Source organism: Herpailurus yagouaroundi, unplaced genomic scaffold, assembly GCF_014898765.1.
Source record: "Herpailurus yagouaroundi ecotype Mexico unplaced genomic scaffold, PumYag 67681, whole genome shotgun sequence".
NCBI classification, from domain to species: domain Eukaryota; kingdom Metazoa; phylum Chordata; class Mammalia; order Carnivora; family Felidae; genus Herpailurus; species Herpailurus yagouaroundi.
This window is the reverse complement of record NW_024420481.1, coordinates 614961-687049: the sequence shown is the minus strand read 5'-3', so window position 1 is coordinate 687049 and position 72089 is coordinate 614961. Positions and strand designations below refer to the sequence as shown.

The window sequence follows — 72089 nt, the reverse complement described above, 5'->3', positions numbered from 1 at the left end:
CGCTCAACCGACTGAACCACCCAGGCGCCCCAAGAAGGCCAGTTTTTTAGCTGCGAACATGATCATCTAGATCGGAATAAAGTCTGCCCCAGGTGCCCGGTGGCTCAGTCGGTTGAGCGTGCGACTCTTGATTTCGATTCAGGTCATGATCTCACAGTTTGTGGGTTTGAACCCGGTGTCGAGATCTGTGCTGACAGTGCAGAGCCTGCTTGGGATTCTTGCTCCCTCTCTCTCTGTCTCTCTCCCGCTTGCGCTCGCTTTCTCTCTCTCAAAGATACATACATAAACTCTAAAAGAGAGAGAAAAAAAGAAAAAAAAGAATAAAGTCTGCGTGTCCTCACTCTCTTGCAGCTATGTGTGGCCAAATGTGACATGCGCGGAAATGCCGTGTGACATGCGCGGAAATGCCGTGTGACAGCACGGAGCACATTTCCTTAAAAGATGGCTGATATACGCCCTTCGCTTCTTACCTCTTCCTCCATTTTGTCGCTTGGAATGTGGATACAATGGCTTGTGCTTCATCTTGGAACCTGGGGAAGAGGGTCACATTCCGGGGATGGCAGAGAGGCCGGACAGAGCCTGAATCCCTGATGACCGTAGAGCTGCCACATCAACCTTGGATTGCCCACCTCACGGCCTTCACGTGAGACATAAACGTTGAGTTCATTTAGGCTATCGTTAGGTTGGGTCTCTGTCACTCACAGCAGAACCCAGATCCTAAGAAATACAAAGGGTGGTTTTATTTAGGATGGGAGAGACAAGATGACGTCTATAGCTAGAGAAAGGGGTCAGTAGGAAGGGAGACAGAGGACCCGGTTGATAGATCAAGGTTAACGAGGGTATAGGAGAGATGGGGACATGGGACACAGATGGAGGGATTTGCAGTGGAAAGGAACAGAGACATCTCATTCTGTGAGCCCTAGGAAAAGGGATAGGAACTAACATTTGTGAAGAACATTCTATGTACTAAGTCCTTTATAGATATGATCTACCTTAAACCTCGTAACACTTTAAGTACTGTAAAGAGTACAATTTGTAAGCTATTTGTGTTCCGTCGTGTGCAACACGTGACTTCTTATTTCAGTGAGACTTCAGCCTCTATCTCAAGCCATAATCAATTTTCAATTCAGTCAATAGTGTTTGTGATAACAATAGCAAAAGACTGCAAACAACCTAAATGTCTGTCATAGGGGATTGGTTAAATAAATTATGGTCCATCCTCATGACGAAACAGCCTTCAGCTGTTAAAAAGAATGAGGTAGCTCTTTTGGGATCGAAATGGAATTAATTCCCAAACACACTGTAAAATGCAAAAACAAGGTGACTAACGGTGGGTACAGCACGTTATGAATTTGTGTTTAAAAAGGAAAAGCAGGAACACCTGAACGGCTCAGTCGGTTGAGCGTCTGACTCTTGAGTTCGGCTCACATCACAATCCCAGGGTTGCGGGATCCGGCCGTGTTGGCCCCATGCGGAGCGTGGAGCCTGCTTAAGATTCATTCCATCTCTCTCTCTCTCTCTCTCTCTCTCTCCCTCCCCCTCTCTCCCCCCTCCCTCCCTCCCTGCTCCTCTCCCCCGCTCAGCCTCTCTCTCTCTCAAAAAAAAAAAAAAAGAAAAGCAAAACCAAAGAATACATATGATACTTCTGAAAGAATACACAAGAAACGAGACTTGTCTTTTGCTATGTACCCTTTGGTGTCTGTTGAACTGAAGATGATCCACATATTTTGCCTATTAAAAACTAAAGGGCACGTCACTTCAGTAAGTAAGAAAACTGTCAATGCAGGAGTTTTCCATCGTCCTTCCTCCTGGGGTGGCATCTCAGCCGCAACAGGCTGACACAGCCTTGCGGCTGCAGTGGAAAGCGGCTGTTTGGGCCGGTGAGCGATCGGAGGTGGATCCAGGTTTGATGAGGCCTGGTTTACACAATCTGGAGAACCTCCTGGGCAAAAAGCACACACCGTTGTGAATACAAAATGAAGTGCGGGCCTTCGAACTCACTTGTGCAGACGAGGGGCCCCGAGGCTGCAGCTCCGCGAGCCTCGAGGCCCATCAGCCTCTGGTGTGAGTGTATCGTTCACTCGATCCTAGCCGTCGTCCCTCCTCCACAGCGCTCCACCGAGGAAAGCCCGTTATCTTGCTTCCAGCCTTACGGCCATGCCCCGAATGCAAGGAAGCCCTACCCGCGCACTCTGCCCCATCTGCCAGCTTCCTCCCCTTCTCGGCAACCTTCAGCGCCCTTCCTGGAGGTTACAGGAAAACCCAGCCGCTCTCTCAGGCCAGTGCCGGAAAAGGAATTGGAAGAATCAGGATGCAGCGCTGTGGACTTTTGTGAGATCACGATGACACCAGTGTCCACCCGGCCGTGTCACGTTCTCTGGCAGTGGCCGGCCACTCAAGTGTCGAGGCAGAGGAAAGGGGGCTGGTGTATTGATCCAGAGTTGGCATTTTGCACAACAGGCGCGGCGTCGGGACAGGACAAAGGAGGCAAGGGTATGGTATGACAGATGTTGAATGGACGGACCGCGGACACTACGCTCAACGGTAAAGATAGGGATCTGGAAAAAAAGACAGTGGGAATTGAGGGGTGGGGTCAAAGTGAACCGGGTTGGAAGTAATTTGCTGTGAGGCCGTGGTGCGAAGACGGTCCGCAGTGATGTCCCCAGCGTCACCACCTCCTAGTCCTCTTCCTATCTTTGCGGCCACTCATTTACAATCTCCTTCGCTGGACGTTCTTTCTTCAACTGCCTTTTAATGTCAGTATCTCCGGGGCTCCGTCTCCACACCGCATATCTCCACTTGGATGTCCCCCACGCACTTCAAAGCCAACACAACTGAACTCGTTTTCTTCCCCACCCCGTACTTCGTCTTCTTCCCATTGGGTGAGCCCTAGTTTCCAGACCTAAGTTACTCTCCATAGTAACTCTCAGGTTTCAGAGACGAGGAAACTGAAGCTCAGTTGAAACAACTTACCCCGTTTCTCGTTCTGCTACGAGCGTCAGGGCTGCGAGTTGAACGCAAGTCTGACTGACTGAAAAGCCCATCATCCATTCATGAGAGCCTTCTATGGGTTTTGTACTTGTGGTTTTTGTTGTGTGTGTGTTTTTTAAGTAAACTCTACCCCCAGCGTGAGGCTCGAACTCACGAGCCCGAGATCCAGATTTGCATGCTCTACCGATTCAGCCAGCCAGGCGCCCTAGTTTTATATACCTTACTTGTGGGGCTCTGCCATCTCACGCCTTGTTCCTCACTGGCCCTCCCCACGTGATACGACATGATCCGTTGCCAAGTCCTGCTGACGTTACCTCACAAATATCTTTTGAATCCATCCACCTCTCTCCATCTCTACCACCATGACTCTACCTGGACTGCTGCCAGAGCCTTCTTCGAACTGACCTGCACATACTTGCTCCGGACCCCCCGCCCGTTCTCCACACGCGCCAGAGATGATGCCAGCAAAGCAGAGACGGGCCCGGATCGCTTCCCTCTGTGCCTATGCGATGGGGTCCACTTCCTTGTGTGACATAAAAGATTCCCCATTATCCTCAATAACCTCGGATCTCCGGCTCCGTTCCTTCTTCAATCGGGCACCCGGGGGTCGATTTAAAGATCTTTGGCATCCGAGGCTCATACCATTCGATGGGGCCTCTTTAAGAAAAGGAATACAAAATTAGGTAAGGGGCTCTCTGGGGGAAGAGGCCCCACACGCGAGGGGCCCCGAGGCTTAAAATTCATTTTAGCGCCACGGTAAACCCGTTTCCAAGAACGCTCGGCAAACCACGCGCGGTTTCATGAACGCACCAGGCTGTGGCATGCGCCCGTGACTGCCTCCCCCGAAATTGTCCTTCCCCCATCGCTGACCCGGCAACTCCTTCTTTGCCGGTGGAGTGCCGGACTCCGACCGCAGGCTCGCAAGAGCCCACCGGGAGCCGCAAACGTGGTGAACCGGTTGTTAAACGCGGCCGTGATCGACAATTAGATTCACTTCCGATTAGGCAAGCCACGTGAAAAGGGAAGATAACACGTCCTCGAAGCGCATCACTCCCTAGTCACTTTAGCGCACTCTACTATGACCCGTGTTTCCGAGGCCGTGCGTGCCCATTGTGCCTGTGGGGCGGAAACACGCTGCGAGGACGGACCCGTGCGCCTCTCTGCCGGACCGCACCCTCAACCGACACCGCACCGGCAGCCTGAAGCCGGCTGCGGTGCGAGTGTTTACGGCACGACTCCGCAAACGCCTTCGGCCGGGGCTTCGTTTTCCCTAGAGAGCCCATTGTTCAGGACTTAGCAGCCCACGGCTGTTTACAACCAAAGCCGAGGCGCACCCCTGTGCAGCCGTCTCCGATTTCCTTCCCCACACGCGCACGCGCGCGCACATGTGGGCACACGCGCGATCGCTATGCCCCTCCCATCCCCTGTACGCCACTCAACAGTGTTTCATATACTTCACTTCAAGAGTTGCTTTAATGAAAGGCAGGTACTACGTTGTATCCATCTCCATAAATGTTGGCGGGATAAATTTAACCTGGCGGGGCTCAGTTTCTTCTTAGGTCTAATGAGAATACCTGCTCTCCCTACCACACGCAGACCTTCTGAGAACAACTGAAATTCTAGACATGAAAGTACTTTGAAGGAAAAAGTGAAAAGTATCACACAAGCGCACGGTATTATTTTCACGTGTTCCTGTAGTTTAATGAGTTTCCATCATAAAACACCTGTTGAAGCACATAATTCTAGCTTTCCTCTGTTCTCTCTCAAGATGTTCTAATTTAACCCCTGGGCTCCCTGGGCCCCTTTGAACCTTTCCGGTGTAAGAGGCCGAAGAAACCTCTTTGTTCTAATAAAGCTGACTACGAAGTATGTTTCTGTAAAGTTGATTTTGGCCTTACAAGGAAAACCCGTGAGGAGAATGATAAAATCAGAGATACATTCTCATTGAGGGGAAAATCCCAATTGACAATTAGGGACCCAAAATGAAGGCATTAAAAGATGGGTCAAGCCAGGGGTGCTTGGCCGGCTCGGTCGGGAGAGCACGTTACTCTCGATGTCAGCCTTGTGAGTTTGAGCCCCACACTGGGCCTAGAGATTCCTCAAAAGTAAAAATTCGAAAACAAAGATGAGTCAAGCCACCCCACCCGCAACTCTCTCTTTGTACTTTATTTTATTCGCATTTGTACTTATCTTATTTAACAAGCCCTAATATTATCACTTACTATGCGTCGGACACTATTCTAAGTACGTCATGGATATTAACTCATTTAATCTTCATAAAACACTTCTTACTTTCAATCTGTAGGTAAGGAGACTGAGTCACGGAGAGGTTAAGCCAATGGCCCACGTTCCTCCGCTGTAGGCAGGAGGTGGCCACTCCCAGCAGAATATGACACAAGGTTGTAAGCCCTGCTCCGGGCTCTTCCCGCCAGGCAGGCTCGTCACCACTGGAGGGCCGCCTTGACCCCCAGACTTCTGCAAGAAGCTAGTTAGCCACTGGGGACTGCATCTACTCCCTCACTTATGTCTTTGATCCCAGCTCCTTTGTGCTGCTTGTGTGATGGTTCTATAGCAAACTCAAGTACAAGCAACTGCAGACCAGTGTGAGTTGCCATCATCACAGGACTTTGGACCGCGACCGGCCTTTGGGGTCTCACCTGTATCAGGCCTCCTGGGCAAGTTCTTTAACATCTCTGAGTCTCAGCTTTTCCATCTATAAACATGGAAGTCAGTGTTCCATAATGGAAAGAAAAAAGCATGTCAGACAAGCGTTTTTATTCATGCATCCTCTTATTCACCAAACGAATACTTACGGAGTGTCCATGATGTGCCAGTCACGGAGTGGGGTACTGGAGACAGTGGCGACCAAGGCTGATACTGGGGTAGTCCCTGTCCTATGAAGCCTACATTCTAGTTGGGAAAACAGGCAAGAGACAAGCAAACAAACAAATAACTATCAATTGAAGTAAGCGTCCCAGTAAACACTATGAGAGAAATGGTATGCGGGGAGTGGGGGGGGGGGGTGGGATCTACTCTCCACGGAGTGATCAAATAAAGTTTCTCTCAAGAAGTAACAATTAAGCCAATCTATTATTTGACTAGATTTGTGACTTTGACCAAGTTGCAGTAAGTGTTAAAAATTACAATAGGCAACTGTTCTGAGCCTCGGTGGGCACAGTCCCCGCCTGCCGGCACTCTTGTGATGATGCAACCAGATGATATGCGTGAAACATCTAGCATATAGGAAGCACTCTATAAACGTTCATTCCTTTCCCCTTCTGGCTCGAGCAGTGTTCTCCTGAAAATGACTCAAGGTCACACAATCTGCTTTGGCAGTTATTTAGCTACTTAATCAGTTCAAGAAGCCAGGGATTTAGTGGGCAAATGAAGTCACCCCCAAATCAGCAAAAAGTATACCTACTTACACTTTGGGATTGAACCAAGATGGCTTCAATTTCGGATCTCCTCCTCATGAAATCTGGAGAAGCCTTCGGCTGAGATAATCAGATGTCAAAGCAGCAAATCAATGCCCTCTAATTCTCCAAATTGGCTCCAGCTAGACTTCCCTATCCCCAATTTAACCTTCAGCCGTAAGTTATGGGAAATAACTACCACCGGATCTTTGTACTGCCCAGGGATCTGGCACCTAAATTTCTCCTTAGGGTGGAACAGGGAAACAAACCTGTGGTAGGAAAGAGTGCTGCGATTTCCCCACTTACAAGTAAGGGGCCAGGGCAGTTTAATTTTCACACCCAAGGTCACATAGCAAAGCTGCTAGCAAGCTCAGACCAGAATTCAAGGCTATGTACACCTTTGCCACTCTTTTCTTGCTTAAACCAGTGGTAGCCTGGGGTGATGATTAAAAAATCAATTCAGCAGAACTAAAACCCCTACTGACTGGTCATCCCATCACAAGACACACACACACACACACACACACACACACACACACACACACATCGATAGAACGATGCTGATTTTGTCAACAATAATGTGATGAATTGTGGTTGACATTTCACTATCTTTAAGTATCTGTACTAAGATCTAAGATAGAGATTATCATATGAGAGGCCAACCCTAAGGTTGCTTGGTGGAACCTCATCTGACCACACTTTAAAAACACAGTTCTACACACACACACACACACACACACACACACACACACACACACACACCAGTAAGGCAGTCAAACCTTTTTTTTTTTTTATTTTATTTTTTTAACATTTATTTATTTTTGAGACAGAGAGAGACAGAGCATGAACGGGGGGAGGGCCAGAGAGAGAGGGAGACACAGAATCTGAAGCAGGCTCCAGGCTCTGAGCTGTCAGCACAGAGCCTGATGCGGGGCTCGAACTCACAGACTGTGAGATCGTGACCTGAGCGAAGTCGGACGCTCAACCGACTGAGCCACCCAGGCGCCCCAGTCAAACCTTTTTTAAAGGAAGTGAGAGTTGGTCAACTTGATGGAGCAAAAACAATATTCCTCGTTTCTGATTTAAGATATTTTTCATGTTCAAGAAGCACTATTTATTCAAATACTGCTTCCAATTATTAATATTAAAGATCATAAATCTCTTAACTTGAATTTTATCTGAATCAACCACGGTATAACATAAATCAGCACCTAAAACACTAGAGGCATTATGAAGTTTTGTCTTTAATTTTATCTTTATTTTTTTTAATTTTAGAGCAGGGGAGAGGGGCAGAGGGAGAAAGAGAATCTCTGTGCTGAGCACGGAGCCTGATGCAGAGCTCAATCCCACGACCCTGGGATCATGACCTGAGCCAAAATCAAGAGTCGGACACTCAACTGACTGAGCCACCCAGGCACCCCTGAAGTTGCCTTTAAAAAAATTACTGAATGGGGCACCTGGGTGGCTCAGTCGGTTAAGCGGCCGACTTCGGCTCAGGTCATGATCTCGCAGTCCGTGAGTTCGAGCCCCGCGTCGGGCTCTGTGCTGACAGCTCAGAGCCTGGAGCCTGTTTCGGATTCTGTGTCTCCTTCTCTCTGACCCTCCCCCGTTCATGCTCTGTCTCTCTCTGTCTCAAAAATAAATAAACATTAAAAAAAATTACTGAAGACATGTTTTTACCTCCCAACAGGTACACTCATTTCCAACTATATTCAGTACAGTCAGTCCTAACCGTAAAATTTAAGAACTCTGTCAAAATTAAAATAACGTACTTCAGCATTAACCTAAACTATGGCTGTTTTCAAAGTTTTCAACACAGAAAACCATGGGGTATGCTTGAAATAAATTAGAAGCAATGGCTGTAACACCCATTTCCCCCACTCAATGCTTTTGAGCAGCTCCTAGAAATACATCAAGTAATATCTCTGGCTTGGTGGCCAAAACAATTTGAACAAATTAGAGATGCTTAAGCCTTTGTCGAATGACTGTACTAAAATCAAATCTGATATCCTTTAAGAACCAGTATCATAGACAGTAATTGTAACTGCTTCTGACAAGTCAGTCGAGAAACCATCCCAGACCTCCAACATATACAATACGCTGTTTAAACAAGATTGTCCCTTTAAGCACAATTCTACATAAATCACTCAAGGCAACAAAAGAACAGGAGTCACTGTAAAACAGATGCAGTTTGGCAACTTGGTGCTCCTAAAACATTAGAAGTGCTCTTGGGGCGCCTGGGTGGCGCAGTCGGTTAAGCGTCCGACTTCAGCCAGGTCACGATCTCGCGGTCCGGGAGTTCGAGCCCCGCGTCAGGCTCTGGGCTGATGGCTCGGAGCCTGGAGCCTGTTTCCGATTCTGTGTCTCCCTCTCTCTCTGCCCCTCCCCTGTTCATGCTCTGTCTCTCTCTGTCCCAAAAATAAATAAACGTTGAAAAAAAAAATTAAAAAAAAAAAAAAAGAAGTGCTCTGGCACGTAGTCAAAGTAATCTAAGGCTGGAAAAATCTTGGAGAACAGGAGGAATTCCGGGAGTAATACAGAAGAGCCCCCACTTCACCATGAACAGAAACAATTTTATGGTTCCCAAAGTGAACTTCATTTCCTTTGTCTTGTTAAAAATATTCACCATTAGCGGGGGCGCCTGGCTGACTCAGTTGGTACAACATGCAATTCTTGATCTCAGGGTTTTAAGTTCAAGCCCCAGGTGGGATGTAGAGATTACCTAAAAATAAAATCTTTAACAACAAAAAAAGTATTCACCCTTAGATATGGTGACTAAAACTCACAAGGAGATTTTCTCATATTTTCCTACAAAAGATAGGCTGTATAAAGGTGCTTGGGTATAGAAATGGCCAGGCATCTACCAACACAACAGCAGATACTCGTGAAGTGGAACTGACAGGAAATTGGGACACTCGACAAACGTTGAGCTCAATGACACCAGTTTCTCGGGCTCTCTTCTACCCTCAGCTTGGCTGAATACCCTTTATTCATCTGCTCTTGAAACGAGGTTCTGTCCCGGGGCACTCTGTGGTCTTCTCACTGCCACTGCTTCAACAGCCACCCAGAATCAGATCTATGTCCTCAGCTCTAGCACCTGCTGTCCCCATCTCTCCCAGGATGTCTCAAAGACATCTTAAATCCGCATCTACAACAGCAAACTCATCATCTCTCTCCGTCACCTCCACCGTACCACATCACTTCCCACAAGCCTCTACCGACCACCTCTGTATCTCAGTTGGGCTTGCCAGAAGTTTGGGAGCCATCCCAGAAAGACTGCAAGGAGGAGGCATAAAGTGTGTGGGCCTGGGGGTTAGGTTACTCCAGGTGCTACTACAGTCTAATTTAGATCAACTACTAGCAAGATTATCCCACTTTTTTTTTTTTAAATTTTTTTTCCAACGTTTATTTATTTTTGGGACAGAGAGAGACAGAGCATGAACAGGGGAGGGGCAGAGAGAGAGAGGGAGACACAGAATCGGAAACAGGCTCCAGGCTCTGAGCCATCAGCCCAGAGCCCGACGCGGGGCTCGAACTCACGGACCGCGAGATCGTGACCTGGCTGAAGTCGGGCGCTTAACCGACTGCGCCACCCAGGCGCCCCGATTATCCCACTTTTCTATCTGATTCCATGTACAGCCTGGACACTAGCTTCTTGTGAACTGTGTCACTTTGGGCAGGTCACTTCACCTTTATGGGCCTCACTTTCTTCACCTGTACGATAGAGATGATAGAATTGTCTCACCTCGTAGGTTACTGTGTGCATTAAAAGATACACTGTACACGAAGCACCAGCACAGTGCCTGGCACAGAGTGAGCACTCAGTAAATACTAGTCGTGATTACAATGATCTGGATTCTTCCTTCTGCCAACTAGACTTTTCTCATTTCATTATAAAAATTCCCAAACATAAAAACTAAAAGACCTGTTCCCGATCACCTAGGTTCTACTACTGTTAACAGCTTGCTCTAGTGACTTAAGCCTACATCTATCCATCAATCAGCCCATCTTAATTTTGTATGCACTTCAAAGTAAGTTTCAAAATAAGCATTCATCCCTACATGCTTTCACATGCTTATCGTTAACTATTAGCTATTAAATTCAGTATTTAGTTTGGTTTTTAGGTAAATTCAATGTTTAATTTGGTTTTTAGGTAAAACGAACATATAGTGAAATGCGTGACTCTTAGGTGTACCCTTTGGTGAGTTTTGACAAATCATACACCCCATGGAAACCAAACCTCTGTGCAGTTAGAGAATATTTCCATAACCCCGGGAAAGGTCTCTCGTGCCCCTTCACAATTTGAAATGATACCTTAGTGATCATCTAAATACTTATACGTACTTTGATCAGTGGATCAGGATAGAAACCTCAACAACAGACATCTATTTCTATACTGGCATCGCTTCTAAAATGTTGCTTTATGTTTTCATATCTGTTAATGCAAGTTCCATCCACTTCAGGATTCCTTTTTTCCACCCTATTTTCTTGACCATCCCTCCATATTTATTCTTACAGATGAACTTTAGAGTCATTGTGAAGTTTGGAAACTATCCCTCCGAGATATTGGTTGGAATCATATTAAATCTATCTGTGAAGGAGAAAGCTGCCTCTCTGTCTTATCCTGCTACTGCTGTCCCGATTCGAATCTTCAGGTCCCATCTGTAAAAGAGCCTCCTAGTTGGCTTCAGGCTCAGTGCTCACCAAGCCAGACTCTGACATTGCTGTCAGACTGATCTTCTTAAATGGGCAAATTTGGCTTATGTCACTTTTCTGCTTAGAACTTTTAAGTTGACTTCCCTTTCTATTCAGAACAAGGCTCCGTGATTTGCTCCTAATCTACCTGTCCCCTCACACACACCAGACATTCTGAACCAAGTGCAGTTCTCCGGAGGAGCCTTGATCTGACCTCCTCCTTAGCTCTTTGCATAAACAACTCTCCTCCTAATAAAGACCCTTCTTTGGCCTTCTTGCTTGTCTTGGCTCCCCTCGGGCCCGCTCCCCTGGGAAGCACTTCCTGATCCAGCCACACTCCCAATCCCAACCTGGGCGCTGATCCCTGCTTGCAAGCTTCTCTTACCAAAACCTTGAGCAAGTCACTTCTTCCTGCGCTTTAGCTAAAATTTTAGCATTAGCTATTTTCCTATTTGTCCCTTGTTTCAAAGCTAAAATAAGCGAGGATTGCCAAAGAAGCAACTTCCAAGTCAACATATGTTTGGGCTAATTAAACCTATGCCACATCAAGTCTTCTGTCTAGGGAAAATTAATGTCCACACTGATGACCTTGAAAAACCGTAAGATATTAAACTACCCTCTGAAGCAAAGACAGAAAATATACTTGGTAGCATTACTTACTTACTGAACTTACTGCAATTCTTTAGAAATGAGTAAGCTATGCATGGTATCTGAATATATTACTAATTTTGCCCACAACTAATGATTTCAAGTACCACTTTCCCCCAAATTGCTAAACAAATGGATTAGGTGCAAAGCACTTTTAGATTTGAGACATGTAACTTTAACAAGGACAGATCAGAACTTTCAAAGCCAGAGGAGGCCCCAGAATCATCCAGCTCAGCCCTGACTTTAGTCGAAGGAACAGGGACTCTAACAGGGGGACTGGCCTACCCCTAAGCCTTAGAACACAGCCCCTCCACACATGCCCAGTGAACCACTAGAGACAATAAACTTGTATTATTAAAGCGGAGGTTTGGTGGTGTTAAGGATTATAACAAATAAGCTTTAATCCCCTCTTTTACTGAGCTACTTTATGAGAGGGGAGGGAGACCTTTGCTTTGCTGCCACATCAAACTTAACTATGATTAGGCACCAACAAAGTAGTAAGCATTAGACAGCACAGGAAATATCTGTAGAGTTCTTTATGCTTGTATAATTGCCTCAAGCATTAGTCACTTTAAAAAGATCACACACACATACTTAATACTGGAAGACAGACTTTACTACCGAAAGTCTCTTTTCATTAAGATTTCACTTCATCACTCAGAATTAAAATCCATCCCCCCAACCACCAGCGCCAGAGAACGTACTTAACCTGCAGATCCTCGAGGTAGGCCAACGTTATCACTGCTTCCCCTAGTGAGAAAACGGAAGACCTAGGCAACTAGCTCAAGGCCAAAGTGCAATCCAGCAAGAGCCCCTTTTACGGATTACATTGGACCGCTGAAGGGTTTGAAAATCCAAATTCCACAGCAGCAGGAACGATACATACATAGACCCTCTTTACTTTGCCAGCATCTTGCTGCTGAGAACCAAAGATTGAACATGAAATTAATGTGCAGGCAACCGCCTTTGCTAACTTCATTTGCCTTGGAAGCGGAGGTCTCCGACTCTTTTTAAGCAGTGGTTCTCCAAGTGCGGTCTCCGGGCCGGCAGCGTCGGCACCTAGGTTAGCAATGCGGATCTTTAGGCCCCATCCCAGACCTGTTGAAGCTACCCCGGAAGGACTGGTCATCTGTGGTCATCTGTGTTTTAACACGTGCTAGAGTCTGAGAACCACCAGACCATCCAAACTGCCTGATCTAGGTGGCAACTGGCCGACTATACATTGAGGACCGTGTGGTTCGTCAATATTCACTCTTTCTACCTTGAGAGGTCTCAGACAGCTAACCAGCAAGGCGTGAGTCATTTCTGCTCAAGGTTAGTCACCCCACAGAGCCCCTGAGCCCCAAAGCTAACAACAGGCTCGCATCCGGGTTTCCAACACATACTAGCCTCCAAAGCAAAGGCAGTAGCTCCCCATCCAGCAGCCTTCATCAGAATCCCAAACCCTGTTTGACAAGTTCACTCTTCCCTCCAGTCAGATGTCAAGTGTGCCCGGCTCCTCAAGGGCAGGCATCCCATTGGTTCACGACTTTGCACCCCCTCATGCGGATAAGCACACGTGCTTTCAAAATGAGCACATTTCATCCAAAATCTGTTAGCACAATCAAATTCCCAAAATTAGGGGTCTTGGTTCTTTCTGTAGATGCAACTCGAAAAGCAGCTATGCCTAACTTTGCCCTTAGGCCCGCCACCGGAACCAGAACCACCACCATCACGAGATTTTTTTTTTTTTAAATCCTCCAGCACTGTTAAGCTTTAAAAAAAAAAAAAAAAGAATCCAATTTTGCAGATTTTAAAATCTCATTTATTTTGCAAGCTTGTAACGATCTGGTCATCCACCAAACTGCCAAAACACACACTTTATAATTGCAAACGTTTTATTTAAAAATCTTAATATTGTTTTTTAAAAAAAAAAAAACAACAAAAACCCGAGATGCACTCCCAAACATTTGTCAGTAGCAGTAACTCGAGAAAGGATTTTACCATCTCACTTCAGTACTTACGCAGACTGTCGTCAACAAAGGTCCTGCGGTTTACAGATGGATACCGTGCAATTTTTCTCCTATTATACTAATCAAAATTGCATCGTGATCCACCCGACAACAGCAAAACAGGTCATTTTTCAATTACCAAATATCGGAACATACAGCCTTTACAACCGAAAATGAGAAGACGATAAAATCCTCCTTTCTTCCACAGGCCGGGACAAGTGCAATACTTTATATAGAACACAAGTAATGCCACAAATCCCCACCCACGGATGAATGGGCACGAAGGCTAGAGAGGCATGTGTAGAGTCCCAAAGCCGTAGACAGCACACAGGATCACAATCAGTTTTGCATGGATTTGCACAGCTATACGTACATATATCCGCTGAAATGCAAACCTGCAAAACTAACCGTAAGTGGCAGAGTCTTTCAATATTCTCTCCATCACCGAGAGAGTCATGATCCAAGAGTACTGGAAGTGCCCACACTACAGTAGAGTAAAGCCAAAACTACCTGCACTATGAGCACTTTGGTACCGCAAGGACCCGATCTTCTCCCTGGGACACAACTGTATGCTGCACACAGTCCCCACCGTCTGGCTCCCGACGAGCGATGAAACAACAAAGAACAAACCTTTTGGAACCTGTCCGGGTCAAGTGACTACTCAAGGCATACTTTTTAATGCGGAGTATGAGGCAGCCTGTGCCGGAAGGGGCATTTAGGGCAGTAGATTCTGAGTTGTTACACTAACTGCACTAGATGCACCTTAACACAAGACACACATTATGAGGAACAGCTCAAAAGCACCCACAACTTAATGGTGCACAAACTACAGTGCTCAGTGGTCATTGATTAAATCACCATGGTAATGTAAGAAGTGCTTGCATTGCAGTAGATCTCAAAAAGCTACCTGCACTGTAAGCACTTTTACATGGCCAAGGCCTATTCCTGGAGCAAAATGGTCTTCGGCGAGCTCTTCTTTCCCGTCCTCACAGATCTATTCAGACTCACCTAGTTCAAAAACAAACACAAAACACAAAAACAAAGAACACAAAAAAATTAGTCACCGAGCAAGGAACTCCTAGCTAAGATTCCTGGGACAAGCTTTTCTTGGGCTCCGAGAGTCCCAGCTAGGTATTGGGACTTGCGGCCAAATCCTGAGAAATATTAATAATCTGAATTATTCACACGGAGTCGAACACAAAGGACACTGGCAATTTCAGAAGTCCGATTCTTCAATGTGAGCGGATTGTGGACTTTCCCTCACCATTTAAGAAAACATCTGCGGGCCCATTATATCCTCCCTGATTTTAGAAGAGGCATATCCACAGCAAGATGCGTGTAAAAATCGGGGGTTTGCTTCTGGAGGTAGGGCCTCTATACAAAGTGTGACTGTTAGATTAAATGCATATTCCCTGCCCCCACCCCATTAATAGAAAATGAGAGAAATTTTAGAGCTGCTTTAAGAAACCTAGCCTTCCGTGCTCTTCACATAATGCACAGATGGCCCCGAGATGTCACATTTTGATCTATTTCAAAGGGCTCTTGTTCTGTTTAAACATTTATGGACCCATTTTCTCCATTAAACCCAAAGAAGGCAGATTAGCTCTCCTCTCCTTCATGTCATTATCGTCCATAAGAAAACCTTCGCCCATTTTCAAGTGCTTATTTTGCCTAAGAACGTGCAGCAAGGAAGGTTGCCCCACCTCTCCCACGATGAGTGAGGTTTTGTCAAAAAAGGAAAAATTCAGAGACCCAAATTTGTAATAGGTTTACCTAATGAGGGCGTTTTCCACGTAGGGCTTCCGAAATGGTACCTCATGTACCACGAATCTGGTGTTGAAAGCTCAACGGATTCATTTTAATTACATTTAAATCTAAAATCAATTTCCTATAGGCGAGGAAGGCTCAAGTGAATACGGGAGGGGGGGGGAGTAGCCTTTTCCCTCTTAAACTGAGTTTCTACTCCCACAAAGTTATTTCGTCTCCGTTTAAAACAAAAACCAAAAGAACAACTACTCCCGACTGGTCTCCTAATGCATGGTATCTGCCGACTCTACTTGGCAAAACTGAGCCCCACGAGGGTCCCAGAGCGCGCCCTGCACACTTAGTACCTTTCTGGAATTAACCGGTCATCTGGTATACATCGCGCACGCCGGGGGGCCACTGCGAGCTCTTCGAATTGTAAAGAGAAGGCGAAGCCCGCAACACCGTCCACACGCGCCTCCGCGGACCCCCGGGCCCCTTCCCGCGTGTCGCACACGCTCACCTAAGGGCCCGGTTTGAAGGCCCGCAGCGCCCGCGCCCAGGGTGTGCTCCAGCTGCTCGCACCACGCGCTCCCGTCCTCGTGCTGCAGCCGCCGCCGCCGAGATTAAAGAGAAAGAAACAAAGCATCATGGGAAACGGAGTTCTCCATTCAAAGCACCAAAAACGCGCCAAGCCCACGCCTCCCTCCCCCTCCATTCCCGGGTTGGTGGGAGAGAAGCCAAGGGGGAGGGGAGTCCTTTTCTCCCTCCACGTGCACCCCCTCTACCTGCGCCCCCCCCCCGGGGGGCGCGGGGAGCCGAAGGGGCAGCGGGGGGGGGGAGGGGGGGGGCCCCCCCGCTTCCCGCGCGCTCCCCGCTACCCCTCAACTGCGCTCTGCTACTTTGCTTTTCTCAAGTCCCGGCCGCTCTGTCCCCCCCCCACCCGCCCCGTCCCCTCCCACCCGGCAGTCAACTCTCCCCGCTCCCGGCTGCCCCCACGGAGGTCCCCGCTTCTGCCCGCGCCCGGCCCTCGCAGGTGGCACGCGCGGCGACCCCGCGCCGGCCCGGCCGCTCCGGGCGCCCGCGCGACACGCCGCCCGAGCGCTGTGGGGGCCGGGGCGAGCGCAGCCTCCCGCCGAGCCCGGGGAAGAAGAGGAGCCGGCAGACGCGTCCGGGCCACTCCTCGGGGCCGCGAGCGCACGCCTCACCGGAGCGCCCCCGTCCCGACGGCGCGGGCCACTGGCCCGGCGGCCACCACTTGAGGAGCGCTCCGTCCCCTCGGCCCTCCGTCCGAAGCTATATCCCTGGGAAAAGCCCGCCCCTCCGCCTTTAATAGCCCAGGGAAAAAAGCCCGCCCCCCCCCCCCCCGCCGCCCAGGAATTAGGAAACGGAACCCCCACCCCGCCACAGCGCAAACCCCACCGAATCGCAGTTACCCACGGGCCGGGCGCAGCCGGCATTTTCCCCTCTCCGCCCCGAGCTCCAGGCTTTAATTAAAGGAGCGCCCGGGCCGGAGCCGGTGCCACTGGCGCCGAGCCCAGGGTGGCGCGCTCGCCACCACCCCGTCCGCTCCGGCGGCGCTCGCCCCATCCCCCCACCGGAGACAGACGACGAGGCCCACGGAGCCGTGGGACCGGGGTGTCCCCCACCCGGCGCGCGCATGCGCGCCGCCTCGCCGCTAGACTGAAAGTGTTCCGAAGGCCCGAGGAGGAAAGAAACACATCCACGGCATTTCCACCGTAGGCACATGTGAAAGTTTTAACCTCTGGCACCTTGTGCTACTGTTAGGAGGGTTTCGCCTCTGCCAGGCGCCCCCCCTCCGCCACTAAATCAGGGTTTCCTGGCAGGCATCGCTAACAGTAGCTGCCACCGAGTACACGCACGAATGCAAGGAAGATACGGTGCAATTATCTTGCTTTCTCTTCTCATTCCGCGGCTAATGAGAACCAATTGAGGGCGGACTACTTAAAGGCCAAAGCCCAAGTACACTGTGTGAAAAGTAAGACGAGGTCTCCGTTTCACAAGCACAATAAACATGGAATGGTGCATGCCAGACTTTGAGCACTGGGCAAAATGCAACAGTCAGACTAGATCTCCTCCACGTCGCAGGCGGGCACGGGCGCGGGAGTTTGGGGGGCAGGGGATAGTGCGGGAGAGGAGTTACAAATCGGAGGGGGCCGTGAGCGGGGGTCTGGGGAGGAAGGCACTGGAAGGCGAGCCGGGGTAAGGAGGGAGCGGGATGCCAAATGAAGCCGGATCCCTCCCTCCCCACTATTGTTACCGCGGGAGACTGTGGCAGCCCAAAGCCCAGAAGAGGACAAGGGCGCCATGTGACTCTCAACCTGGTGCACAGTAGTAGCTCAGGCAAGCCGATTACAAAGCCTGGCTCTCCCGCCCCTAGCCCGAGATGGAGTCCAACCTGAAAGGCCAGCGCCCCTGGGGAGTCAGCGGAGGACGCGACTCAAGACACACTCATTTCCCCAGCAGGAGTCACCGCTACAGGTGGGCTTTCTCCTCTTTTCATAAAACGCGCAAACGGACCTTGCAGCCCACCCTGGGGCGTCTGATACTTTCTGGAAACTACGCAGCCCGAAGTTTACCACCCAACCAGATCCCTCCTGTGTGATGGCACCGACTGCAATGCAACTTTCGACCTTTAATGGTAACCGCTGGCCGTGCAAAGAAGAGGAGGGGGAGGGAAGAGAGCTTAAACCCGACTTTAAGAAACATTGTATTAAAACAAGATAAGAACAGTACCTTTGAGCTCGAGCAAAACCTGGAGTAAAAAAAGGGTTTTTGCGAAAGTGGCGCGAAGATAATATCATGTGATCCGACCCCAGGGCGTCTCCTTCCCTTTTTGCCAAACTCCCCTCCCCCCCCCCCCGAAAAAAGGGGGGTGGGGGAGTTACATCCGCTCCTCACAAACTATTAGCATAATTAATTGTGTCCTGCAGCTGCAGCCAGAGCTCCCGGTCAATGAGTAAACATATCTTCATCCTCTTCACCATCAACACAAAAAGACCCATTACCCTGATTTGGGAAAATGTTGCCACATAAATCTCATTATCATCAAAAGTCTTATTTTGGCATTCCGGCTCTATGTGTCTGGGTTGAGACGCAGAAGAGAGTCAGAAAAGATGAAATCATCCTATTAAAAGAGAACCAGCAGAAGAGTAGCTCCCCAAAAGTGAAATGTTTAAGTAGAGGCTTTCAGATGGAAGCACCATATTGAGGGACTTCACTAGCTTCAAATTTTCCAAAAGTTTTAAACAGTTCATTAAACAAGACATCCTCCCAGAGTCTTCCTACTCTCCCCCCCCCCAACTCCTACCCCTCCTCCCAGCCCTCCTTCCCTTTAAAGCCAGAACAATACCCGGAATAAGGTATTTTGAGATTGCTTTACCAGGATATTTTCTTGTTCTTAACTTTTTTTAAAGGCTTGCAACATATAGAATGTCTGGATCAGGTTCCCAACTGGCGAAAATAATTTATTCCATCTCAGTACCTGCCTAACGCAAGGTAAAATTAAGAACAAGATATAGGCTATTTTAAAAATGAAGACATTTTGACACATGAAGTAATTTATTTTTGTCTTTTTTTCTTTTGGAAAAAAAAGTGTAATCATCAGCCAAAATACCAAGACAATCAAAAAAAAAAAAAAAGCTGAAGAACAAAGCATTTCACACACACACACACGCACACACACACACACACACACACACACCCAAAAAGTCAGAATAACTAACAGCTCAAAGAAAAGCACGTGATCCCTTCATGCTTTAAAACTTGTGGTCATGCTGAGGCTAAAAGCTAAGAGCTTGTGACCCCGCAACCCCGTCCCCTCCCCCAGACCACAGCCCAGGGCTTAAGGCTCCAGGCTCCCACCAGGCTCCTGCTCCGCTCCCAGTATTGTGAGACAAACAATACTTAGGCATTCTGCAAAATAAAGGAGCCACAACTCCTAGCCCCAGGCACATCATTTACGCCCAAACAGATTGGCCTGTGTGTGTGTGTGTGTGTGTGTGTGTGTGTGTGTGTGTGTATCTATATATATCATATAGAACATATGCTTACACAGAAGCCCAGATGTTCTATAAGAATGTGTGAGAAAGGTATCGAAAGTGGCCCGAGGGAGAGAGAACTTATCTTTTGTGAGCCTAAGAAGTCTCCTCACAATTTAAAATTCTTGCCACTATTTTGAGTTTATAATGAATTTGAAAAGCGGATATCTTGTAAAGTATTCCCCCCAAGATAGAGACTTTGAGCTTTTATCTGCCTGAAGAGGGGAGGAGGGGCCCCTCTATATTGACCTCTAGATTTAATTGTGCCGCATAAAGCGGCAATCCCAAGTAGTTTGGATTTTAGCACCTTTAAAAATGCTATCAGTACTTGACATTTTACCCAGTTGAGAAATCATTTCACTTGATTTAGAAATAATATTAAGTGGCTCTGTTAAACCTAATGATTGGTATCTTAGAACAAAAAGGTCCCCATGGAAACCAGAAAGTAATTTAAGAGTATTATGTTCCTCGCACAACTAGAATAGAGCTTTTGTTCTATGTGTATTTACTACTTTAATTTTTTTGGACTGCATTTGCAGTTGAGGCCTCTGACGCTCTAGTTGTGCCTGGGATCGAGAATTCAGTGTCCTCCTGCAATACGTGTTCTGTGACATTTGTGTGGTTCTGTGTTCATGTGTGAGTGTGCATGCCCATGAGGCCCAAAACAAAGCCAGCAGATGAGAACGCTCACTGAACACAATGGGGAAGGCTCCAAGGAGAAAATATTTCAAACGCTATTTTGCTATTGGATCCTAGAGCAGAAACTGTAATTTCACTAGATTCAGATAAAACTGGTCTTCACTGCCTCTGTTTTTATAAAAACAATACGTATTCTTGTATTTACAAACAATACATTTGTATTTTCAGAAATGAATCAGTCTTGTTTGGAATGGCAGCAATATTAAGATCAATCAACCTAAAAGAAGAAGTTGGAGTATTTTTGTTACCCAACCTCCATTTGCTTATGCAGACATGTCAGCAAAAAAAAGGAAAAAGTTAGAGTTCATCAGGAACTTCTGAATGTTATTTATTTTCAATAGCACATACCAACATAAATCAAGTAAATAATAAAGACAATTTCAGGAGGTGCACCCCTTGGTAAGACGCAGAAAATTCCACTAACTGAACACGCACAGTTAATATAATTTGGTTCCAAAATGCAAAAAGTAAAAGTATATTTATCCCAATCTCAAAGGGTTTCGTGACGATCCAATGGCAGCAAGGTGAGTGAGCTTTACTTCTATAAACTGGTCTTTGCTAAGTTTGATTTCTTTTTAAAGAGTAAGCAGTTTCGTTATTTACAAACATTTCTTAGGTTTATTAGCGAGTTAGTCTCATTTTGAACGGCAAGAATAATTAAATTACAACAGGGAGCTAATTGGTTAACGTGCAGTGCTTTAAAATTTCACTGTTCTGCGGCTCTTTCCTACTCAGTAGTATGCTAAAACTGTATCCTCTCACTAACAAAGTATTTTTTACAGGTCAAATATTTTAAATCAAAATACTTATGCAAATATTGAACAGATATAAAAAGAGCCTGCCTTCCATCAGTAGAAAAAATTTTCTCAAATTAATCCTCCTCCTACCTTGAGAATAGACTCCGTAGACGTTACAGTGATTCACTATTAAGATTAAATAGTGTTAAAGGTATTTTTACACTCTGTTTGAAACACTTTGATTTTCCTGTTTATGTGACCTCAGAAGTGGAATTTCTGGCATTACAAACCATAAAATTGCTAGCAGACTGTAATACTATAATCAAAGAAAAAGCTATAAAACAAAAATGTTTTACACACATCACTTTTTTCAATTACTTTTCTGATTAAGTTTGTCCATCTTGGCTCCATTATACATTCCGACGTGGAAATAGTCACAATATGGAACGCAACCTCCAAAAACGTGTCATCATACCATTTTTTTTCCAAAGCAAGCAAATCGTCGTGCTAAAGATGATCCAATTATGCAACCATTTTACATTAGTAAGTGTGCGATTTGAAATTGTCGTGATTAAGAAGCAAAAGCTCTGGATCACAAATATTCACTGCAAGTGAGAAAAATTGAAGTCATTCCATATTCTCTGTGCTGTGACTGAACTGAAGCATGGTCATATCCTACGACCTATGTGGAAAGAGAACACAATGGTATGTTTTAGAGCTTCTCTCTCTCTCTTTTTTTTTTTCCCTCTCCTCAAAGATAACGTTTATCCTCAGCTTGGTAGTCCTCTGCTAAGCTGAGAGATTCTCTTTAACTGTCTCCCGATTTGTGATTGCTGAAGGAAGTCGAGCTATTGTCTGGCCTTCTTCATGCTGAGGAGGAAGGCGCAGTGAAATGTGTTGAATTATCCAGATGCCTGAAAGGACTCCTCTGAAAGCTTGGAACAACCTAAATAACAGGGCGAACGCTCACTGTCAAAGAGAATCTTTCAACAGATACAGCCTACGGAGGACATCTACTTTAAAAATGAAAGAGAGATTTTCTTTTCTCAAAACAAATGTAATCTAGCTTACTTTTGAAATTTTTGAAAGGATGTCTAAGTCCACAGGAAGGCTCAGGATTTAAAAATCAAACATGGAAGGACGTAGTTTTATTTGTTTAAATCATGTAATTCATCACCCTCTTTGGAGCTCTGCGTGTATTTTTCTTCTTGCGGAAAAGAGTGATCTGTTCATATCATCCCACACTTTTGCAAGTCCTCATGAATTTGCTTGAAACTTTACTCCCTACGTTTAAAAACGAAGTCACATCCCTGAGACAAACGGCTCCTTTATAGCTGTTAGTGATCCCTTTTCTATAGCTGCTACTTATTAAAACATCTCTAAGAATTCAAACAGTTTGTGCGTGAGAAGATTAAAGCAAGGAGAAAATGTGGAAGTTATGATTCAGGTACGGGCTGCGTATTTGCGGAACTCTTTAGGTATCGCATTGATAAACTCGCTGAACTAAATAACATTATTGGAGGGTATGTTTTAAGCATGCCAGAACTCAAGGTTAAAGGAGCAAACATGATATGTTGGTATGTATTACCAAAAAAATACTGTATGGCAGCATGCTAAGGCTTTTTATGTTTTTTCTAATTAATTAAGTAGACCAAAGTTCAGTGTTTCCTTGGAGGATAGCAAGGCTAATAAACAAAGCCATTTTAAATATAGAGTCTGCTTGTTGATTTTGGAGGAACAGCAAGACAAATAATCCCAGTGAATATCTAGGGTTAAAACATATTTTTAGAATGTAATACTTGACTAATCTGTAAATCCTCTCATATTTGTTCCATTAGCAATTTTGCTTTAAAGATCCTTTAAACACAAGCATGGAACCCACTAGATCTTGACGAACAGTAGTAAGTAGCTTCTTCACAGGAAGACTAAGACGTACACCTTGCAAATGTCAACAGCCTCCAGATCCAATTATACTCTTTAAGGCTTTCTTTAATTTGATCTGAAATCCAATTCGGTTTCTTCCTTTGCATATTTTAATCACGTTTTTTCAGTTGTCAGACATACACTTATTCCTCCGACATCATAGTACTTCTTAGTGTATTTGGATGTTGCATCCAAATGTACTGGTAGCCTTATATTTATTCCTCAAGCCAAATTATTTTCAAAAATCTAATGTCTAAGGAGAAGCAACAACCTAGAAATTAAATGGACCCCCATCAGCTTGGTTAAGCACCTAACAAAAGCAAGACCAATTTTTATTTGCTGTAGTCCCACTCAACTAATTACCCCCTCTTCATTAAGCTTCAAAAGGCTCTTCTTTAAATAGTAGTTTATAACATCTTTAAGATCTGCTGGGGGAGGGGGGAAATGTCATGCATTTACTTGAGCTTTAAATGTAAGCCTAAAAGTTAAGAGAATACCTTTTATATTTTGGTTCCTAAACAAAGTGTCCTGCTTACACTTGTTTTGGTCAACAGTTCCTTGGTTTCCTGCAATTTCAACTATTTCATTTACAATTCAAACCCACCGTTCTTAAACTAATCTCTATATTTGATTAAACTCCAGTAACAGAGTTCCAAGTTTACACAAAAGTCTTAATCGTTAAGATATAAAGCTCTTGGCAAGTTAACTCTAAAGTTCAATAACTTGCCTAAGATGCCTCTACTAATTGCCACCTGACCGGAATAATGAAAACCACTATTTTCGGTCAATTTTGAAGGAAACTGAAGTAGCCCTTGACTTATTTTCAAACTCCATCTTCCCGTGTGGCTGTTGGGAAAATTCAGTGACGTCATGTGTGAAAGCAGCAGAGTGATCCCATCGCGCGTGCTGTGGTGCTTCCGGGCGTCAACCCACATTCTTCCTTCTTTGTTCTTTCCTGCTGATGCCCTGTGCCTATTTTTCAGACTCCTTCCCAAGACCCTGACTTCTTACTGCCAGGATTTGGAGCATGAGAGTTGCAAGCGAGACAGTGAAGGACGGTTTGGGGGAGGCACGCTATCAAAACTGTAACGATCTAAGTTACTCTAAGTTACACATCCTCACACTTCAACTTCAGTCCAATTATACCAGCTGAAAACACACATCAACTACCACCCTCCTACTCAAGTGTTCCGAGGAACCTGTGCTGTCTGTGGCACAGGGAAATGGGTATCTGCTTTCCCACCACCGCCCCCCCCCCCACACACACACCCCTGCTCCAGACTGGGATCCCAAATCATGAAACCAGATAATGACCGTTTGACCATCCAAATGCAGCTTTCTGTTCAAATTCATAACCTGCAAACTGAAATGTTCCTGACGTGTTAATCGCCCCTCAGATTTTTCTTCAACTGTATAGTTAAGAAGGAGAAACACACTCGCTCTCTCTCTGATGCCTTTATATGTGCTAGCTTGACATTAAAAGAGCTGTTAATATTGTATAAACTGTTATACCATCTGTGTTATAATTCTGCCTCATCAGGTTTTATGGAACACCCCCCTCCATTTCCTTCATTCCACCAGGCATGTCATCAAAGGAGAATAAATTAAGTATTGTGCCAGAAAATGTGGTCTACTTTCTAAAAGGCATCTATCTCTAGCTTTCAGAAATGCCTCTTGGAATGAGCAATGTGGAAACAGTGTCCCCATTGTTGTATAGGAATGTCATGAATTGGATCCCCACCCCAGCCTTTTATAGAGAAAAAGAATAAAAAGCGTTCATCTGAGTTTAAAATTATCATATTTTATAGCATATGCTAACATGCTAATGAGATGAGGTATTATCGCATCTCTGCTGAGGCCATTATGGATAATTGAGCTTTGTCCACCCGCCCAACCAGATTGTAAACTCTGTGATGGTGGAGACAACTTCAACTTTGTAGTTTTAGGAGCCCCTTTCAGAGTGTGTTGACACTTCCATTGTTGGTCTAGTGACTAGGTTGAATATTTGTATTGGGGGACATCCGAAATGCCAGCCCTTTTCCACTTGGTAAATTCTATTTCAACACCAAGTGTTTACTAGCGACCAAACCCCGAATGGAAGGTACTAGATAACATGAGCGATTCTTTAACTCTGTCGAAAAATATATAACTGAGAGATCAAGCAATGTTCCCCTAGGAAATAAAGAGAAGTCTAGGGAGTTTCTCTGTAAAGAGTTAGACAGCTCACAGAGAAGTTCCTTTTGGTGGTTTGGAATAGAAAGGGGTAGGAGAAGATTAAGGGAAGCCAGTTCAAAGTGTACGAGAGGGGTTTTTGCATCTCAAAAGGGGGAGGGGGTGGGAATCTAAGAAGACCCGGGGCTGGGATTTTGGGCCTTACCCTTTCCCCTGACTGCTCGGTAAGCTTCCTCTCCCCAAACCATGTGGTGGTGCGGAAAGGGACCTGGAGAGAGAGAGGGTCAGGAAATTTCTGTTTCAGTCTGCGCTCTGTCACTAACTAGCTGAATGACATTTAAGCAAATCACTTACTAGATTACCTCTGAGGTCTCTTCCCACTCCATAAATCTTTGCTCTTTATCTCCTTCCCCCCTCCTTTATGTTCTTCCTTCTCCCCCCAACCCCCACCCCTTCTTCCTGGTCTTCCTTTTAACTGCAATAATAGTAATAATGAATTAGTTACCTCTGGAGAGAGAGCTGAGACGGTGTGTGGAGAATTAATGGAGACTTGGCCTTTTTATCTCTGTCGTGAACTTTTTTCTTTATTTCCGTGCGTTTGCTTTATTGATTGAATTACAATTTCTCATAAATTTTAAGGTGCTTTATTACATTTGAGTATTCAATAATCTGCCCAAAATGTTCCCCTTTTGTGGATATAAACGTTAACACAAAACATTTGGTCACAAAGAGTGCCGTAAATCAGGGATTCGTGTGGAATTATTCCACATGGACCTACCGTATAGGAAAATACTGCACAAGAGTGAGCCTTGGAACCTGGCTCTCAGGGTGCACTCTACCTGATCTTTTATGCTATGAATAAGGGTTTCCATTCATGTAAGTCAGCAGAAAGGTTCTGGGAAGCCCTTTGACTATGATTGTGTCTGAAGTGGATTCATACTTTACCTCCTGGCATGGACACGTGACTAGCAGCCATTTGGGCAGATCAATGGTCTCTGGTTCTCTCTCACTCTTGAAGGGCCATTTCGAGTTACGCCTCCCGCAGAAAGCCTTCCTGTGAAATCAGCACGCCGTGATCTCTGCCTTCTCTGAACCAGCACGGCGCTTGAATTCCATTTTGTTTAAACTGAGTACTTGGGTATTTAGAAAGAGAATAATGATTCGTGGCCTCTGCTTCAGAGCTGGACGTTTTCCAAAGCACATCAGTGTACCTACATTATTTTGTCTGATAGTCACCAAAACGTGGGAGGTAGGTGGTCGAATCTGTCCCCTATTTCCGCTGGCAGAAGGCGGGACCTACAAATGCCACAATTCCATGCAATCTCTGTCCTTTGTGCACTTCACATTCACGAAGCCTGCTCCTCACTCCCACCTGGCCCATGATCTTAGCTGCTCTCTCCCCTCCATCAGTTCCCTCAAACAAGGGATACCAGTACCCAAGATGCTAAATCTTTGGTGATTCTGTAGCTTTATCATTCACCAGCAGAATAGCCTGGGTAGATTTTTCACCGAAACTCAAAATACACTCATTTATGTATTTATTTTTAATTTAATAATTTCTTTAAGTTTATTTATTTGGAGAGAGACAGAGACAGTGTGAGTGGGGGAGGGGCAGCAAGAGAGAATCCCAACTGAACCACCCAGGCACCCCTCAAAACAGATTTAATAATTCAGACCCCTCTCCTCAAAAAACACTCCAGGCAAAGTTAGGATGAACAATCTGTGACCTCGATTGAGGGCTTACTATGTACCATTACCACTCTAAATACCTTATATAAATATCTCACATCATGACCCTATTAGATAGGCAGTTATTAGTGTTACCCTTCTGTTCTAGATGATGAACTGAGGTTCTAAGAGGACACGTAATTGGACATGATGCAACCTGAGCTCCAGGCCAGTTGCTCAGTACTGTTTCAGAAATCTCCACTCGCGTCACAAAAGAGACCCAGCAAAGCCATGATGGGAGCATTTGGATTAGTAATCAGTTAATTCCAGTGTTAGTGCCAGCGATAGATTGTGGCTTCCTTCAGAGCTTCTGAGACGGAGGGAAATAGCGTTTTCTGGAACAGAGTCAAAGAGTGGTTTCACCCACCGATGAGAAACTTAATGGGCTAGAGTTTAAGGACAGGGACGGCTGGTTCCTTTAACACTTTTGAGCAGTGCTCTCCCATAGAAAGATAATACAAGCCACACATGTAATTTTACATTTTCTTGGAGCCACGTTACAAGAGTTTAATTTTTTTTTTTAACATTTATTTATTTTTGGGACAGAGAGAGACAGAGCATGAACGGGGGAGGGGCAGAGAGAGAGGGAGACACAGAATCAGAAACAGGCTCCAGGCTCTGAGCCATCAGCTCAGAGCCTGACGCGGGGCTCGAACTCACGGACCGCGAGATCGTGACCTGAGCTGAAGTCGGACGCCTAACCGACTGCGCCACCCAGGCGCCCCCACATTACAAGAGGTTTAAAAAAGGATGAAATTAAGTTCAATAGTACATTTCATTCAACCCAAAATATCCAAAGCATACTCATTTAAACATGTAATCGACATAAAAACTAGTAAGGAGATGCTTTCCTTTTTTGTATTAAGTCTTTCAAATCCCATGTGTATTTCATACATGGTGCACATCTCATTTCAGACTAAACACATTTCAAGTGCTCCACGGCACACGTGGCTAGCGGCGACCACGTTGGACAGCACAGGCTTAGGGGATTTGTGCTGCCTGCTGGCACCGACCAGTCTATTAATAGCACCGGCTACTCTGTCTCCCTCTTTCTTATTCATCGTCCACAGCGTGGCTGTTAGCAGTTAATATTGCTTCGCCAATGTTTCCAGGTCATCGAGCTATCTCCGTTGATAAAGGGTTCACTCCATATTCATCTTATAATAACAGCTAACATTTATTGAATGTGTATTATGTGCTAGGCATGCTTCTAAGTGCTTTTGCTTTATATATATAAAGCCATAAAATCCTCACAGCAACCCTATGAGCTGATCTTTTTACCATCTCCCCACTTTCCAATTGAGGAAACCAGAGTTATTTAACTGCCAGCCCGGGTTGGGGTGGGGTAGAGAGGTGGTTAAGCTTGTGGGGCTGGAATCATGGCTCCACCACTTAATTAACAGTTGTGTGGCTTTTGGCAGTTAAATAACTTTGGTTTCCTCACACACATACGCACACGCACACGCACACGATATCAAACGCAAACTATAGTGTTCATAAAAACCATAGCATTGTAGAGCTAGAAGGGCTCTTAAAGACCATCTCGTCAACAAAGTGCAGCTCAGCACGGTGAGGAAGGTTACTCAAAGTTACAGGGCAGAACTAGAACCCAGATAAACTGACTCCAAGCAACTTAATGTCTACTAGATAACCCCTATGGTAGTGCTTCCTGCTTGAAACGCAGGGTCCAACAGTGCAGCCCGTCTTGTCAGTAACACACACTTTATCCAATATTTATCTTCTCTGCCAAAATACCATGTTTTCTTGTGTCCCAGTTTGCAAAAAGGCTTTTTAGAAACTTAAAATTGGAGAGCTCAGAGTTAAAATGGATTCCTCTTGCCTTACTCTGTTGTGCCTCTGGTTTAAGCATTCACATTGTTTTCTAAATGCTTCACCAAGCCAACAACATATCAAGTTCTTTAAGGATTGAGACCCTATCATAAACACTCATTGGAATTCCTACATACTGCCTAGTTCTTGAGAATAGATGTGTAATTAACAGAATTGAAATTGTACAATTATCAGTATGAAGAGGTTGAGCTTAGCCCTTTCGTTTCAAAGATTTATTTTTTCATGATGTTAAAACGGGCTGCTCGGAAAGCATTGTTACCAGCTTGACCTTTAGGATTAGTGCAGGTCATTATTTCAGCCAAAGGGACAGCAGTAACATCTCACCAAGATTCTTTCTTTCAGCAACAAACTAGCCACCGCTCTTTCCTCGGATCCTTCTATTTCAAAGTGGAGAGTTTGATGGTAATTTAAATGTTGAAATGTGTCCCACTTAAGTCCAAAACATACGTGATTTCGTATTTAACCGCCCCCCCCCCCACGGCTTTTATATATTATGTTTCAAAGTGGAGATGGCTGTGAAACTTGACCTCAACCTGACTTTTTAGAAGTGCTCAGAAAACTGTTCTTCTAACAAGCATGATGAGAGCCTGCTCTTTAATGATTTTTTTGGCCTGCCTACATAATTTATTCTAAATCATTAAAAAATAAAAATAGTTTACATTAAATAAATACTTGAGTATGAAAGAGGATGGTCTCACCCATTGTTGGATAAAGACTGAAAAGCCTACAAAGGCAAAGGCAGTCCCAGTGTAGAATAGTGTAGCAACAGCTTAATTCTCAGGAACTGTTACTTAACAGAACTTTAAAAAGAAAAATGACATATTCTCAAATTATTTATAAAATCATGCAAAAAAAAAACCCACTTCAGGGACCATGGGAAATTAATTTTGTTCTCGCTTTTCACGTTTTCAGAGCCTACCTCAGTGAACAAAATGCTAAGTACAAAAACACGTGAATTAACATTTAGGTGGTTGAGCAAGACTCCTGGTTTTTGTTTATTGCTCTTTGATTTTTTTTTTTAGTAGCTCATTGTAAAAGCCCTGGGGCACACCTTCAGAATACATGAATAATGTCAATAATAACGAATACAGCCTGCTATGGAAAATACTCTGTTTTCAAAACCACAGGTTAGTTCCTGGAAGTCAGCCGGTCAGAGAAAGGATGTGGTGTAGCAGCAAGTTGAAATAGCTTGTACAACAAAGGAAAGAGATCTGGTGACTTCTGCCTCCCAGAGGGTGGAAATCGGAAAGAACTATACTTAAATAGCTCATTCAGAAAGCATCGAAGGTGAAAAATTCATCCCATTTTGAAAAGCTTCACTAATCACTTTTGGGAAATCAGGTGAGAAAGGAACTCCTGTCTCAGGATAACACGATGAAAATAAGTGTTAACTCCGGATTCAACAAATCAGTCCGGTTCATTTTGCTTGTTAGATGGAGGGCATGGACATCACTTTTTGAACGAGCCCCCAAATCCCAGTTCTCATTGTTGTGAACTGAAAGAGTCATTGTAATTCACCTGGCTTGACAATTTCTGTGCAGCCATGGCGTTCTGAAGCCAAATAAATTCCACAAAATAAACTCATCGCAGGCTCAGGAAAAGCAGCTCTTTTGCAAATACCTTGTGATCAGGCTCTAGGTCACGACCTGGGTCTTGAGAAACTTGAGTTAGTAGATGTTAGTTTTTCTTAGCTCTTTGTTTACCCTGGACTTAGACATTTTGTATTATTAAAAACCTGTGGCTTTTAAGGACATTCTATTTATCTTTCCAGGCTTTTTTGATGGAAATGCCTGGATTTTCTTGGAAACAGGGATTTTATTGTGGATTCCTGGTGCCCCTTGGAGAGGCTTATTTTTCTGGACAATAGTTTTCCTTAGTGTCACTACTCTTTTCACCTCCCAATGGTCACAAGCTCCCAAGGTCGAGAAAAGTGCATCCTTTTGTTCTAAGGAATCTGAAATTCCATTTTAAAATGTGCTGCAAACGGGGCACTCGGTTAGTAATTCAGGGCATATTTCCACCACATGAAGTATCCAGAGGGGCTGGAGACCTCAAGACATTTGGAGAAAAAGAAAATCCAACTCCATTCAAAGTCAAAGAATCCAGCAGGAGCGTTCATACTTTGATTATTGCCACTTAAGAGTTTTAATCTATTCTTATCTATACTCAAAGTATAGGCATGCTTGCCTTCATTAGAAGAATAGGACCCGGCAAACGAACTTTGCATAAAGAAGTAAATTACCGTCGCCTCTGACATTAAGTGGGATTTTCATGGCGGGAAAAGTTCTGTTGCTGCAGAGGGCATCTCGCCCTCACTATGGCATAAACATGACAATGTTTTGTGCGTTGATATGTGCTATTGGTGTATGTTAGTTTCATCAATAACCTCATCCGTCAGGGAAAAGTGGTCAGCATTTTTAGTTCAAATCCACACCACTAGCCAATAGCCGCATGAGCTATTGAATAGTTACAGTTTAATTAGCGAAAATTAAGCAACATGTAGCTACATATAACTAGTCACTTTCTGTATTGGACAGTGAAGATATAGAGTATTTCCGTCTTTGCAAAACGTTCTGCTGGACAGCATTGCTTCAGAGGGTACTTATTCTCTGCTATGAATCTTAATACCTGGCAGCACAAAATGCTGATTATTGTTGTAGCTTGCCATTCACAGAAGCCCAGCCTTCTAGAAGATGAATGGCATCTCTTCTCCCCAGTCACAATGTGGAGAAATTCACTGAGGCGGGTAATTTGGTGTGATTTTTAAGAATTCTGAAAATTTCCCTCAAGAGTTGTTAGTTACTCTAAGCTATAATTAAAAACAAACAAACAAAACCCCTCAGCGCCTCAGTGCCATCCAGCTTTGACTAAGCAAAGAAGACATGTGGCTTCCTCTATTATTTTTTTCCTAGCCAGGCTATGCAGAACACTGTAGAAATTGTATTTATGCACATAAACATCAAATGCACATAAAATTATCATTGAAGACCGTTAAGGGAAGATGTAATGGTAACACGTTGTAAAGAGATTGCTGTTCAAAAATCCATGTGATTCTGTGTGTGTGTGTGTGTGTGTGTGTGTGTGTGTGTGTGTGTGACATTTAAAGATTTTATCTTCAGGTAATCTCTACACCCGACGTGGAGCTGGAACTCAAAACCCTGAGATCGAGAGTCACATGTTCTACTCCACGGCCCAACTGGCTTGCTCGGGATTCCTTGAATCTATATCATGCCTGTTTTCATCTCCTCCCCTTTGTTCGGTTCTTCTTGCCCTCTGGAGGCTATCTCCACCTCTGCCTTCTGAGACGTATCCATTCTTCAAGGTCCGTTTCAAAGGCCACCTCTTTCTGACTCCCCCAGTTGAAGTGACCTCTTCTTCCATTGCATTTTCACTGCGTTGTAAATTAGTGTCTCGCGTCCCTTTCTGGACCGTAAGTTCGTTGGCACAAAGATCTTGGTCTTTGTCATCACTGGATCCCTCCACACACTTGGCAGGGAGCCGATGCTCTAGACAGGGGAAATTCTACCAGTTTCCTAAACAGACACACAAGATTTTTTAAGCTGCGTCTGTACCGACAGACCCAAGGCATTAGCACCGCACGCGTGGCTTTATGCTACATGTTAGCAGATATTTCACCCATGCCCATTCATTTTGGTTCATGCAGATCATTTGTATTCTTAAAATTAAAAGAAGGCACACGCAGGGGCACCTGGCTGGCTCAGTGGGTAGAGCATGCGACTCTTGATCTCAGTCAGGGTCATGAGTTCAAGCCCCATGTTGCGCGTGGAGCCTACTTAAAAAAAAAAAAAAACCCTCAAAAGATGACACATGCAATTTCACTTAGAGGAATTTATCCAACAGTCGCACTCCCACCTATATAGAAGAATGTTTATGGCTTCCTGAGGGAAGTGAGCAACACCGTCTAGGGGGTGTTCTTGCCAAAGCATTAAACCTGAATCTAATGAAGTCTCCTGATCAAACCACCAGTTTGCAGGAAATACAAGGAAGAGAGAGAACGTGTTAAATAACACCATGCAATGCAGTCAGAAAAACCCAGAACGTGGGAAACCGTAGGACAAACAACCCAGTTTTGCCAACAAATAGATTGCAAGGAAAAAAAGGGAGGGGGGTTCTAATTTAAACTTAAGAGGGTGACTTAAGTAAGAGGCACGTCAATCAAATGCAATCTTGTGGACCTTGTTTGGATTCTGATTTTTAACAAATTAGCTTTAGACGACTGTCCACGGGGGAAATTTGAACACCGACGGCACATTATTGATATCGAGAAACTATTGTTAATTTTTCAGGTATGGTAATGATACGCGTTTTTTTGAGAACGCTTATCTTTGTAGATACATGATGAAGTATTTATAGAAGAAGTTTGCCTCGGGGCGCCTGGGTGGCGCAGTCGGTTGAGCGTCCGACTTCAGCCAGGTCACGCTCTCGCGGTCCGTGAGTTCGAGCCCCGCGTCGGGCTCTGGGCTGATGGCTCAGAGCCTGGAGCCTGTTTCCGATTCTGTGTCTCCCTCTCTCTCTGCCCCTCCCCCGTTCATGCTCTGTCTCTCTCTGTCCCAAAAATAAATACATGTTGAAAAAAAAATTAAAAAAAAAAAAGAAGAAGAAGTTTGCCTCAAAATCCTCTCGTTAGGGCAGTAGAGGAGTTAGAGCGTTGGGTGTTCAGTACATAGATCACTGTGCTATTTTCTCTATGTTTGTGTATCTTCTACAGTTTCCTCTTAAAAAGAGGGAGGTGTGACGTTTTATGGCAGCATTGTTTGTAATAGGAAAGAAACCTAGAAACAACCTGTATTTCTAGAATAAGGACTGGCTCAATAGGTGAACGTAGAGTCACACATGGAAATACTATGATATTGTTAGAGATACGACAGATCGATCAATCGATCTCCTGATATGGAACAGTCTCTAAGATATAACAAATGAAAAATATTCATATTTATATTCATATGAATAATAATACGCTCCCATTTATGTAAGACAGGGGATAGATCTACACATTCGTGCTTGTACGTGTATAGGTTATCGCTAAAAGTATTTGTAGGAAATTGCTAACCGTCGGTTGCCCCTGGAGAAGGGGCTGGGTGTTACAGGAGAAAGGGGTGAGCGACAGGCACTCGCTACTTTTACGGTTTAAAAAATACTTTTCACTTTTTAGCACTCGAAAATATGGCCCAGACCATATTAAGAGCTAAACTTCTTGAGTGGACTCGTGCTCATTGACAAATAGATGGCAGAAAAATCTCTGCTGGCTGGTGAAAGCACGGGGGTTAGGGCACATTTTGAAATTATCTGCAAATTGGCAAGCATTCATCTGTCCTCTGTGTCAAAGGAAATACAGGCATTTCTCACTCCCGAACGAGAGAGAAACATTCCTATTTGGAGGTTCCCCAGAGGAACCTATGTTTATAACTAAACACATGTTTTCAAGGGCTACGGAGCTGCGGAGGAAATTTGACCCTCCAGAGCAGTGGCAGAGATAATCTGAAACAGCAGATAATCCAAACTTCATAATATTTTGTTTTGAAATGCACAATATTATTTTTAGAAGCGGTCCATTTGTGTTCTTAATTATGTTTTGCCGAGGATAACGGACAAATTGAAGTGAATTTGTAGTCTCTGAGCACCCCCCAACAGAAGGTGGTGGAAGACATATGGGCCAGAAATATGCGTTGTGGTATAGGGGATACTGATGACCTATAACTAGGTCAGGAGGTGGTGACTGAGGGTTTTTATTTCACTTCCCACCACCATTCAGACCTTCTGCCTTTGCCTTCGTATGACCTCCCCTCCAAACCCTTTCTGAGAGCATTCCATCTAATTTTCCTCCTCAACCGAAGTTTAAAATAACAATACCGGCCTGGAAGGAGAGAAGAAATCATTAGCATCCTTCCTATTTATAAAGTAAAGAGATTAGGATCTTTTTCAATTAATATGTTCCACATGGACAGCTCCATCGTTCCTGCCTGGTGAAAGGTGAGTGTCCTGTGCACCCATTCCGCCAGGTCTACGGTTTACCAAGTAGGGCAGAAGCTTTAGGTGGACAATGTGGAAAGCCGTGGGTCACTGGTAAGAAGGCATCGCTTCCACCAGTGTTGTTGTTCTTGTTTGGGTGTTGCGGTGGTGGTCGGGGACAGAGGACAGAGCCGACGGCGAAAGCAAAAGCTGAAAAGGCAAAAACGAAATCTCTGCTCCCGATCACCGCCTGCCTGACATCGTGCTGGGTGCTTCTGGACACGGTACCACGTCTCATCCCCACAAAGACCCAGGGAAAGAGGTGAATGTGGGGAGCAGCTGCGTGGGGCAGAGAGGGAAATGGTGCCGCCCCCTCCAGATTTCTGGCTTGGCCGGCTGGGTAGATGTGATGCCTTTGACAGAGATGGGGAAGTCAGCAGGAGCTGCAGATTTGGGCGAAAGTTAGGAAGAGTTAGTGAGTTCATTTTCCACAGGATAATTGGTGGGTCAGTAGGTCCTGACGGGTCACGTGGTGCATGTGGGTCGTAACCTTTTAGCCAGTGAAAGAAACAAGCCATCCTTTCTTAATTCCCACCATATGTTTTACTGCCCATGGCACATTACAGATCACTGATCTATTTTTTAAATGCCAGAAAACTGTATTTCTATTGTTCTTATCCTTAAACGTTTAACACTTCTATCAGCAATAGAAAAGTTTTATTTTTCTTAAGTGCAAATAACATGGGAGTATATTTCGTTCACTGTGATAGCTGTGCTCCCCTAAAGTGGCATATTTATCCATTCGTTTTCAACTCCCTTGAGCGATGTACTTCTTTAAAGAAATATGAGTATCCAGTAAAACATAAGAACATGCTCGACCTCGCTCACAGTTTAAGAATGCACGTTAAGACAGCATTATTCACCTTCCCGTGTTGGCAAGGGTGTGGGGAAATCGGTAGATCCTCTCCAAACAATAATAGTGGGAATGTAAATCCCCAAAACTTCTCTGGGCCCAACAGCCATGCATTTAATCGCTCCACACCACCTTGCAATCCAAGTTTTGTAACTTTTCCCTACAAATACATGCCCACAAGCAGAGAAAACATTATTTAAGAACGTTCATTACAGGGGCGCTTGGGTGGCTCAGACGGTGAAGTGACCGACTCTTGATTTCGGTTCAGGTTGTGATCTCATGGTTCGTGGGATCGAGCCCTGAGTCTGGCTCTGCACAGACAGTGTGGAGCCTGCTTGGGATTCTCTCTCTCTCTCTCTCTCTCTCTCTCTCTCTGCCCCTCCCCAATTGCCAATCGCTCTCTTTCAAAATAAATCAATAAAATTTTTAACAAAGACATTCATTGCAATACTGAAATAGCAAACAGCTAGAAAGAGCTTAAATATCTATGACTGAGTAGTGAAATAATGAAGGTACATCAGCCAGAGGAATAGTATACAGCTGTCAAAGAGAATAAAGGAGGTCTATTTGTACTGGACCTTACCTTCCATGTAATGCCCTTGGCGTCTGAACAAAAGTAAACAAAAAAATTCTTTCTCTCTCTGCTTGCATATTGTAGAAAATTCGGGGATGAGTTTGCAAGAAACTACTAATGTTTCTAGGCGATGCCTAGAGACAAGATTAGGGTATGACAAAGACAGAGGAAGACTTTTCCTTTCACTTTTTACCTTACTCTATTGTTTGCCTTAAAACCAAAACCCACGCCTAGGATCTGAAACAATAGAAAAAGATGCTGAAAATTTTCCCTGCAAATAAAATATATTAATTGTGTAAGCTTTTAAAACCTATGCCTCCTGGGGCACCTGGCTGGCTCAGTCAGTGGAGCATGTGACCCTTGATCTTGGGGTTGTGAGTTTGAGTCCCACGCTGGGTGTAGAGATTACTTAAAAATAAAATTTTTTCAACGTTTATTTATTTTTGGGACAGAGAGAGACAGAGCATGAACGGGGAAGGGGCAGAGAGAGAGGGAGACACAGAATCGGAAACAGGCTCCGGGCTCCGAGCCATCAGCCCAGAGCCCGACGCGGGGCTCGAACTCACAGACCGCGAGATCGTGACCTGGCTGAAGTCGGACGCTTAACCGACTGCGCCACCCAGGCGCCCCAAAAATAAAATTTTTAAAAGAAAGAAAGAAAGGAGTGCTTGGGTGGCTCTGTTGCTTGAGCGTCTGACTCTTGATTTCAGCTCAGGTCATGATCTCACAGTGTGTACGATGGAGCCCTGAGTCAGGCTCTGTGCTGACGGCATGGAACCTGCTTGGGATTCTCTCTCTCCTTCTCTCTCTGCCCCTCCCCTCACTCTGCAAGTGTGGGGAGAGGCAGAGAGAGGAGGGGACAGCAGTGAGTCTGATGGGGGGCTTGAACTCACAAACCGTGAGATCATGACCTGAGCTGAAGTCAGATGCTCAACGGATAGAGCCACCCGGGTGTCCCTAAATAAATAAACAACAACAACAAAAATATTTCAGTATCATTTGTTGAAAATACGATCCTTTACCCACTGAGTTGTATTTGCACTTTGTAAAAAATCAGTTGTCCCCTATATATGTGGGTCATTTCTGAGTCTGTATTTTGTTACATTGATCTATTTGTCTTTACTCTAATACCACACTCTTGATTACTGTAGCTTTATAACATGTCTTGAAATCAAATAATGCTAGTCCTCCAACATTGTCCTCTTTTTCGAAGTTATTTTCACTATTCACAGTCTTTCAAAATTCCATATGAATTTTAGAGCCAGTTTATTGATTTTCACAAAAAAAAATCTTCTGAGATTTGGATTAAGACTGCGTTGAACATGTAGATCAATTTGGAGAGAACTGATAACTAAGTAGAAGTGAGTCTTTCTTTTTGCAAATATTTTTTTTCAAGTAATCTCTAGCCCCAATGTGGAGCTCGAACTCATGGCTCTGAGATCAAGAGTTGCATGCTCGGTAAATGACTGAGCCAGCCAGGCATCCCTACAATTGAATTTTTTTTTCTTGATATTGATCTTGTATCCCACAACTTTGCTAAACTCAGTTATTTGTTGTAATAACTTTTTCGTAGCTTCCAGTGGGGTTTTCTATAAAGATGATTATGTCTCAGAGAACAGAAACAGTTTTACTTCCTTCTTTTTTATCTCGAAAAATTTTCTTTTTCTTGCCTTATTGCGCTCATTAGAAACTCTAATAATACATTGACTATAAATGGAAAGGACAGGCATCCTTACCTTGTTCCCAATCTTAGAGAGAGAGCATTCAGCCTTTCACCATTGACAATATCAGCTGTAGGTTTTAGTAGATGCCCTTTATCAGGTGGAGGAAGGTTTCTCCTATTATTAGATTTCTGGAAATTTTTATCAGAAATGGATGTTGGAGGGCATCTGACTGGCTCGGTTGGTGGAGCATATGACTTTTTGATCCCGGGGTGTGGGTTCAGGCCCCACTTTGGGTGTAAAGATTACTAAAAAAAAAAAAAAAAAAAGCCTTTAAAAATTGTTATTAGGGGCTCAGTTGGTTAAGCATCTGACTCTTGATTTCTGCTCAGGTCATGACCTCATGGTTTGTGAGGTCCAGCCCCACTCGGGCTCTAAGCTGACAGCAAGGAGCCTGCTTGGGATTTTATCTCTCCCTCTCTCTCTCTCTGCCCCTCCCCTGCTCATAGTCTCCCTCCCTCCCTCTCTCTCTCTCTAAAATAAATAAACTTAAAAAAAAATAGTTTTAGGGGCGACCGGGTGGCCCAGTCGGTTAAGCATCCTACTTGTGCTCAGGCCTTGATGTTGCAGTTCATGAGTTCAAGCCCCGCATGGGGCTCTGTGCTGACAGCTCAGAGTCTGAAGCCTGCTTTGAATTCTGTGTCTCCCTCTCTCTCTGCGCCTTCCCTGCTCATGCTCGTTCTCCCTCTCTCTCTCTCTCTCTCTCAAAAATAAAAAATAAAAAAAGTAAAAAAATAATTTAAAAAAATTAAGAAATAGTTTAAAAAATTGTTATTAAAAAAAGAGCCTTTTCGGGGCGCCTGGGTGGCGCAGTCGGTTGAGCGTCCGACTTCAGCCAGGTCACGATCTCGCGGTCTGTGAGTTCGAGCCCCGCGTCGGGCTCTGGGCTGATGGCTCAGAGCCTGGAGCCTGTTTCCGATTCTGTGTCTCCCTCTCTCTCTGCCCCTCCCCCGTTCATGCTCTGTCTCTCTCTGTCCCAAAAATAAATAAATGTTGAAAAAAAAAATTTAAAAAAAAGAGCCTTTTCTCTGCCATTGTAGTGTGTGTGGTTGACTGTTCCTCACCATGTCTTCTAACAAGACTTTCAGGATCAAGCAATTCCCAGCCAAGAACCAAAGCAGAATCGTTCCATTCCCCAGTAGACTGGGATGAAAACTGGTAATAAAATCAAGTACAACTCCAAGAGGAGGCATTGGAGAAGAACCAAACTGGGTCTATAAGGGGTCGCACATGAGATGGCACACGTTTTTATGCTGCATGAAGGTCACGTGTTCCTCTCCTCTCCCTCTGTAAACACCCCTACTACCTGAACAATAGACACGTTTTATTGGGGAAATAATGTTTCTTTGTTACTATGCTTCTGTATCAGTAGGTGGGTTCAGAAATAAACGTGTGAGACCCTTGTTTGAAAAGAAATGGATGTTGGATTTTATCAAATAATTTTTCTACATCAGTTGTGATGATCATATGGGATTTTGTTGTTGTTGCTGAGCTACATTGATTGATTCTCTTTTGTAAAATATTTATTTATTTAAGTAATCTCTACACCCAATGTGGTGCTTGAACTCACGACCCCAAGATCAAGAGTTGCACCCTCCTCCGACTGAGCCAGCCAGGTGCCTCCTGCATTGATAGGTTTTCGAATGTTCCCAACCTTGGTGCATTGTCCTTTAAATAGTTGGCTTAATTTGATATACTAATATCTTATTAAGAACTTTTGTATCTGTGTTCATGAGGGATTGTGGTCTGTAGTTTTCATTTCTTGTGATTCCTTAGTATAGTTTTGGTATCAGATTAATATTGGCTTCATAGAATGAATTTGGAGGTGTTCCAGCTTCTTCATTTTCTAAAGGCGTTTGTGTAGAATTAATACTTCTTTTCTAGATGGCAGGTAGAATTTACCTGGAATGTCATCTGAGCTTGGAATTTTATTTGTGGGAAGCTTTTTAGTAAGTTTAATTTCTTTAATAGAGAGCTATTCAACTTATATACTTCTTCTTGAGTGAGTTTTAGTAGGTGGCTTTTGTGAAAGAAGTCCACTTTATCTAAGTTAGTGAATTTTTTTAAGAGAAGCATTTTATTATTTCTGTTTCTTTTCTGGCCATTATTATGATCATTTCATGAGTTTTTTAACTTAAGTAATCTCAACGCCCAACCTGAGACTCAAACTCACAACCCCGAGATCAAGACTTACAAGTTCCCCCAACTGAGCCAGCCCGGCACCCCCTAAGTCATTATATTTATAGACATAAGTTGCTCATAACATTCTGTCTTTTAAATATCTGTAGAGCCTCTAGTGATGTCATCTCCTTTCATATTAGTAATTTGTGTCTTCTCTCTCTTTTTTAAATATTTACTTATTTGATTTACTTATTTTTAAGTAATCTCTACACCCAAAGTGGGGCTTATACTCACAACCCCAAGATCAAGAGTTGTATACTCTACAGACTGAGCCAGGCAGGCACTTCTTTCTCTCTAGCCAGATGGATCGCAAAAAAAGAGAGCTAAATTTTCATTTCATTGATTTTCTCTATTTTTATTTTTTAAAGTTTATTTAAGTAACCTTTACACCCAGAGTAGGGTTCGAACTCATGACCCTAACATCAAGAGTCACAAGCTGTACTGACTGAGCCATCCAGGTGCCCATGATTTTCTCTATTTTCATATTTTTCTATTTTACTGATTTCTCCTTTAATCTTTATTATGGGGGGGGAGGTTGCTTTCTTGGAGTTTTATTTGATCTTCTTTTTCTAGGTTTTTAAGTTGGAAGTTGAAGTAATTGATTCAAGTACTTAGAACTAGCTTCTTTTCTAACATAGACATTTATTGCTCTAAATTTTCCTCTAAGCACTGCTTTAGCTGCCCATCATACATTTTGATGTGTTGTGTTTTCATTTTGATTCAGTTCAAAATACTTTTTTTAGGTTTATTTATTTTTTTAAGTAATCTTTGCAGCCAATGTGGGGCTCAAACCCACCACCCTGAGACCAAGGTGCCCCCAGTTCAAAATATTTTTAAAATCCTTTTGAATCTATTTTGACCCCCGTGTCACTTAAAAGTGTGTTATTTAGTTTCTAAATATTTGAGAATTTCCCAGATGTCTTTCTGCTATTGATTTCTAATTTAGTTCCACTGTGATCAGAGAACATACTTTGAATCCCTTTAAATGCATTGAGACCTATTTTATGGCCCAGAATATGTTCTATCTTGGTCAATGTGTGTACTTAAAAAAAGAATATCTATTCTGCTGCTAGTGGTGGAGTGTTCTATAACTATCAATTAGGGCAAATTAGCTGATAATGTCGTTCAGGTCTTCTATAGCCTTAATGATTTTCTGTCCACTTGTCTTATTTATTGAGGAAGGGTGTGGAAGTCTCCAACTATAATTCTGGGTTTGTCTATTTCTTTTCGCACTTCAGTTTTTGCTTCATGTAATTTGAAACTCTGTTATTAGGCATATAAATATTTAGGCTTTATGTTATCTTGAAGAATTGACCCCTTTATCATTATAAAATGATCATCTTTATCCTTGATAATAGTTTTATTCTGAAATCTACTTTGCCTGATATTAATAGAACCATTTCGGCTTTATTTTGATTATTATTAGCACAGTATCTTTATCTGCTCATTTAGTTTTAACCTATTCATCTTTATATTTAAAGTTTCTTTCTTTTTTTCTTTTTACAGAAAGAGAGAGAGAGAGAGCACAAGGAGGCGAGGGGGCAGAGCGAGAATCTTATGCAGGCTCCATGCTTAGTACAGAGCCCAACTCAGGGCTCAATCCCATGACCTTGGGATCACCACCTGAGCCGAAATCAAAAGTAGAGTGCTCACCTGAATGAGCCACCAGGTGCCCCAAAAGTTTCATGAAAGTGGCATTAACTAATCTCGTTTTGTTATCCAGTATGACAATCACTGCTGGTTTTATGTTAACATTCTATTCTCAAGTAATCTCTGCTCCCAGTGTGGGACTTGAACTCATAACCTTAAGATCAAGAGTCCCATGCTCCAAAGACTGAGCCAGCCAGGTACCCTGAAAATCGCTGTCTCTTAATCAGGGTGTATTAACCATCTCTATTTAATATGGTCATTGATAGGTCTGAGTTTAAGTCTACCTTTTCACTATTTGTCATCTATTTGTCCCATATCTTCTTTGTTCCTTCTTCTGCATTCCTTTGGGTTAACCGAGTATTTTAAATTATTACGTCTCATCTCCCTTGTTAACTTATTAATTATAACTCTTTGTAGTTAATTCTTTTAATGCTTGCTTTTTAGGGTGTATAGCAGGAAGTTCTCTCTTTGCATAGTAGTGTTGCACCGTAAAAGTGACCATGGGAGCTGAACTGTGCAAAGAGATCTTAATAATTCACGACAAAGTAACAATGTTCTGTGCTCTTAACATTTTTTTACCAAGATATTAAAATTCCTTTTACTGTTGTTTATAAGTGCATAATGAAATTTAAAAAATAGAGTGATCTGAATATTTATTTAGCACACTATAATTTAAAATATAAGAGGGGCGCCTGGGTGGCGCAGTCGGTTAAGCGTCCGACTTCAGCCAGGACACGATCTCGCGGTCCGTGAGTTCGAGCCCCGCGTCAGGCTCTGGGCTGATGACTCGGAGCCTGGAGCCTGTTTCCAATTCTATGTCTCCCTCTCTCTGCCCCTCCCCCGTTCATGCTGTCTCTCTCTGTCTTAAAAATAAATAAACGTTGAAAAAAAAATTAAAAAAATAAAATAAAATAAAATAAAATAAAATATAAGAAACTTTGAGAATTAAAGTTCCTTTGTTTAAAACAAATTTATCAAGAAGACTTCCTCTTCCAGGAATATGGTGTAGGCATATTTTTCCCTATTTCTCCCTCTAGGTACAAATGAAAATCCTGTACATTATGTATAAAACAAACATGAGAAGACACTGACGGTTGAATAGAAGCAGACATATCATACGGGCGAGGGATCTCAGGACCCGAGGAATAATATGGCGCTGAGTTCCCTGGGTATTATTTTGCCTCATATATCTCAGACATGGAGATGAAGAAGTTGGCAACCCAGAAATGCTAACAGGAACAGCCCCAAAGAGCCCCAATAAACATGTGCCCTCTTTAGCCAAAAAAAAAAAAAAAAAAAAAAAAACAACCCCAAAACAAAACCAGGAGAGGGGCGACCTAGCAAGACAGAAAACATTTTGTGTTGATGCTCTACTCCAGCCAAACATCACAGGGAAAACTGTGGTCCCGCCCCCAACCACAGCAAATGCTGAGTGGATAGCTTAGAATTCGACAGCAGGAAGGCAGTAGCAACATAGGGCTGCATGCCACCACTCCCCTCCCCACCGGCTCAGGGTGGTGTCAGAGAAAGCCAAATCAGGAGCCGGGATTAAAAAAAAAAAAAAAAAAAGTTTATTTATTTATTTTTGCGGGGGGAGAGGGGCAGAGGGAGAGAGAGAATCCCAAGCAGGCTCTGTACTGTCATTGCAGAGCCCAGTGAGGGGCTCCATCTCACCAACCGTGAGATCGTGACCTGAACCAAAATCAAGAGCCAGATGCTTAACTCACTGAGTCACCCAGGCGCCCCAGGAGCCACGACTCTCATCTCTGCAGGCCCATGGCAAGCTTCGGCTCTCTCTCCCTTCCCCACTGAGGTATCCATGGAGTGGTATCAGAGGAAATACTAGCTTCACAAAATGAATTGGGAAGTGTTCCCTCCCCTTCTATTTTCTGCATGGGATTGTGCAAAATTGGAGTTAAATCTTTAAACATTTGGTAGAATTCTTTCATGAAACCATCTGGGCCTGAGGCTTTTCTTTGGGGGAAATTTTACATTATGGATTTATCTCGTATGTAGAAAATCTTTTTTTTTTTTTAATGTTTATTTTTTTTTAATTTTTAAATGTTTATTTTATTTATTTTTGAGAGACAGCGTGAGCAGGAGAGGACAGACAGAGTGAGAGGGAGACCCAGAATATGAAGCAGGCTCCAGGCTCCGAGCTGTCAGCACAGAGCCTGAAGCGGGGCTCGAACTCACGAGCCGTGAGATCGTGACCTGAGCTGAAGTCGGATGCTCAACCGACTGAGCCACCCAGGCACCCCAAATGTTTATTTTTGAGAGAGACAGAGACAGAATGCGAGTGGGTTGGGGCAGAGAGAGAAGAAGACACAGAATCCGAAGCAGGTTCCAGGCTCCGAGCTGTCAGCACAGAGCCTGACGCGGGGCTTGAACTCACGAGCTGGGAGATCCTGACCTGAGCCGAAGTCGGACGCTCAACCGACTGAGCCACCCAGGCGCCCCTAGAAAATCTTTTAAAAATCACACAAAAAAAGGGGCGCCTGGGTGGCTCAGCCGGTTGAGCATCCGACTTCGGCGCAGGTCATGATCTCACGGTTTGGGGGTTTGACTCCCACGTCGGGGCTTGCTGCTGTCAGCACGGAGTTCGCTTTGGATCCTCTGTTCCCCCTCCCTCTCTTCCCCTTCCCCACTCCACTCTCTCTCTCTCTGTCAAAAATCAATCAATACATAAACAAATGATGTTTATTTATTTTTGACAGAGAGAGAGAGAGAGAGAGAGAGAGAGAGAGAGAGAGTGGGAGTGCTCATGAGAGCAGGGGAGGGCAAAGAGACACTTCCTTACGTTACTGACAACTCAGTTTACTAGAAAAGCTCCTCAAATTAAGTATTTGTTTGGGGGGGGATAGAATAACAAGGGAAAAGTTATACAACTGTAATATGCCAGATAGGAAACAGATCGTGGTCAGGAACAGTCATAATCGTAGGGGAACAAATGACAGCCAAGTAGCAACTGAATAGTGGGACTCCTTGTCCACGGCAGTTCATACCATCAGCAAGAAGTGTGCCTTCCTTCTTGACGCCTTCCTTCTTCCTTCCTGGAATTTCCATCACTGCTTTGGGCCTCTTACCCTTTCCAGCCACAGCCTTTTTGGAGACCCCGTCCCAGGCTGTGAGAGCTTGTCAGTGACTTAAAAGTTTAAGTCGTTCTCTGCCTGTCCTACTGCTGTAGAGAAGGAAGTATGTTTTTATACGCTTTCTCAGTTGACAGTCTTTTCTGGTATTATTTCATTTATGATCATTAGGTTCTATAAATAATTTCTACCTCAAATCCTTTTTTTTAACACACTAGGATACAGATGCCACTAACGATAAGCTAAGTCGGCCCTCCCCCATCCCCTATCTTGGTCCTTCATTCAAGGGAGCCTATATCACCATCTACCATTCCGGATACTTTACTTCTTTCTTTTCTGTCTTATCATATGGATACAAGATAGAAGATACCCTGAGGACAGGGAGCTTTGTCTATTTCATTATTATTTATTATTTATTATTATTATCATCAGGGCTAGAACATTTCCTGGCACAAATTAGAGCTCAATTAACTTTTTTTTTTATTAAAAAATTTTTTTAATGTTATTTTTGAGAGTAAAAAATTTTTTTTAAATTTATTTATTTTTGAGAGAGAGAGAGAGAGAGACAGCACGAGCAGGGGAGAGGCAGAGAGAGAGGGAGACACAGAATCTGAAGCAGCTCCAGGCTCTGAGCTGTCAGCACAGAGCTGGACATGGGGCTCAAACCCACGAACCGTGAGATCATGACAAACCGAAGTGGGATGCCTAACCCACTGAACCACCCAGGTGCCCTGAGTGCTCAATGTATTTTTTTTAACATTTTATTTTATTTTAGGGGCACTCGGGTGGCTCAGTCGGTTGAGTGTCCAGCTTCCACTCAGGTCACGATCTCGCAGTTCGTGGGTTCAAGCCCTGCAACGGGCTCTGTGCTGACAGCTCAGAGCCTGGAGCCTGCTTCGGATTCTGGGTCTCCTTCTCTCTCTGCCCCTCCCCTGCTGGCTCTCTCTCTCTCTCTCTTTCTCTCTCTCTCAAAAATAAACATTAAAAAATTTTAAAAATATTTTAAGTTATTTTAAGTAATTTCTACACCCAACATGGGGCTCAAACTCACAATTCTGAGATCAAGAGTCCCATGCTCCACCAACTGAGCCAGCCAGGCACTCCAATGCTCAATTAATATATTTTTTAAGAACTATCTTTTTAAAAATAATTTTTTAAAATTTACTTATTTATTTTGAGATAGAGAGAGAGCATGAGCAGGAGAGGGGCAGAGAGAGGGAGAGAATCCCAAGAAGGCTCTGTGTGGTTAGCACAGAGCCCTATGCAGGGCTGGAACTCAGGAACCGTGAGATCATGACCTGAGTTGAAATCAAGAGTTGGATGCCTAACTGACTGAGCCACTCAGGCGCCCCTAGAACTATCTTTTTCATTTTTTTAATTTAAATTCAAGTTAACTAACATACAGTGTAGTCTTGGCTTCAGGAGAGCCCAGTGATTCATCCCTTACATATGACACCCAGTTCTCATCTCAAAAAGTGCCCTCCTTCATGCCCATCACCCATTTAACCCATCCCCCCATCTACCTCCGCTCCAGCAACCCTTAGTTTGTTCTCTGTATTTAAAATTCTCTTATGGTTTGCCTCCCTCTCTGTTTCTATCTTATTTTTCCTTCCCTTCCCCTGTGTTCATCTGTTGTGTTTCTCAAATTCCACATATGAGTGAAATCATATGATATCTGTCTTTCTCTGACTGACTTCTTTCACTTAGCATAATACACTCTAGTTCCGCCCACATTTTTAAATGCATAAATGAGTTATGCGTTCAACATTATGTACTAAACAAAGGAACCTATCCAGTGTGTATAATGTTGGATCTGTAGGAGAATGTTTTCAGAGTTCCAAATAATGAAATTCCGAGCCAATATGAGAAATACACTACTTGTAGATGATTATTTATTTGCTTTAACGAAAGTGTAGATAACAATGAAAAGCCGTGGGTTCAGTTGTTGAGGAAAGGAGAAAGTAATGTAGGCTATATGGCTTTAAGCATTATAGATCCATTTACAGATGTGTTTTATTCTGGCCTGATCTCTATGAGGATTATTGTCATGTAACTCATACCTCTTGGTTCTAATTCTGTGAGCAACATGGAATTTCTCATTATAATTGTGCTTTTTTTTTTTAAATTTTTGTAAAGTTTACTTATTTATTTTGAGAGAGAGAGAGAGGGAATGGGGGAGGGGCAGAGAGAGGGAGAGAGAGAGAATCCTTAGCAGGCTCCACACTCCCAGAGCAAAGCCTGACATGGGGTTTGAACCCACGAACCGTGAGATCATGACCTGAGACGAAACCAAGAGTTGGTGGCTTAACCGATTGAGCCACCCAGGCGACCCCATAATTGTGTTTTTCATGTAGGTCTGCTTCTTGAACGCCTGTTATGTGTCCAAAACAGTGCTAAGTCCTGTGCATAGAGTGGGAAGATACCAAATAGGGTCTCTACCTTCCTGACAGTTTTTAAAAGTAAGCTCTACTCCCAACATGGTGCTTAAACTCAAGACCCTGAGATGAAGAGTTGTATGCTCCATGGACTGAGCCAACTGGGCACCCTTACCTTCCTGACATTGAAAGATAATTGAGGGAACAGAGCTCAAATAAATAAACTGACAATAAATATTTAATCACAAATTATGATACATTTTCTAAAGGAAAAGAACAAGATGCCTTTGGATTAGATGGTCAAGGAAAGTGTCTGAGAAGGAAGAATTAAAGTGAGATGTGAATTATGAATAGGAGTGAGCCATGCCAAAAGCACGGAACAATATTCCAGAAAGAGGGAACAGCAAGGGTCAAGGATCTGAGGCAGCAGGGGGAGTGGGGGGCATCTGGCTGGCTCGATGGGTAGACCATGCACCTCAGTCTCAGGGCTGTGAGTTCAAGCCCCATGTTGGGCATGGAGCCTACTTTAAAAAAAAAAAGGGGGGGTCTGAGATGGAAAAAAAATGTGACATATTTGAAGAACTGGAAAACGTCAGTTTGTCTTCAGTATTATATAAAGGGATAATTATGGATATATAGGCAGGAGTTAGCTCATACAAGGTTTTGTGGGTAATGTCAAACAGTTTGGAATTTATCTAAAGTTCAAATGCAGTATTTTGTAGGGTTCGACTTGAGCAAAATGACATGATGCAGTTTTCATTTTTTAAAAGATTTTCTTTATTTCTTTTTCTTGTATTGTATTATGTTTTGAGAGAGAGAAAGAGAGAGAGAGTGAGCAAAGCAGAAAGAGAGAATCTCAAGCAGGCCACTCACTGGCAGCTCGGAGCCTGATGCAGGGCTCGAACCCATGAACCGTGAGATCATGACCAGAGCTGAAATCAAGAGTCAGAGGCTTAACCGACTGAGCCCCCCAGGTGTCCCCAGAGTTTCATTTTTTTTTTTATTTTTTTTTCAACGTTTATTTATTTTGGGGACAGAGAGAGACAGAGCATGAACAGGGGAGGGGCAGAGAGAGAGGAAGACACAGAATCGGAAACAGGCTCCAGGCTCTGAGCCATCAGCCCAGAGCCCGACGCGGGGCTCGAACTCACGGACCGCGAGATCGTGACCTGGCTGAAGTCGGACGCTTAACCGACTGCGCCACCCAGGCGCCCCCCCAGAGTTTCATTTTTAAACGATCACTCTGGTTGCTATAGTGACAATGGATTGGTTGAAGAGAAGAATGAGCAGAGGCCATCCCGTGAAGGGGGCTACCGCAGCAATATAAGAGGTGGATAGCAGTGGCTCAAGGCAGAATGGTGGCAGAGGAAATCTAGACATGAGAAGGCCCAGATCGGAGCCCCGAGGAATGGTCCTTCAGGAGGCGTGTAGGGAAGTGAGGTGTTGTGAAAGCCAGAAGCCAGTTCCAAGAGGGAAGGAATAATCAGGTGTGTCAGAAACTGTGGAGAGGTTGAGTTAGATAGGAATGAAAGGTATGTCAAATTGATATGGCAGCTCAGTGATCTTTTCTGACCTCTGTGAAAGGAGTTTTAGTGGATCCAGAAGCTCTGTCGAAGTGGGCCAACGAGGGAGTATAGGCTTTCAATGCCGAAGACAACAAAAAGGACTGGTTAATAGATGAGAAAACATCTACTTAAAAGTCTCAAAGATCTGCAAGGTAAGGAATTACCAGGATAAAACCTCAGCGACTGTGAGAACCCAGTGAAGCGAAGCAACGAAATCGGCTTTGTCCTAAATACAATTGTGGTATTTGGGGGAGTTTGAGGATTTCAGCTTTGCAAAAGCCACCCAAAACAGAGGGGTAAATTTAAGACACAAGCTCAGGGCTCCGTTAAAGGTGGAAAGTCTAATAGAAGTTCTTTTCCCATGAAATTCATGTCCAAAAGGAAGAAACCCTCATGAAGGAGACCTTAGCTTGCTCTCGCACTCCCCCAGGGGACTACAAAGGAGTATTTCCTAGGTGGTGCCAAGCAGGACACAGAGGAAAAAGATTGGCCCAGAAGCTGTCATCATGCAGCCCCAATTCACACGGCCTGGGTGACTCAAGAAATCTCTAGTCATAAATTTAAAGTGATCCCGGCCTGCTAATGTTTCTTAGCAAAAGCAGACATAGATCCTTGGCTGAAGAAATTCACCTTCGTCCTAGATCTGAAAAATTTACTCAGCTGATTTTATAAGGAAAGTGAGCAACTCACAAAAAAGTTAAGAGCCAGAGAACGGAATTACCACCAGTGAGAACTGGAGTTATTAGACACAGAATATAAGAACTACGTTTATTATGTTTAAGTAAATAATGTGTGCAGCGAACAAGGATTTCTAAGGAATATTTGAAAACTTATTTCATCAAACTTCTAGAAGTTAAAAAAAAATCATGATCGAAATTAAGAACTCAGTCAATGGAAGAGATTAACAGCAGATTAAGCCCAATTAATTAGACAATTAGTGAATCGAAAGACATTTCCAAAGAAATTCATAAGAAAATGGAAAGTTCTTTTTTTTTTTCTTTTTTTTTTCTTTTTTTTTTAAATTTTTTTTTTAACGTTTATTTATATTTGAGACAGAGAGAGACAGAGCATGAACGGGGGAGGGTCAGAGAGAGAGGGAGACACAGAATCGGAAACAGGCTCCAGGCTCTGAGCCATCAGCCCAGAGCCCGACGTGGGGCTCGAACTCATGGACCGCAAGATCGTGACCTGGCTGAAGTCGGACGCTCTACCGACTGAGCCACCAGGCGCCCCAGTTCTTTTTTTTTAAATACAATTTATTCTCAAATTCATTTCCATACAACATCCAGTGCTCATCCCAACACGTGCCCTCTTCCATGCCCATCCCCCACTTTCCCCTCTCCCCCACCCCCCCTCAACCCTCAGTTTGTTCTCAGTCCTTAAGAATCTCTTATGGTTTGCCTCCCTCCCTCTCTGTAACTTTTTCCCCCCTTCCCCTCCCCCATGGTCTTCCGTTAAGTTTCTCAAGGTCCGCATATGAGTGAAAACACATCACAAGAAAAAAAATTCGTAATTGTGTGGTAACGACAGATGTTAACTAGACTTATTGTGGCGATCATTTCACAATATATACAAATATCAAAAACCATTATGTTGTACATCTGAAACTAATATCATGTTACATGTCAATAATACCTCAATTTAAAAAAGAAATTATTCTGGGTACCTTGGTGGCTCAGTCAGTTAGGTATCCAATTCTTGATTTCGGCTCAGGTCATGATCTCATGGTTGTGAGATTGAGCCCTGTGTCGGGCTCTGTGCTGGGTGTGGAGCCTGCTTGGGATTCTCTCTCTCTTTCTCCATCTGCCCCTTCCCTGCTTGTGTGTGCGTCACTCTCTCTCAGGAAAGAAAGAAAGAAAGAAAGAAAGAAAGAAAGAAAGAAAGAAAGAAAGAAAGGAAGATTATTTGGAAATCAGCACAGAAAGACAAAGAAATAGAATGTATGAAAAAGGCACAAAATTATTTCCTAGGTGGATTTTACTATTTGATAAATTTTTAAAATGTTTATTTATTTATTTTGAGAGAGAGAGAGAGAGAGAGGAGAGAGAGAGAGAGAGAGAGGGAAAATCCCAAGCAGGCTCTGCCCTGACAGTGAGAAACCCGACACGGGGCTCGATCACACAAACAGGGAGATCAAAAAAAGTTTTAAATCAAGTTGTATAACACAGGATGTAGTAGATGGTGCAGGGACAACTGGATGTCCACATGCAGAAGAATTGTTGACCAATTCTCTGTTTTTCTTATCATTTTTTTTTGTATAAAATGTCACTTGGATTTATCACTGGGATTCAAGGAGTCAACACAACCACACACTTTGCTGTTTGTGGATGAACTGAGTAACAACCGTGGAGTGATCAATTGCCAGCAAACTTTGAATGAAGTGATGTGATTGGTTAAGGATCGTGAAACACATCTGTCATTTACATGTTTTTTTGTGGCCCAAAGAGCTAGTGGCAAAGTCTGTACTTTATCCACTTCCTCACAGGTAATACACTGTGGTGACTAAAATTGAGAGACTGATGTTATTTAACTAGACTGTGGTAACTGAAATTTGTGTATATTGGAAGGAAGCAAAGGGAAAACTATTTGTATACGTACTTTGCTTATTAGATTCTACCTTCAAGTGATAAATAACACTCACATATAGTATAAGAACCATGCAATACTATACTTCCATTTATTCCCTCCCAAACTTTGTGCCATTTTTGTCATATATTTCTTTTACATATGCTACAAACCCACAAAATATTGATAATTTTTAAAATCATTTTTGAGTAAGAGAGAAGTCTTCATACCAATACACATACTATTTCCAGTGTTCTGCGTTCCTTCATGTAGAACCAGGTTTTTAAATTTATTTTATTTGTTTTAATTTAATTTTATTATTTTTTAATGTTTGTTTTTGAGAGAGAGAGAGAGCCAGCGGGGGCATGGCGGGGGGGGGGGAAGGGGACAGAGGATCTGAAGCGGGCTCTGTGCTGACAGCAGAGAGCCCATCACGGGGCTCAAACTCAGGAACCAGGAGATCATGACCTGAGCTGAATTCAGATGCTTAACTGACTGAGCCACCTAGGCACCCCTAGAACCAGATGTTTTAAAAGATTTTATTTTTGAGTAATCTCTACACCCAACGTTGGGCTTGAATTTACAACCCTGAGCACAAGAATCACATGCCCTTCCAACTGAGCCGGCCAGTTGTCCCTATAAAGATCCAGATTTTCATCCTATATGAGGCCTGAAGGACTTCCTTTAACATTTCTTGGAGTTTAGATCTTCTGGGGCTGAATTCTTTTAGCTTTTGTATACCTGAAAAAAACCTTTATTTTGCCTTTGCTTTGAAAGATCTATTTACCGGGCGAAGAAGTCTAAGCTGACTTCTTTTTCTTTCACTACTTTAAAGATGTTCCACTGTCAGCTGGCATGCCTTTTTTTCTGATGAGAAATCTCCTCTCATCTGTATGTAATGTGTCTTTTTTCTCTTCTGGCTGTTTTTAAGATTTTCTCCATCACTGGTTTTAAACAATGTGATTATCATATACCTTGGTGTAGTTTTTCTCATGTTTCTTGTGCTTGGGGTTCATTGATCTTACTAATTTTTGGGTACCCAGTACTTAGCACACTACGTGAAATGTTGCAGACAAATCAGTAAATATTTTCTGAGCCAAATGGAATGATTTCGTAAGGTAAATCAACTGTATGAATGCATCTGTTTGGATCTTCAAATATTTTAATTTGTTCAACCAAAATAATTTTCACTGACAAGTATTACCTTTTTCTGTGGGCTCTTTCTCTCTGGCTCCTCCCATCCACTGCCCTGCATTTTAAACTCCAGGAAATGGGAATTATTTTGGATTTTCCAAACTGTCACGTTGGTTCATGCTTCTGTGCCTTTGCACATGCTGTTCCCTCTGCTTTTATCTCTTCTGTCTGCCTGGGGAACTATTATTCATCTTTCAAGATCCAACTCAGATGGTTCAACTTCCAAGGAGGTTAAGACTTCCTTGACTCGAACCCCTTTCGCATCTGATTGACCACTTCTTCATCTGAGCCCATCCTAATTTTGTAAGTACTTCCATCACTGCGTTTATCACATTTGGCTATCACATTTGGCTATCTCGCACTTAGCCCAATTTCAGGCACATTGAAGTGCACAGCGATCATTACATGAATAAATGGGAGTTGGGAGAAATGTAAGAAAAGGAAGAGAGAGGGGCGCCTGGGTGGCTCAGTCGGTTAGGCGTCTGGTTTCAACTCAGGTCATGATCTCGAGGTCCGTGAGTTTGAGTCCCGCGTGGGGCTCTGTGCTGACAGCTCAGAGCCTGGAGCCTGCTTCAGATTCTGTGTCTCCCTCTCTATCTGCCCCTCCCCTGGTCACCCTCTGTCTGTCTGTCTGTCTGTCTGTCTCTCAAAAATAAATAAACATTAAAATTAAAAAAAAAAGAAAGAAAAGGAAGAGAGAAAGTAGCATTAGCAATGCAAATCCTATAAGACCTTATAGCTATCATAAGGATTTTAATTTTTACTGCAGGTCAAATTGAGACCCTTTGTAGGTTTCTGAGTAGAGTGGTAACATGATCTGACTTAATTGTTTATTTTTTAAATGTTTTATTTTTGAGAAAGCACAAGTGGGGGAGGGGCAGAGAGAGGGGAACAGAGGATCCGAAGCGGGCTTTGTGCTGACAGCAGCGAGCCCCGTTGTGGGGCTTGAACACACAGACAGCAAGATCATGACCTGAGCTGAAGTCAGACGCTCAACTGACTGAGCCACTCAAGTGCCTCCTGACCTAATAGTTTATAATGGTCTGTCTGGATGTGTGTTGAGAATCAATGGTTGGTATGTGTTGTGGGTTGCACTGTGCCCCCCCTCCAAAAACAAGATAAGCTCGAGTTCTTACCCTTCAGTCCCTATGAATGTGCCTTTATTAGAACTAGGGTCTCCGTGGATGTAATCAAATTAAGGTGAGGTCATATTGGATTAAAGTGGGCCCTAATCCAATATCTGATGTTCTTATTAGAGGAGGGGAATTTGGACACACAGATACACATACACACGTTCGCCAGCTTTGTGGAGATAACACAGACCCATAGGGAGAGCACCATGTGAAGACAGAGGCTGAGATTGGAGTGATGTGTGTATAAGCCAGGAAAGGCCACTGATTGCTTGCAATAATCGGAAGTTAGGAGAGACAGATGATGGTCTCTCAGGGTCTCCAGATGGAATCATTCCTGGCAGCACCTTGATTTCAGACTTCTAGCCTCCAGAACGGTGCGAGAATAAGTGTCTGTTGTTTTAAGCCCCCCCCCCCCCCCGCCGCCCCAGTTTGTGATACTTTGATACAGCAGCCCTAGGAAGCTAATACAGTGGACAAAGGTAGAAGCAGTTAGGAGGTGAATGCACTGGTTCAGTCGGGAGATGATGGAGACCAGGATCAGGGTGGTAATGGCGGAGATGGTAAGAAACCACCAGATTCTGGATACATTATGAAGCTAGAGCCAAAAGAATCTTTTGATATATAGGTGATGGGGTGTAAGAAAAGTTAGCTATTGCTATCTGCGTGAATAGTTTAAATATTTATCGACATACAACATATACCCAGAAGTGTGTATTTTTTCATTGCCTTGGGGCAAATATCCCAGGTTTGAGGTTCTTCAAACAAGGCTCATTCATCGGGGACATGAAAAGAAGCTTATTTTGCTATGTGATCAAAGGGTACACCACATGATTTCTCTGGGTCTCAATCTCCTACTCGATGAAACAAAAAAGCTGAGCTCTATTGTACGACTATGTGATTCTATTATCATCACGTGCCTCATTGCCTCGGTATTGATAAAGTTTCCAGAGGATAGTACCCTGTTTTCTGACTTCCATATTTGAAAACCTGTCTACAAGTCTGCAGTATCTTCAAGTAACAGAACTCTCTGTCCTCTCTGTTGTTGATTGTCTGCCATTTGATACTTTGAGTAGGAGTGACCCACCATATTTAAAAATAGAATTACAGAAAGACCAAAGTAACCCTTTGTGCATTCTTTCCGGGATATGAGAGTGGAGTGGGGTTGCCTAATGGGAGTGTGGAAGTCCATTTGAAATAAAGATTTGGAATTTTGAGTCTCGAGACTTCAGATTCCACTTCTTGGAGCACACCCCGAGTTATCACCCTCCGCATGTTTATACTTTAGGAGGTTAATGAATTTATAGGACAAGATAATTGTAATACTAACAGGAAACATTTATATAGGGTTTGCTATGTGTCAGGCCTTGCTGTAAGGGTTTTGAAAATATTAACAGTTATTTTCCCCATTATACAAACAAGGAAACTGAGGCACAGAGCTATTAAGATTCTTTTATTCCGTTAATAAAGGATCTCATATCAAGCAAAAATAAATGGAACCCTTTCCCAATAATTAAAACAGAAATGACAAATGCAAGGCACTTCGGAGACCTAATATCAAGAAAAGAGGTTTTGTCACGATCCCACAAACTAATTCTGACGGGGTCCATAACAAAACACCCTTGACATTAGGCCGCTTCCTGCCTCCAACCCTTGTTGACTTTGGATCTCTAAGGAGGAAAAAGGAGACTGAGAACCAGGTATTGTTTCTAAGTCGGTCCCTCGCTGTCACCTTGCAAACGTGCTTTAATCTTTCACTTGAGATTCCGGAGTCAATGTTTCCTAAAAGGAAAAAAGCTTTCCTAAAAGGCGCAATTATTACCGTGTTGGACACCCGAGTTCCGCTCTGTTCCGGGCCCCGCAACCCTCGCCAGGTCTATCTTTTGGTCAGTCTCAGCTGGGTCCAGATGAGAGAGACTATGGCCACGCCTTGTCATCAGTGTGGGTGACCAACGCGGTGACGGAACAATCGGCGGTGGGCAACCAGGCTGATCGATGACTGAGGGGGACATTTATGTATTCAGCCAAATACCGTCCGGAGTCTAGTACCCAATGAAAGACGTGGGCTTGTTCCCCCAACCCCATCCCAGAAGCGGGGGGCCAACTTTGAAGCTGGTGTCGAACTGAGTGCCTCCACCTAGATTTTAGCCTCAGGTGGGTGCAGCGGTGGTTTGGGGAAGTTCCCGAGTGATAAAGAGGAAACCCGAGCTACCTGAGACACAAGCCCGGTCTCCCACAGGGGCACCACGGGGGACAATGCTCTCCCGGCGCGGGTCCTTCGATCCCTGGCCAGAGGCAGACCTTCCCGCCAGCCCAGGTGCAGAGGGGCAGGGGCGGGCGAGGGGGCGGCGGCGGCGTGCCGTTCCCACATTGTTAGGGACGCCGAAGCACATCCAGGCTAACCTTCCACGGCCAACGTCCTCAACGCCATGCTACTAAAGGACAGGCCTAGGGATTAGCCCCGCGCCACTCCCCCCTCCCCCCACAGTCACGACGTCCAGGTGCCTTTGTGAGTCACCGAGACCCTCCGTAATAAGCCCACAGTGGGTGGGGCCGCCTCACACTTTCTCGCCTCTTCCCACCCTGACCCAGTCCTCCGCCGATTGAGCTCCCCAGGCCGGCGGGCAGCAGCAGCAGCAGCAGCAGCCGCCGCCGCCACCGCCGCCGCCGCGCCCGCCCCACCGGGCATGCTCAGAGCCCGGGCGGGCCCTGAGTGGCGGCAGGCAGCGCCCTGAGCTCCGCGCGGGGCCCCCGCGCCCGGGTCCCTTTAAATCCGGCCGGCCGGTTGCTAGGCAACGGCGCGGCCCGCGCTGGCGCTGCACTGCGGAGGCTCTGCCCCGCGCCGGCCGGGTCGGGTCGCGGTGGCCAGCGCCGAGCCCAGGGCTGCCGGCCGCCAGTGGTGGCTGGCTTCGGGGAAGGGGAGCCAGAGCCCGCCGGACCCCACCCACGCTTTCAGGTACGTCTGCGCGCGGGAGCGCGGGGGCTCCCCCGGACTCGCCGCAGAGTCACCCCGGGCCCGGGGCGCCCGGTCCCCCCACCCCGACCCCCCGCTGCGGCTTTCCGCTCTCCTCCGAGGCCCGGGCCGGGAGCTGGCGAGCGCCGCGGAGCCCAGGGGACGGGGCGTGGGCGTCGGGGCGCGGAAGGAGGAGTGGGGTCGGGCCTCGCCCGCTGCCCTCCGCCCGCCCCCCGACCCCGCGACCCACCCCCACTCCCGCCACGGGGTAGGGGGACCGCGGAGGTGGCAGGTAGCGCCCAGCCCCGAGCCCCCTTCTCCCCACTGGAAGCAGCGATGGCAGGAGTTTGTTAACCATTTACCGAGAAAACCCCCTAACTATGCATGCATAGATACAGCTTTATAGCACGAATGTGACTTCCATACTAATAAAGTACTCAGCCTTTGGAATTAAGGTGACTCCGTACCTTTTCTTCTAGAAGGAACAGTTTCACACTAATAACAAAGAATTGGAGGCTTGCAAACCGTTCACCGGGGCCCACTTTTCAATGGTACTTTGCTTCACTTTCAGTATCTGCCGAACAATAGGGAAGACAGTTTGTCCCATGAAGTGGACGCTTGGCTCAAATGTTAGGACCCTGGGGGACGAAGGCAAAAATCGAGATCACTTCCCATTTTGATGATTTTACAAATTAACCGCACTCGGAGGGAGGGAGGCAGGCAAGGCCTGGGCTCCAGCCCTTTGCTAACGTGGCTCTTGGCACGCTCATTAGTGACAAGCATGCTGCTGCGGCCACCAGCGGTGGCTCATTTGTTTGGTAGGTGCTAAAGGCCGGGAGATACCGCGGTGAATAACACGCCACCATGATTCTTGTCCTATTTGATAACTTCCCTCGCTGGGGGACGGGAGACTTCGCGGCATAACAGTTGGGAAAGTGGGCTGACAAGTTAAAAAGAAAACTTGCTTCCGAGTGTCTGGCATCACATTCTAGATAGGCCACACGGCATTCTAAGTATATCGCTTGTCATTTTAAGCTACATCTCAGATACACACACGGATTGGGGTATTCTGGTTAATTATATTTCCTAATTATGCTGTGGGGATTTTATTTTCAGTTCAAGCTGGCGAAGGAGGACAGCGGCATCCAATAGAAGACCCTGGATCACAGAGAGTGTAAGTTGTGCTGGCTGGTAACTTGTTACTGTTGGTGTTTACCGGCGCAAAGCCTCACCCCAACAGAAATCTTCAACTTTGTAGCTAGATCATCAGTCTGCGTTGGCAGCAGGCTATCAGAAAAAGTCTCATGAAAATACAAAACGAAACAAAAGTGTCCTGAAGACTTTAGCTAAGCCAAATAACCTTTGGGGGGAAAATAAGAGTCCGTTTCCTACAATGTTACCCCGAAGACTGTAGAAACCAGAGGAGAAATTATAGATATTTACAAAAACTCAGTTAGAATCAAAGCATTAATAGAATTTTCGGAAGGAATGTGAAAGGTCATGCATTCAACAAATATTTTTTGGTGGCTACTGTGTGTCGGGAGACAGAGGTGAATAAGACGCCAGGAGATCACAGCGTGTGTTGGTTGGTTGCTAATATTCAAACTGGTAGTCCGATTGTGATATTTCTCAGAAGTTATTGGTGGCTCTGAAAAACACTGGGGCATTTGGAAAGTGTTTGGTAAAGCAACTGGAGATAAAACGCAAATACCTTCAGTTGCGGAAAAGACTCCCTTAGAATCAGTTTAGCTTCGGAAATGTGGAGGCATCAGCCACTTACAGGCCTCAAGGCTAACGTTCCCTGAGGATGCAGGTTAAATTCGTGTAAGATTTGACTTTACGTTCCCCACTGCTTGTTTTAATTTTTTTTTTTTTTCTTTCCAAACGGACTTTGTCTGAGGTCTGATGATTTCAGGCTGGCAACTTGGGAGAAGGAGTGGGTTGTCTGACTGGCCGGTTTATGTCCCAAGGGAGGGTAAGGAATGCCTACAAAACAACAAAACCTATTGTCTACAGTGGACTTTAAAATTGCTTCCGTTTTCATTTTCATTCATTTCTCTTAACCACCTGTGAAATAGGTATATTTTCCCTATTTTACACCTGAAGAAACCGAAGCTCAGAAAAGGTAAGTTTTCCCCGTAGGTCTCAAGTGTGGGAGTCAAGGAGATGGGCCGCCCTCCAGTCTTTTCTCACTATAGTCCTTACTCAGTTCCTTTCTCAAGAACTTCCTTTTCCTTCGTCCGCACACTGTTGCACACTTACACATGTTCCCCCACCTTGACTTCAGACACTTCATTTGGGTCCTCATTTGGGTGTTTAACATGTTTCCGTGAGCCGCTGATTCTCAAGAGGGTGGAGAATGGAGACCTCCCCTGGAGGGGGCAGGTCACAGTCTTCTCAAATAAGGAGAGATGGTAATGATGAGAGTGTTTTGTGCCTGGGAACAGTGGAAGCAGAAGAAAAAGGTCGAAAACTGCTGCCTTTAAGTGAGAACAGATCGGACAATTGAGCAAAGAAGCCAGGCCAGTGACTTTCTTTGTAGCAGGCTTTTTTTTTCCTCCTGCCTCCTTTTGGCCCAGCCGTTTTTCTGAGGGTTGGGAGAACTGAAACCATCCAAGAATAATGGGGGAAAGTTCCCTGGGCTAAGAAGGGGCCTTTTGTCTTCCCCTCACTGCTCCTGGGTTGTGACTAAAAGCCCCGCCTCTAGCTGAGAGGGTGGCTGAGGGGCTGAGTGTAATGACAAAAGTTTGACCGTCACAGGTTGGAGATGACCTTTTCCAACCGGCATTCCCAATTGACAAACTTTGGCATGAAGCACTCTGGCGAGGTGGCGAATAAAAGCCTCTGGAGGTTTTCCAGAACTGTTTCCCACTCCCTGCCTGCCCCTGCCTGGGGGAATACTTGCATTTTGCGGACAGATGTAGATTTATGCAAAAGAGATTGTCCTGAAACTTGGAAATCAAATTCCAATATAGATGAGATAAGGCAACAGAAAAAAGACCTTTGATTTTGAGCTTATCAAATTTCCCTAAAGCGTGTGATTTTAAAAATGAATATTTTAGAAAACAGCTAATTGGATTTAACATATTTGATCACTTATCCACCTTAATATGAGTGTGTTCCCCAGGGCCCCATACCTTGAAAATGAAAATGAGATGATTTTGTGGGTTTCTCCCTTCAGAGTAAATAGTGGTGTATTATTTTCTGGAGCTATTCCAGGGTAGCTGTGCATTTACCTAACTTTTTTTATGGAATGGTTTGCCTAAAGATCCGTAATGAATGATTGCTCTTTGCTTAGCTCTCAACAATTAGGTTACATGACATTACATTATAAATTTCTTTTCAACTTATCGTATCAGTGGTTCCCAAATTCTCTAGAAGAGTCAGGAGATCACTCACTCCAGCAAAATGCCCTACTGCTTTGCCACTGGAGAAAGAAAGTCACCGGAGGAGGAATAGCGATGTTTTCAGAGAGACACTAACTAGAAGGATCAGGAGTCTCATACTAATTCACGTCGGGCACAAATGAGTAGATGTAACCAAGTCCTCGACACCCATGTCTTACCAGCCCGGTCCCAAGGACTTCTGGGGGATCGCTCTCTTAGAGGGCTATTAATGTTATTTTTGTCATGGGACTTTATATTGTTTTCCTGTGTCCTGGCTTGTTTGTTTCTTTCAAATTTTCATTTCTCTGGGACCTCCTTCCCCTCCCCTTTAGTCCTTCCGTAACCGGTGTAGCGGTGGATAGGCACTTCCAGTAATAAATGCTCACAATTGACCCACTAGAAAGGCCTGCTTCTCCTTTCAGTAATGGCTCCCGCTTTGATCTGCCTTCTGCTGCCACAAATTACCCAATCGTGTTTATTGAGAGCAAAATGGCTGCCATGGCAGGGTAGACGAGCAGCATTGTCTCAAAGCATATTCCTTGGCCTTGCCAGAGAATACTAATGTCATACTCGTCCTCCATAAAAAAACAAACAGTGCAGTTTGCGAAGAGAAAATGACACTGGCAGCTCTTACCCCCAGTCTGGGCTTTGCCATACTCTGTGACTAGATTTGGGAACAGGCCTTTAAAGGATATCTTGCCAATGAAAGAGGCAAAAAAAAAAAAAAAAAAAAAAAAAAAAAAAATAAAGAAAGAAAGAAAGGAGCAGCTCAGAGCCCCCTTGACCCTGTCCTTTTCAAACCTTTCTCTTTCTGTCCTTTGATATGTGACATGCGATTCTCCTTACCCTCCCCCCTTCATTTTTCCTCTCTCCTTTTGTGGCCCTTTAAAAATTACCTAAGCTCTGGAAATAGTGGGGTTGTTTTCTTTCAGTTTGTGGAATGAAACCTAGCAGAAGAATAAAGAGGAATTTTCAAACAAGCGCTGACCTGGGAGACAGGGTCTCAGTTTTACCAGCACAGCCTGTGTGGACTTGGTCAAGTCACCTGACTTCTCAGAGCCTCAGTTATAAAATCAGTGGACTCTTCCCAGTTCTTTGAAAAGCACTGACCGTATCAGGAAATTGTACAGAGAGAGGCTCAGGGAAGAAAGGTAGTGAAATTGAAGAGGAAAAAAAAAATATGTTTCTGCCAGAGATTTATCAGAGGGTTGGAGATAGAAGTCGCCTTTTCAAGGTGCAAAATTATCAATGAAGAGAGTTTCTTATTGTAACCTTTTTCTACACCCAGATTTCTGTCTCAGGTTTGTCATTATTGCTACCTCCAGGTATACGGTGGCCTCACCTCACTTGCCCCTCTCCACACCTCCTTCCTGACCAATCTCACCAATACCTTTCATCCAGAAATAGGTAGGAGGAATAGTAATCTCTCTCCCATTGCTGCCCGATGAGAAGCATTTGTATCTGTTACAGAATTATCTGGTGAAAATTTGACTGCTAAAAAATGTGACTGGCAATTAGCATCACTGTCTTCTCTCTTTCCTCTGTTCCTTTTTTTTTTTTCTGACCACTGTAAAGCTCCCAGTCATCTTCATTCATAGTTCTAAGAGGAGAGAAACCAGGATTACGATGATCTTCCCCTTAAAGAAAAGACAGAGCCTAGATGCTTCCGGGTGGTGATTTAGTAGGATCATAAAAGTCAGAAAGGACTGTTTGACGAGAAAGGAGCTGATGCTCCAATGGCAAATATATACAATGAACTTCCAAGTCTATGCTTCTTACTGTGGTCTTGTGAACTAAACCTAAGTAAAGCTCGGCTTATGGCTTTTGAACCGATCATTTTAACACCTTCACTGAGTATTTGTATCTTTCCCTGTCCTCAAAGCCCAGTGGTTGCCAGTGGGGAATGCACCCTTGGGGATGTTGAGTCCCTTCCCTCTTTTTTGGAGGAGGGTGGAATTAGGCATGTTCAGTACACATAGATACCAAGTTTACTCTCTCACCATCGCAAGGAAAATCTAACATTTAAACTGTTCAAAAAACTCCTGGGGAGGGGCGCCGGGGTGGCTCAGTCACTACTATTACCATCTTTGTGTTATATCAATATATATCACATACTAAATAATAGGCCATTATAATCTTTAATAATATTAAAGAAGATATTACTTTAAAAAGAAACACAACAATGGCCATTTTCTGTTACCAAGATAAAATTATATTTGTGTGCATGAGAAAAATCAGTGGTGATGCTACAAATATATTGTAGCAAATGAACGTATCAGCAATTGCAGTTGCTGGTTTGGTCGCTTCAGATGTCAGTGGCCTTTCAGCATGTTGCTCGGGTCCTTCTTTCTCCCTACTCTCCGGAGTAGTTCTATTTGATCAAATACTTCTGTCCCTTAGGAAAGCTGTTATGTTATGGATTCTCTTTGAATAGGGAAGACTCCTCTTGACACAAAGAAGAATATCCTTTAATTTTTAGAAATGGAGAAAGTTGGTTGTGATTTAGCCTGTTACATTTTTACCTAAAAACCACACTTGGAGTCAGTATCTCGAGAAAAACCCATTTGGTGGCGTTAATATCTTCAACTGTTGACGTTCAGTTCTCATCACGAAATTGCTGTCAAAATGGATAGAATTCTGTACTCTTGGCAGTCTGGCCTAAAAGCAAAGCCCAAGACTGGAATAGCAGGAATTTGCAGGTCAAGACAGAAGGGCATTTGGCAGAGTTAGTCGTAAGGAAGTCTGCATGGTATACTTTACCCAAAGCAGCTCACATTGCATTAAGCCCTGATGTTTTAGTCACTTTAAAGAGTGAATAAGTGGTAGTCCAGCCCAAAAGAACTAGAAAAAAATCAGGCACGTCGGAAGCACAAGTATTAACCCGCTCTTAATATTAACCTGTTAATTTTTTTTTTTATAACCTGTTAATTTGAAATCGCATTTACTCTTTTGAAGCAGTTCATTTTCGTGTGTGTGTGGTTGCTATCTCATAGAAACGTTTTCTCAGTCTACAATAAATAGCCAAATGTGGCAATTGATGGGTTATACTTCGTAGCATCAGAGAATTTGAAAGCTGGAAGCGCCTGTGGAACTTAGCTGGCTTCGTTTACTTACTTGTTTTGAGAGAGTGTGTGTGTGTAGGGGATGGGAGAGAGAGAAGGGAAAGAAATCTCTTAGGAGGTCAATCTTAAGGGAGAGAATCTTAATCTGACATGGGGCTCGAACCCATGAAGCATGAGACCATGCCCTGAGCCGAAATCAAGAGCCAGACGCTTAACCCACTGAGCCACCCAAGCACCCCTGGTTTGTAGCTTATCAATGAGGGGGCCTAAGCCCGCATCACTCAGTGAGTTAAAGGGAGAGCTAGCCCTCAAATAGTTAGGTCCTTTCACCTGTGAGCCAACACAAGTGGTTTCTTTCAACTGCACCAGCTGCCAGTGCAAACAGTGTGCCTTGATTTTGTATTTTGTTTTTCAGGAATCGGAAGACGTACCAGGAGAAATGGATGCTAGAAGAAAACACTGGAAGGAGAATATGTTTGCTCCTTTTTTCAGTGCACAGGATGTTCTAGATGAGGATTCTCAGCCTGAATCGTCTTCTGAACAAATGACTTTAGATAAGGCCAATAGAATAGAAGGAATTTATAATTTGTCTAGTAGAAAGTTTCAAGAAGAAAATAAATTTAAGAGAAAAGAATTTATTTCTCAACGAAATGAAAAAGAACAAGAACCAAATTTAACAGGGAGAAAGGTAAACATTTCAAAGAATGAAGCAGACACAAATTCCGTCTCCTGTGAATCATCTAATTTGGATGTTGTGACCGAAGAAAGGGTTATTAGCATGGAACATCAGTCTACCTGGACTACAAAGGAATTACCAACCCTCCCGTGGCACGACACGAAGAAGAAATTTACCGAAGGAATGTCTCCAAAACTTCGCCTGAATCTTTTGAACGAAGAACTGGAAGAACTTAATATGAAATGCAGAAAAATAGAAGAGGAATTTGAAAATACCGAAAAAGAACTCTTGAACTCCAAAAAAGAAGTCTGTGCAAAATCCCTGAATTTTCAGGACACAGGGACGGAAGCTTCAAAGAAAGACTGGGAGCTCCAAGCTTTAAGAAATGACCTATCTGAAAGAGCAACAAACGTCCAGAAGTTAACTGAAGAGCTCCAGCAAGCCAAAGAAGTCATCCACAGGCTGAGCCGAGAGAACAGAGATTTAAAAGAAGCCGTCAGGAAACTAAAGTGTCAAACTGAGATTGGAAACGCACTCCTGAAGGAAGAAATGAAACTGTATTATGAATTAGAGATGGAAAAGATCCGCGGGGAGCTGGATGCCATCAAGAACGAACTGAGAGCTGAGAAGACCCTGCAAGCAAGAAATAACAAGGCCCTGGAGTTGCTTAGGAAGCACTTTGCTTCCGTAACATCAAGTACCCTTGACAGCTTGACGGAGGAGTTTTTTTAAAACTTGAAAAAATAAAAAAAAGCCTTTCACGAGGCAAATCTTGGAGCCAAATCAGTGTTTCTTGTGCTTTCTTTGTGTGCTACTTAAAATGTGTGTAATGGGACGTAGTTTTTCATTTGGGTGGAAGCAGGATATCCATAAAATGTATAAGCATTCCCTTCAAAGCTTCTGCTTCCTCTTTCGAATGACGTTATTGCGAGAGCCCAAATGGAAATGAAGCTTCAGAAATCTCTTTATATATATATATATATATATATACACACACACACACACACACACACACATATACATTTCACTCAAAGACCTGTAGTGATTCACCAAATCATTTATGAATACAAATCAACAGCCATTTTGTCATCTTGTGAGCAATCTGTCCTTGGCACGTCAATATCGTTCCATCTGTGTTCGCTGATATTAACAATAAAAATCCTGTTTATGTGTGTAAGCATAGCATGTCTTTGGGTCTTATAGCTGCCTGTTCAGACTCCATGGGATACTAAAAATGTATCTGCTTTCTTTGAGATTCGACCTTAATTAGGTACATATAAACATCTCTGGAAAAAATGCGTTTCCCCCCCCCCCCCCCCCCCCGGCCCTGCTGCTTTCCCTCTGCTTTCTCCCTTGACCTGGCCGCACTTCCCATAGACTGGAAGACCACTTAAGAGGCATGGCTGTGACCTTTGCTAGAGCCCTGATTTTGTCAGCAATAGCTTTTGCATTTTCTTGTGCTGACCAGCAAGGGGCGTTGTTGAACACAGCTCTTCCAGAATTCTACCGGGGAAAATTTATAAGCTTCATGCCCAGTTTATGTCACCAGCTGGCTGGGACCGGAGTGAAAGGAGTAAGATGTCACCTTAGGTAAGCTGTTGGTGAGCTGGCTTGATTTGTATGGGAATCCAGTCCCGTCAGGGGCCTGGGCAGTGACAGTTTTGTACTTACGGTGAATAAAAATGTACTGCTTCAGTCCTTTGGTGGAAATGATAGGCCAGTTGATTCTATGCGATTGTTTGTATCAATCACCAAGGTTTATTGTAACCGGAGTTCTATTTGCATGGCATTTTTAAGTCCAGTGAGCCAAACGTAATGACAGGTACAATGGTAAGGGTTTAGGTGTCTTCCCTGATGGGAAATCCCCAACCCAGCAGTGCAGACGCTTGAGTCCTAAGACCTGTTTTGCCATTAACTAGCTAATTAACCTTCTCGGCCTCAACGTCGTCATCTGTAAGACGAGGGAGTACATCTATCATCCAGATTCTGCTCAGTTCTAATGTTCTGTGATTTCACCCTAGCGGTTGGATTTGTAAGCGTAACTATACCTGTGATGAGGCAAAACTCCAGCACTGGATCCATTCAGTTCTAATACTTTGGGGACCCACTTGGCAGACGCCCCGCCTTCAAAGGAAATATGCACAGCCTCTTGTTTTTTGTTTTTTTTGTTTTTTTGTAGTTTGAACACCTCCACATACTATGTAATTAAAAAGTCAGGAGAGGAAGTAAATGAGGTCACTTGTTCTCCTTTCTCTTGTTTCCTTTACTCATTAAGGTCGGGGAAGGCACTGAATGAAGGCAAACCACGCTATCCTGGGGGCCGAGCGGGGTGTGCCTGGCCTGGGAAGATCGGACTAAATTGGAAGATAGTAATCTTTGGAGCTTTCGGACTTGGCCCTGAGAACTTAACCCTGGCGCTGGCAGCCCGCTGGGAGAGGAAGATGACTTTCAGGTTTCTGGCGGTCCCTGGCTTCCCAGCAAGGTTCAGGCACAAAAGCAAACGAGGAACAATTGGCCCTGCTTGGCTCTCTTCCTCATCACCCCCTTGAAAGTTAGCCCTTTGTCCTTGCCCCACGAAGACTCTCAGCCCTGACCGCTCTTCCGCAGAGTCGCTTGTGTGTTTAAAATATTTCACAAATTGTATTAAGCTACTGGGCCCAATTTTTCTTAGTATATTTCCATTTTTAAAAAGGAGTTTTCACTCCAGGAGAATTTCTGTCAACCGACCACATGTCTGAAGTCTTCAGTGACAACTTGGTTTATCTTGCGTGAGTGTGTATATGTGCTTATGTGTGCTTCGGGGGCAGGGAAGGAGCGTGTCTAGAAAAGTGCATGGCCTAGCCCAGCTCCGGGACAGGGGGTAGAGTTGTATTTCTAGGAGGAATTAGAACACACATTCTTGATGAGATAGCCTTGGATGCTGAGCCCCAGCAAGGCCTGCCCTCCGGAAAGGCCCTATGGAAATCCTAGGTCCAGACACTAACCAGGAGAGAATTACAACCACCAGGTCTAGAGGGCCAAGGAGAAATGGAAGCGAAGGTCACAGAACTAACAATTTGGAGCTGGGAATGGGCCACATTGATGCTTTTTAAAAATTAAAAAAAAATTTTTTTAGATGTTTATTTTTGAGAGAGAGAGAGAGCAGAGGACGGGCAGAGAGAGAGAGGGAGACACAGAATCCGAAGCAGGCTCCAGGCTCTGAGCCGTCAGCACAGAGCCCGACGCGGGGCTCGAACTCACAAACGTGACATCGTGACCCGAGATGAAGTCGGACGCTTAACCGACCGAGCCACCCGGGCGCCCCATGTTTATTTTTTTTTAATATAAATTTTTGAGTTTTATTTATTTTGACAGAGAGAGAGAGTGTGTGAGCAGGGGAGGGGCAGAGAGAGGGAGAGACAGAATCCCAAACAGGCTCTGCGCTGTCAGCGCATAGCCAGACATGGGGCTCGATCTCATGAACCATGAGATCACGACTGGAGCCAAAACCAAGAGTCGGACGCTCAACCAACCGAGCCACCCGGGCACCCGATGCTTTCATTTTTTAAAGCAGGGATATAATGAGCTGGGAGAAAACTGGACTGTTACTGTTCCCCTTCACGAGCAGACGTGAACAGCACTGGGTGGAACTGCCTTAAAGAGGCAGGATTGGGGCGCTTGGGTGGCTCAGTCGGTTAAGCGGCCGACTTCGGCTCAGGTCACGATCTCACACTTCGTGAGTTCGAGCCCCGCGTCGGGCCCTGTGCTGACTGCTCAGAGCCTGGAGCCTGTTTCAGATTCCGTGTCTCCCTCTCTCTGACCCTCCCCCGTTCATACTCTGTCTCTCTCTGTCTCAAAAATAAATAAACGTTAAAAAAAATTAAAAAAAAAAAAAAAAGAGGCAGGATTAAGGCAGGTGTGAATACTGTGCCTCATTGCCGCCATAATCACGTTCACTTGCTGCATTGGGTGGCCTCCACTTTTGATTAGAATATGTTGTCACTGAACCCTCCAGTATATCAAATGGGAGATGTGGAGGTGTTTTGTTTTGTTTCTGCTGGGAATGGCACATCAGGCCACCCATCCCTTTAATCCGTTGGATTAAATATTCGAAGTCAGCAATGCAACCGCACACCAACCCCATCAACTCCCAGTTCCTTCCTTACTAAGAAGCATGGGCTGTCACAGGGCCCTACGAGTCTCTGTTCCACCTCGGGTTCACAATCCACTTCTAGAAACATTTGCTAAGCACTTATTACCATCATTCATCACTTCTGAGACACACTTTTTTTTTTTTAAACATTTTGACATCCCTGAATAATTTGGGACATGTCCTCAAATCAATGGCATATCATAGTCTAATTGTCAGTTTTAAAAAATCTTTCTTAGTGGTTCATAAAATAATGGTATATCTTACAATCAATAGGGTTTTAGATTTGATGAAATATGGCATGCGCTAGGCTGGGGATATGGGGATAAAAGGATTTATGACTAAGACAGGTCTCTGACCTCAAGGACCTTACTTATGCAACTAACTAAAACAATGTGGTAAGTGCTATCCTAGCAGTGCTAACATAAAGTGCTGTTGGGAGCACAAAGGAGGATCAATTAATTCTGCCCGTGGGGCCGGGAAGGACTTCATAAAGGAGGTGACATTTGAGCTGAGCCTTGAAGGATAAGAAGGATTTTTCCAGGCAAAGCATGGGGGCAGGGGCAGGGGCATTTCTGGAATGCGAATGTGGAAGATTCATCTGGCTTCAAAGAGGACTCTTAACAACAATGTACAAGAACACTGGGATGGTGCATGTTGCTGATTCTTCAAGTCCCGTTGGAGGTTCTGCTCTGAAGACTGTGATTCCAACGCGCTTGTTCGTTTGCAGATAGACTGGCGAATGCAGATCTCATGACATAAAGACCAGGTTCCAGATAGCAAACAGCAGGAAAAATTTTTGCTGGTGCCACTGTGCCTTGGCTGCCATCACTTTTGTTTTGGACACAAAAGACCTAAGAGATTTGGGCCATGATACCCAGGTAAGTCCACCGCGAGGGGTCTGGTTTCAGAGATGTGTGAAAGAGAAACACCACACTGCTCCTCCGAGGAGGCAGTATAAGCAAGCACAGAGCTTAAGAGCACAGACTCTGCTTACCCGCTTACTAGCCGCGTGACCTTGGGCAAGTTGCACAATCCCCTGTAACTCAGTTTCCTCATTTTGTAGGATGGGGTTAATAATTGGTGTTGTTGGGAGGATGACGTGAGATGCCACAGTCCAGACGCATCACCATCGTTGTTATCATCATTATTATTGCGTAACTGACAAGGGGAAATCGACCAAGTCTATTTGTCTCCTCCCAGCTATTACTCTGGCCAAGCTTTTTACCCTTATTGTCCCTCCAACTGTGTTCTCTGGAGAGGATGTGGTCAACTCATTCACGATACGGGTCTCGATGGTGGGTGACATGTCTGAGAAGGTGCAACAAGTTGCAGAGAGGATATTTTTACTTTATTGGTATGTGAAGCCTTAAAGCCAAAGTAATGAATCTGTCCTGATGGACTTTCCGGCCTCGGGACAGATCCTGTAAAGGGGAGTCTCTCGGGTCAGAGCCTACCCAACCCCCCTCCAGTCAGGTCGGTATAAGGCTGGCCCCCGGCCCTGGCAGGCAGAATACCAGAAGGGGGAAGAAAGCCCTGCTCTAGTGCTCCAGTGGGAAAAAGCTCATCTAGGAAAAGGGAATGGAGACGAGAGGCTATTATAGTATTTTCCATTTCCCCTTGGCACGGGGAGTCATGCAGCTGGGGCCCCACTACTACCGCTGGTCAGATAAGAATAAGTCATTGTCTTTGTACCCATAAGACACTGACGCCGCAGTTCCCCACGTATTGGAGGTGTGCCCTCCTTTCCACACCGAGCATCGAGCTGGTGTCTCCCCAGCGTAGTGGCCAGAGCAGGGTCTTGCTCTGTCTCTTTCTCCCTCTCTCCCATCGATCCCACCCAGTCTTCTGGTGACTGCTACATGTCAGTGCGCTCAGGTTACCCCGGGAGACTGGGTTTATACCTGGTTCTCCAGGGTATCCTGGAAGCCTTTCTTTTGTCTTTCTGCCCATGCCTATTGGCTCCACGATAGTCGTTGTCATATGTATTCCAGACCATGACGGAAGACATACCGGAGAGATTCTCTTAGCGTTACCAGTACCCTAGGCTACAGTTGCGCTGTTGTTCAAAGCCTATTACAAAACCGTATTATGTGTCACATACGTCCATGTATGTCGTGTTACGTAATCTTTACAATCCCTGATCGTCAGGTGAAGCAACGGAGGCTCGGAGACATTAAAGGACTTATTCAGTATCACTGACAGTAAGTGGTGGATCTAGAATCCAAACCCAGACTGTCCAGCTCACCAGACGGTGCTTGTTCCATGATATCAGCCCACCATTTGTGCTAAAATTTGTGGACCAAAGGTTCAATCGCCGAGACGTTATTTAACTTTCTCAGAGAAAAACTGGTTTATTACTCTGAACTCAGCTTGAGTCGGCCGTCCCATAAATGGCTGAGATGAACAGTCCAGATGCACGTCATTATTGGAAAAGACCACATGTGTCCACATCTTGTTAAAGATTTTATTTTTAAGGGCGCCTGGGTGGCTCAGTCGGCGAAGCATCCGACTCTTGGTTTTGGCTCAGGTCATGATCTCACGGTCTGTGAGTCCAAGCCTTTCATCGGGCTCCATGCTGACAGCTCTCTCTCATACTAAATAAATAAACTTTAAAGAAAAAGATTTTATTTTTAGGTAATCTCTACACCCAACATGGGGCTCCCATTCATAGCCCTGAGATCAAGAGTCACACGTTCCACCGAATGAGCCAGCCATGGTGTCCTGTTCTTACAGCAATGACATTAACTATAACGGGAGTGTAAACAAAAACAATTGAAACGTACAGCCCAGTGGGCAGCTCTCTAAAGCCAGCTCTGGCACTGGTGGAGCCAAATTAGTAACCAGGCAAGACTCTTCCATCAACACTCATTTTCACTTTGAAGTCAGATTTGTTTTCTTATAATTAATTCAAAATTACATATCATGTTTCCTCCAACATGTATTTTTTCCTCAGAATCTTTGCTTCCTAAAGCATTTTCATTGAAAACTGACTATATTTTTTGAAATTTCTTTTTTTTTTAATTTTTAAAAATGTTTTTATTTATTTCTGAGACAGAGACAGAGCATGAGTGGGGGAGGGGCAGACAGAGAGGGAGACACAGAATCCGAAGCAGGCTCCGGGCTCCGAGCTGTCAGCCCAGAGCCCGACGCGGGGCTCGAACCCACACACGATGAGCTCATGACCTGAGCTGAAGTGAGATGCTTAACCAACTGAGCCACCCAGGCACCCAGAAAGCTGACTATATTTTAAGAAAAAAGTGCTGTGAGCCTCCTTGCTGCATAGAAAGTATTAAATAGAGGCGCCTGGGTGGTTCAGTTGGTTGAGCATCCAATTCTTGGTTTCAGCCCAGGTCATGGTCCCACGGTTTGTGGGATCGAGCCGCACATTGGGCTCTGTTCTGACAGCTCAGAGCCTGCTTGGGATCTTCTTTCTCCCTCTCTCTCTGCCCCTCCCCTCCTCGTGCGCGCGCACGTGCTCTCTCTCTCTCTCTCTCTCAAAATAAATAAACTTAAAAAACAGAAAGTGTTAAATATCTTTAATGATTTATACATTTCCTTCTCATTCTTTCCTTGATGCCCTGGTACGTTTCTCAAAGCTACAGTAAAGAAATCATATTCTGTTCACTCATAATTGAAACAATTCTTCCAAAAGCGATTCTAGGATCTCTTTGGTAAAATACCTTCCATAACAAGACAAAATGTTTTCTTTAGATTTACAAATTCATTCAAGATTTTACAGAACAGTATCTTCCCTTCCTATAATGAAGTAAAAGAAAATCTGGAGCGTTGCCTTTTGGCGTTCATAAATGTGCGTTCTGTCAGCAGAGAGCCTGCAGGGCATTTCTGGTTTTGAGGTAATCAACCTTTTAAAGTGCATAATACACTTTCATGTGGTTTTAATTGAGTACAAAAAAATATATGTGCATGTAGCATAAGGACTTTCCCCCCATAAAACATGAGTTATCTGAAATCTTTTCCTTTGGGTATATATTAGGGCATGCTTCTAAATAAAGTGTTGAGAGCAAAGGGGCTCCGGTTCCTATGTTTGTGCCAGGGAAGGGTGCTGTACCAAAGAAAGCATGAAATGGGGAGTTTGCTCAGTTGGGTTCACTAGTAGAAGATACTGAGTTGGACTCTGGGGTACCAGAAGTCTATTAGGGGTCAACACCTGCAAAGAAACAGGAGCAGGGGGCCCCGGGGTGACTCGGTGTATTGAGCATTCGATTTCGGCCCAGATCATGATCTCGGTTTGTGGGTTCAAGCCCCACGTGGGGCTCTGCACTGACAGTGCAGAGCCTGCT

The 72089-nt window shown here is 44.3% G+C and overlaps 1 protein-coding gene across 3 annotated transcripts; it reads left to right on the top strand.

The window, feature by feature from the left end:
• The first annotated feature begins 55600 nt into the window (after positions 1-55600).
• On the top strand, positions 55601-64439 carry CCDC160 (coiled-coil domain containing 160). Of its 3 annotated transcripts, none has more exons than XM_040468080.1 (3): positions 55601-55733; positions 57649-57706; positions 63396-64439. In XM_040468080.1, exon 3 carries the CDS (start codon positions 63420-63422, stop codon positions 64386-64388), a length of 969 nt encoding a protein of 322 aa, XP_040324014.1. In that variant the 5' UTR covers positions 55601-55733; positions 57649-57706; positions 63396-63419; the 3' UTR covers positions 64389-64439. The 3 variants fall into 3 exon arrangements, with proteins under 3 accessions (XP_040324014.1, XP_040324013.1, XP_040324015.1); XM_040468079.1 differs by lacking the exon at positions 55601-55733 and adding an exon at positions 56353-56535; XM_040468081.1 differs by lacking the exon at positions 55601-55733 and adding an exon at positions 57062-57083.
• Positions 64440-72089: the final 7650 nt, after the last annotated feature.

Bases quoted from the DNA above. Each gene is read 5' to 3' on its own strand.
- CCDC160 (XM_040468080.1), top strand. From the start codon at position 63,420: ATGGATGCTAGAAGAAAACACTGGAAGGAGAATATGTTTGCTCCTTTT.